This window comes from Silene latifolia, chromosome 9 (assembly GCF_048544455.1).
Source record: "Silene latifolia isolate original U9 population chromosome 9, ASM4854445v1, whole genome shotgun sequence".
NCBI classification, from domain to species: Eukaryota; Viridiplantae; Streptophyta; class Magnoliopsida; order Caryophyllales; family Caryophyllaceae; genus Silene; species Silene latifolia.
In genome coordinates, this window is record NC_133534.1 from 149,958,291 (window position 1) to 150,030,379 (window position 72,089).

Sequence of the window (72,089 nt, forward strand, 5' to 3'; positions counted from 1 at the left end):
CCTAACAGTCTGCCTATGTGATCGACTAGTCATCTCACATGACTCTATGGCACTTGAACTTGCCATCAATCGCATCACACTCTAATCACTTCGAGACGTCACCTCATACAAGTGACTATGGGCAAATACAATGCTAATCCACGTTCACTTTAACGGGGTTCAATTGTCTCCACAACCTGTTTGGATGTAACAAAGTATATGGTGAGTTAATAATAACTCAAACGACAAATGTCTACATCACACTCGGGTAGTCAATACCATATTACAACCTTGTGATGCAAATCGTAAGTGTAAACACTTGTTGATTTCAATAGAAGTTTAACATGTTATGTGTCCATGTGTTCAAACTTCTTAATCGTATTATCCTTTACATTCATGTTCTCACTCATAGCATAAACCTTACCAAGTACACATCAAGGTTCCCGACCTTGGTTTTGGTTCTTTTATCTTGAAAGAACTTCCTTATCGATTATCACATAACGAACGAATTTGTGGTAAATGAGATAACTTGTACCGATTAAGTACTTCATCCACACGCAATGCACTAGGTAAATGTTTCGTAGAGTCTTGCAACAATTTGTCAAGATGATTAGCCTAGCACTTCTTATTAGTCCTAGAATATTAGGAAAGATTAGTTTTGAGCAACTTCTTATTCGACTAAGTATCTTTCCAAACTTCTTATTTCTCCTTTTGGCTTGAAAGGCTTAGGATTCTCATAAATCCTTATGTGTGTTCGGATTTCTATAATATGTGCAACCTCTTGACACATAATAGAGTATTCTGTCAAACACCGAAATCGCTCATCAAATTCTTCTCGAGAATTCATGACATTTCTACTATGGCTTACCAATGATTCATCATGCTCTTATGCATATGATTCATAATTGGACATGTGCATGATTATTCTAATGGCGGAAACATTAGTAACTTTTAATCATGTTATCAACTATATTTAGGTTCAAGGAACAACCATGACTGCTAATGGCAATTCCATTTTCATTTAAATGAATAACCTACGTATCTCGTTGATTCGATGTGTATTTCTTAATATTAATCCAATATCTCTTGATGTAATTGGATTCATCATAGTCCATATTCATCCAGAATTGAAAACTCAAAAGCTTCTTTATGAAAGAAGGTATTAGCTCGTCATTCTTCAATGAGTGATGAGTTGTAAACATTCAAAGGATGATAGCTCCCACTAAATTCCATGTCTTCACATGATAATTTCTAAACTCCCACTTAATTCCACATGTTTCGAAATTGATTACTCAATTGAAAACATTTTAAAATTGGAACGTATGTTGCTTTGCAAAGTTTATTAAGATGAAGCCATATATGTTCCCATCATATCCTTTCAAAATTCCTATTTTGAAGAGGTCTCATCTCAACCTTATTAAAAGAGATATTAATTTCTAACTCACACATGACATAATGATGTGTAGCAATGTCATTATTCAAATATAAATAATATCTAGAACACGTCCTTCGAAATCTCTTTCGGAAGGAGGTTTAACCATTTCATAATGAGGTTAAGTAATGACATCTGCGTGGTTAAAACTTGGCTATGGAAGATATCGGTATATCAATCCTTGCAACCTCTAGTCATAAATCTTGTTTATTTTCTAGGATGTGGCTTTGATTCATTTAGGCTCTTAAGTAAATATCAAGGTTGAAACTATTGGTCAAAATTTTTTATAAACTAGTCAAAACTCTTGTTAAGACTTTATATTAGTCATTTTGTTCCAAAACTTTCTTTTGGTCTCCTCGTGTAGTTATCTTGAGAACATACTCTTATGATTACTTCACTTGGTCTCTTTAGTCATATAGAACTTACTAGAGACCATAGATCTCATCTATTGGGTATACTATATAAATAGATATACCTTCATTCAAATCATTCTCTCTTGCGTAGATCTCATTTACACAAGTACACAAACTTATCTTGGTGTGAGTTGTGTCCTCATTTTTCTCCCACTCTATCTTTAGAATAAATACACTAGAGATTCAAAGATAGCATATGAGACACAAATAATGATGTTTGAAGTTTAAGGAGAACTATCTCATAGATTGACTAATAGTTTTTGGATTTCGTAAGTGTACTTGGTGATTGACATTCCTTTAAGAGAGTTCATAGACTCAAAATCACTTTATAAATGATCATACACAAGCCTTAAGCATGTGGACATATAATGAATCCCGTCATTATAGTTGTCTATTAGATTACTTTAAGAGAATAATCATATGTTTCTAAGAGCAAGCATTTAAATACGAATTTTGGAACAAAGGATAAAATGATAAAACGGGTGACTTGGGTTGCAAACCAAGCCACCATTATCCAAAATACAACCAATTATCCAAAATACCTTTCCATGTCGAACACGGAAACTTAAAGGTTCTAAAATTCAAAACATGAATAAAATAAGACAATAAAAAGCAAAGCTTCATGAAAGCTATTCCTAGCTTCTTGATGGTTTCTTATGCTTGCTTTTCCTTTCCCTTGTCTTTGCTTGGTGGAGGCCCTATTTACAATAAAAAGGGAGATACATTATCACAACTTTGTATCACAATACCATAGTTGAATTAGAAACATAAAAGAAGGGATAGTCATTTACCTACTGGAGTAATTTTTCCAGCTTTAATATCACCAAGGTATTTGGAACAATTTCTTTTCCAATGTCCCATACCATTACAATAATGGCATTTATCAAGAGGACCCTTCTTGATTTTTGAAGTGCTAGCATCATTAGCCTTAGCTTTGGTGAAAGTGGGAGCTTGCTTCTTACCCTTCCTCCCATTCTTTTTGAACTTCCCCTTGCTCTTAGTGCTTATGTTAAGAAAATCCTTTGGAGGGTTCACATTTAACCCCATGTCCCTCTCGGCTTACACAAGTAACTTGTGTAGTTCTTCAAGAGACACGTCCTTGTCTTGCATGTTAAAATTCACCTGGAATTGAACATATGCTTTGACTTTGGACAAGGAGTGTAGAATCCTATCTATAATGAGTTCTTTGGGGATTTCAACCATTTGAATCTTCAAGGTCTCGACAAGCTCCATAAGTTTGAGCTCATGAGGGCTAACCTTTTGGCCCTCTTTGAAGTCGAGATCAAAAATGCCGCGGCCGCCTCATATTGGACGATCCGCGGAGTTTGTGAAAATATTGTCACATGCTTGGAGTAAATTTCATTAGCGGTGCCCATTTTAAAGGCTCTCCTTTGGAGATCCGCCTCCATCGCAAATATCAAGACGTTTTTCATTGCGGCGGACTCCTTATGGTAAGCCTCATATGCTTCCCTAGTGGCGGCGGTCGACCTAGTAGTAGGTTCGGGTGGAGAGACCTCGGTAAGGTAACGAAGCTTGTCATCACCTTGGGCGGCTAATTTGAGTCGGGCATCCCAATCGGAGAAATTTGACCCATTATTTTGAAGTTTACATCGATCCATGAAGGATCGGAGCCATGATGAATTAGCGAGAGGTGTGGCGTTAGGGGTTGGTGTTGCCATTTGTTATGAGAAAAGAAGTGGTCTACAAAACAAAATAGAAGGAGTAAAACAAATGTCGTTTTAATAATAATACTCGTAAAATTGTGATTTAAACAAATTTTATGCATTTTTCTAGTGACCTATACCCAACTAGATAAATGATTCCAAGACCCAAATTCATATCGACTTAGGCACGGGGTAGCCGATGAAACCTTTATCAATATAACTTGGTGGATTAACCTTTTAATCGATTCTACTTTTAAAACTCTTGGTCGATAAATTTACTCTAATATTTATCTATAGCCCAAAACACATCCGACAAGGGCACGGGGTAGCCGATGAAACCCTTATCAAAAACTTTTGTTGAGTTCAATCCAAATTTCGAATAAATGTGTCCATTATCCAAACCCATATTAACTTGGGCACGGGGTAGCCGATGAAACCCTCATCAACATGAATTCGGTGGATAGACATTCATCACCCACTTCCCCTACGTAACAAGGTTTGTACCCCGGGGTGGCCGAGTGCACTCCCTCGCGAAATAGGTTTTCATGGTTTCTACTATTTGGTAAGGCTATGTCTCAAATGATTTGTTTTAGCGAGAGGTCATGTCAATTTATTATCTATCACGTTTTAAGTGAACTAAAGCGGTGAACTACGATAATTGTAATTGACACGGTCGATAAACTCGATTAGATGATGATGCATGTTTTAGTTATGTCGATTTAGCGATGCATGCGACATATAAATAAAATGCAAAGCATAAAAAAAAATCCTAGTATGGCCTTCCTTAAAATAGAAAATCTAATTAACTATTACATATTCGGAAACCAACTCCATTGGTCCCTTGAATTTCGGTTGTGGCACGCATCTCGGGGTAACACCGTCTTTATGTATCGCCGTCTTGAAGAAATCCGTCTTTGGGAACTCCGAAATGAATAAAATTACATAATGAAATACATAATTTCCTATTATACATTTGTAACTAAAATAAAATAAATCTATTAAATTACAAAATGGTGATACGAGATCACAATAAAATACAACCGAATCGATATTCCCATACGTTTCGGGTAATACCAATTAAAAACTAAGGCCATACTAAGTAAAAATTACATAATTCAAAATTACATAAAATAAAATTATGACAATCATAAAGAAAATGCAGCATTATAATATGTATTAACATGCCCAATTTTATGCTAAATCGCCTTTAAGTAGCCAATATCGTATATAACACGGTTTTTACGGATTTGCGTGATTTCAACATTTTATAATCACAAAAATTACATAAATTCATATTTATGCATAAGTTAATTACCCTAACCTCTTAGGACTCAAAATTTAGTCTTCACTAATTATTTGACCATAATTAACTCATATTTCTAAAATTTGTTCATTAATGGACCTAAAATTACAATAAAAAGCTATAAACTTCAAATAAATCACAAAATTTCAAATAAATTTGAAATTTGAAATTTAAACTCATGAATATTCTGGAAAAATACCATGACACTCATAATGTTCAAAAACATAGGTTAAAAATTTCGAAATATTTCCGGAAAAACAATGTTGCGGTTTATCGGTTTTTAACAAAATAATCATAAAAACATGAGAAAAATTTATTCATCAACTTTTCAACTTTAGATCTGAAAAAGATAATAAAATGCAACATGTGACGTTTTTCCTTAGTCATGGAGTATGTTTTATTAATATTTCATTAATAATGTCACTATTTATGCTATTTTTCTTCAAAAATCATAAATCATGCACAAAGACTTCAATATAGCCTATTATTTTAAACACATCTTGTAAAATTGCATGTGACAACATACTAAATTTCTATGACCAGATTCGAAATTTATCTCATATTAACCTATTTTTCACTTAAATCCGATTTTAATAATGAAAAATCCATTTTTCGAGCATAAGAAGTCCAAAAATTATGAAAATTTACAGGTCATCTCAAAATAATATATGTGACAACATATCCAAAAATCACTGGAAAATTCGAAGTTTAGCTAATTTTAGTCCGAAAATGACATTTTATTCATAAAATCATATTTTTAATGTCATTATTATGTAATATGAACAATAAAAATCCATAAATTGACCAAAATATCCTAAAAACATTTTAGGACCAGAAATTTTAACATGCATAATGATTTTCGTGATATATCATAATAACACAAATTAAACAAGTTTTGTATGTTAATCATATAACTCGGAAAAACTTTTAACCGATTTGCATGCAAACAACCAAGGCTCTGATACCGATTGAAGTAAAAGTAGATCTATATACTTAACATATTCATATATGTTTTATTTTAATTTGTCATAAAATTAATAAGTGATCTTATGCATGCAAACTTTAAACAAAATAAAGAAGAAATAATCATCCTTACATTGGAATTTCGGTTTCTAGGGCACAAGAGAGATCTCCTTCTCTCTTGTTCTTGTGCTTTCCTTTATGGATGAACAAAGACCCAAGTATAGGATCTCTACCAAGGATTAATACCTAAAGCACACTCTTAATAAAATTAATATTATGAATACTAGACAATATTAATTTTGTAAGAAAAATTGACCCAAAAATATTATGGAACTCTCTATTTTTCGGTTAGAGAGAAGGAAGAGAAAGAAGAGTTTGTATCTTTCTTAAACTCAAATTTTTGATGAATGAATAATGAATAATACACTAACTACATTTTGTGTATATTAGGTAAAAATAAGAGGAAAAACCAAAGTGGTTTTTGCCTCTCAAAAACCGGGTGGAAGAGGTGGTTGGAGGGAGCCAATGCATGCTCTAGTTGCTCTTCACAATGAACAATAGGTTTTGCATGGCTAGTCTTTAGGTAATCATCATGTTCACTAATATAATCAACACAATATTAGCCTAAATCCACCCTTAATTTCGGTTTACATATGTAAAATGGAATCCATTTTATTTTTGTCAATTTGTCAACATGTCACATGTCACATGTCACATAAAATTGTTATGTATTTTTAACATATTAAAAATCAATGTAATAATAAAAATACGTCATACACAAAATCGACTTAGTAATTCATAATTACTTGTACCAAAATATTTTACCAATTTATAAATCACAATAACTTGTATTTATAATAATTCATTCAATTTCAATTGTTTCCTTAAACAATAATTTCATATAAGTAATGAAACAATTCGGTTACTCAGACCGTATCTCATTTTATCAAATTTCAATGAGATACGTAAATAATACTTCCAAAATCTTCCGTCAATTTTAAATAATTTAATTGACTCGTAACGTTTTACGATCAATTAAATGATCAATTAAGAGTGTTGCCCTATAGGTATGACCTAGGGGATCAACTGATCACCACCGTCGCACGACAGTAATGTCAAACTCTAGTCAGCCAATCATTACCGATATGTGTGGACCAGTTGACAGTAAAATATTACTTCCCAATTGTATTCTTTATAATGAGACTTAAACATGTGATCATCATGATCAACAGTCGTGATCGCATTATTGTCGGAGGACACATATTCCAACAAAACCTTCCTAGGATTGTAAGATATAACCCAACTCGATCCATCACAACAATAATTGCTTGCTTATAACTTGAGAATATGTTTGTATGATCAATTCTCATGAATCCCTTATGACCCCATGACACCCTACTGCCTTTTATCAATTGTTTACATCCCTTTTAATTCATCTTGCTTGTTTACTTTCATTGCTATTTAGTTTAGTGATCTTCTACTTCAAACCCCAATTGTGACACCCTTAGACACCACTAGTTGCAATAGAAATCTCATCTCAATTCCCGTCCCTTGGGATCCGACCTTTACTTGCCTCTTTACTAATTGTAGAGTTGTTGGTGAAGTTATAAATTGTGTTTTGGTCTAGGTGCTCCTAACGACAAGTACTGAAAACTAAACCCCACGAGGGATCACGACCAAAAATAGCGCCGTTGCCGGGGACGGTGTTAACTTGATTTATATTTTCTTGTATTGTTATTAGTTGTGTCTTTCTTTGCCTTGGGGAAGTAAAACTCCTCAAGGTTTGTTCGAATTATTTTCGAGTTGTTTGATATTTTGCATGTCTAGAAGAACACAAGGTAACTTATTACCCTTTGATCACGAAATTGAAAGGACTTTGACAACCAATAGAAGACTTGCTAGGAGTACTTTGAGAGGTATTGGTGAGGTTGTAGATATTAAACCAAATACTATTAAGTTCATCAACCCTTTTGCAAGAGAAGGTGAGGAGAACCCAACACAAAATCCAACACAAAATCAACCCACAATGCCTAAGTTTTCATCACATTCTGTACCCACCGAGGAGAACCTACCCAATAGTACTCCCACAGCACAACACTTAACCGGAAATTTTATTGCCAAATCCGCATTTATCCAATTAGTCGAAAGAAGCCAATTTGGGAGGATGCCTAGTGAAGACCCTCACTCTCATATAGAGACTTTTTGTGACTATTGTGATGCGATTTCTCAAACCGGTGTAACTCAAGACCAAATTCGATGGGTCTTATTTCCTTTTTCTCTAATTGGCACCGCAAAACAATGGTTGAAAGGCCTTGATAAGGCTACTCTCGGAATTGATTCTTGGAAGAAGTTGGCTCTAGCTTTCTACAAAAAGTTTTATCAACCGGAAAAGACTAACATGCTAAGAGCTCAAATTACGGGCTTTAAGCAAAGAGATGAAGAATCCTTGTATGAAGCTTGGGAGCGATTCAAGGGAATTTGTCGCTCATGTCCTCACCATGGACTTAGCGAGTGGTTCATGGTACAACAATTTTGGAACGGTCTTTATGAAGATTCAAGGAACATTCTCAACATGGGATCAAATGGAATGTTCACCGAAGTTGATGACAATCAAACTTGGAAAAAAATTGAGGAAATGGCGGTCCATAACTCACAATATAGTAGACCTCGCAAGGCTACTAGAGGAGGAAAGCATGAAGTGGACTCCATTACTCATCTGGGTGCTCAACTTAGTGCTCACATTGATACCATCAATTTGAAGTTTGAAAAAGCTATGGCTAGACTTGAGGAAGCCTCAAAATCACCAAAGCATCATGTTAATGCCATGACGGCATCTTCATCAATCCCAAGTGGGATATGTGAGAATTGTGGAACTTTGGGACATGACCAAAGTGAATGTAGGGGAACAAATGAACAAGTGAATGCTTTCAAAGCATACAAGAGTGGTACCCCTTATTCAAACTATTACAATGAAAACACCAAATTCTATCCAAATCCCTCATACAAAAGCCAAAATGTTCAAAACCCTCAACCAACATACACCCCACCTCCCATGAGAAACCAAAATCAAAGACTCTTTTACAACCAAAACCAAGGTTACCAAAATCAAATTCCATACAATCAACAAAATGACCAAGGTTTTGATGTTCAAAAAGCGGTCCTCCAAATGCAAAAGAATCAACAAGAGTTTTTCACTCAAATGCAAAAAGATAGTCAAGCAAAGGAAATCACCATCAACAACATCCTAGGTCACACCAAAATGTTGGAAACCCAATTGACTCAACTAGCATCTTCAAGCTCACAAAGACAAAAGGGGCAATTACCATCTCAAAGTAATCCCCCAAGACATGAAACGGTTAGTGCCATTCACTTGAGGAGTGGTACAAGGTATGAAGCACCGAAGAAGCAAGTTGAGGATGAAGTTGTGGACGCTAGTGACAAAGAAGAAATTGTGCAAAACTCCAAGGATGGAGAACCATCGAAAGAAGAAATTTCAAAGAAAAATGAAGACAAGGTCAAGGAAAAGGAGCCCATTGTGATTAGACTTCTTTTTCCAAGTCGTCAAGCCAAGCCCAAATTTGATGACCAACTTGGAAAATTTATGGAAATTGTGAAGAATTTGGAAGTCTCGATTCCTTTCACGGAATTAATCTATCACGTGCCGGCCTATGCAAAATACATGAAAGACATCCTCACAAAGAAGAAGTCGATCCGGAAGCTTGAGACTATCGCCTTCACTAAGGTGAGTAGTGAAATCCTTCAAGGGAGTTCACCTCCAAAACTCAAAGATCCGGGAAGCTTCTCAATACCGTGTACCATTGGCGACACCACGATCAACAAAGCCTTATGTGATTTAGGGGCTAGTGTGATTGTTATGCAGTACTCGGTGAGTAAAAGGTTGGGGATAGGAGATCTTAAATGCACCAATATCACACTCCAAATGGCCGATAGATCGACAAAGACACCATTAGGGATATGGGAAGATGTTCCCGTAAGAGTTGGGAAATTTTTCATCCCGGTGGACTTTGTCATTGTTGACATGGAAGAAGACTCCAACATTCCAATCATTCTAGGAAGACCTTTTTTACACACCGCGGGTGCGGTGATTGATGTGAAGCATGGAGAGCTCACTCTAGAAGTGGGAGATGAGAGCATAACTTTCAATCATGACAAGACCATGAGAGCTCCCCGTTTGCATGAACCATGTTTTATGGTTGATCATTATAGCCGGAAGGATGATAGAAAGAAGTCGGAATTCCAATGGAAGATGAAAATTAATGATGCTCCATTCAAAGAGAAAGTGAATTGTAACAAAGAGAGCTTGAAAATCTCACCAAAGTCAAGCAATGAAGAGGATGGCCTCATTAGCCAAGACAAGAAAGTGGGAGAGTTGTCTCTATCAACTCAAGAGATCTTTAGTGATCAAGTAGATGAAGTTTGTGGTCTTTAGGACGATGAGTTTGAAGGGATTTTCAATCCCTATATTGGTAATGCTATCGATAAAGACCGACATGAAGGACAACAAGGGCAAAGGTCTATTGAAGATCTTTATTATGATAATGAACCAGCTTTCTACTACTTCTTCAAGGTGTTGAGCAACATCAACAACACCTTGGATATGCCCCCATGACATCTCACTAAGGATGAGAGTTTGGTGGAGTCCTCCCTAAACCACCATTTGTAAATATTTCTATCTCCCTAACTTGCATTTTAATTCTTACATTGCATTTTTTGTCATTTTTGGATTTTTATACTTTGATCAAGATAATTATCATTTTTGAGAGAAGTGGGGGAAGGACTAACGATTTAATTGATGTGTAGTGCTTTAGCTTAGTGTGGGGATAGCAATTGCCTAGGCTATTCATGCCTTAGTAGTGCCCCTACAATGAAGCACACGGGATTTGAAGAATGAAAAATGACACGGGATATGCAAGTGCACGGATGGAACTGAATCCGGGTAAAGCAAGGAGAACCCGAGCGTCTTCAAAGGAATCCGCTCGTCTTTAGAAATCCGCCCGTCTTGGCAAGAAGACGCCCGTCTTTTTGGCTGTGAAAAACAAGAAAGCTTGCTGTCTAAGAATCCGCCCGTCTTCAGAGGAAGACACTCGTCCTGCAATCAAAGAATCTGAGCGTCTTTGCTGAAAGACGCCCGTCTTTAGGCGAGAATCCTGAACCCAAAATAGGCAGAATCCGAGCGTCCCGAAGGAAAAACGCCCGTCTTCCCCTGCAGTGTAAAATTTTTCGGGTATTTTAAATACCACTTCCCACATTCATTTCTTCATTCATTCATTCAAAACACTACCCATAAACCCCAAAACTCAAAACCCTCATCCTCTCCATCACCAAAACAAGATTTCCTCAACCAAATTCAACAAAATAAAATCCAAACTTTCTTTTAACAACAATTAATCACTCCTCTTCCAACAAAAATCAAACCAAGCACCAAAATCTTCAACCTTTGAGTCGGTTTTTGAATTATAAAGGCAAAGCCTTTCATCTTAAAATCGATTTGGGTATACTTGGAAATTGAAGATTTTCACTCTTTTCTTGGTATAATCATCAATGGCAAGGACAAAAGGATCAACAAAGGCACCTAAGGCAAAGGCACTCACAACAAGATAACAATGTCTTCAAGCAAAGAAAGCCTCATTGGCTATGGTGGTAGCTAGTTCAAACTTGAAAGTTCAACAACAACAAATTCCTCCCTTGGAAGCAACAACATCAGCAACTCCGGAAATTGCTCAATTATCAAACTATCCGGAGGTAATTTTCATTTCCAACTCCCATAGGGATACTTTTGCCAAGTATGCTAGAAAATCCTTTCTACGCACCAAATTCATATGTGAAGATGCCTTGAACAAATTGGGTGTCCTTGAACAAACAAAAGCCTTCTTTGAAGCCATGGGGTTAGGAAAATTGTTTGCTACAAGAGAATTGACATACCCCTCCCTTACCTTAGAATTCTTGAGTTCTTTGAAAGTGACTAAGGTAGAGACTAAAGAAAACATCGAGTTCCGCCTTGCCAATGTGAATAGGCGCATCACCTTTGATGAATTGGGTAAAGTATTGGGTCTTAGTGATTCACCTAGTTATTACAAGAATCCCGAAAAGTATGACCCCGCTCCTCTTTGGGAGGCGATTTCCGGGAGGAAATTTGAGAACTATCATGCTAGTCGCGCTCTATTAGTCCACCATCCGGGCATTAGAGTGTGGCATATGGTCATCAGGAATACTATCATTGCAAGAAAAGACACTAACCACTTTACCAAGCTCGATTGTGTTCTACTTGAGTCAGCCTTAAATATTGGAAGGGAATTCACCAAGCCTTACAATTCTCTAAGGCTTTTGGTGGAAAGATGGCTAAATGTTGATTGTGGAAAGCAAGGCACCACTTTTATTGTAAATGGAGGTCTAGTCACTCTTTTGGCTAAGTACTTTGATCCGAATTTCAACAAGGATAAGAAGTATGTGGCGAAAAAAGGGGGTCATCTCATTGAAATGGATGCCATGATTAACAAGTACAAGTGGGTCACTCATAACCCTCTTGACACCAAATATGGGTGGCTCACCAATGAAGCTAGATCTTTTACTTTGCCTTCCAAGATATGCCGTTTGAGTGTCCATCGGACCAACTACCTTCTTCCCCTCTCAAAAGAAGCCGAATACATCATCCGTCAACAAAGGGGTGAAATTGAAATGCCCTCCTCCTCCATTATCACACCACCCTATCCATTCAAGTATCAAGAGTTCAAACCCGAAAGTGTTAAAGCAAGCAATGACTACATGACTCTATTTATGCAAGAGATGCACAAACAAGCTTTTAAGGATCGGGAAGATGCATACTTAGCCCAATATCCACCCCTCCTTCGTTTAGCTAGGCAAGGACTACTTGATCCTTCATGTCCTTTGCCAAGTTGGGAGGATAGGGTTGTCTTCTTTCCAAGTGCATCTAGGGGTGAGATACCGGGTGACGATGAGGTTGTCGGTGATGAGGTTGTTGATGAAGGCATTGATGAAGAGGTAAATGAAGAGGAAGAGGCTAATGAAGCAGAAGAAGATGATGAAGGAAGTGAGCAAGGAAGTGAAGAGGGAAGTGGTGATGAGTCCACTTCTATTGAGGAAGATGATGACAATGATGATATGGTGGAAGACTAGCAAGCTTTAGAGGCTCCTACCCTCTTGAGGTTTGTCTACTTCTTTCTTTGTCTTATTTATTTTATCGTGATCATAGTTGGAGAGTCCTTGCAACATAAAGGACTAACACCTCGGCCCCATTGAGGTGTTCTTATTTCATTGTTCCCACTTTTGAAAATCCAAAATGACAATTTAGTTTCATGCATTGCATCTTGTGTGCATGAACTACCCCCAACTTTAGGACATTAGAAATAATGTCTATCTTGGTTTGGGGAAGTACATGCATACACAACGGGAGGTAATCTAAATTACGCTCTCCGTCATAAACAAAAACCCATGCATCATGTAGTGTAGATTAGTATAGCTTGCATTTAGTGTAGAATTCATGCATCATGTTTGCATAATTTCCCATCATTTTGGCCATTGAGGACAATGCCCATATTAGTGTGGGGATGGGGAATTCTAACTTAACTTTTATTCAAAAATTCAAAAAAATCAAAAAAATTCGAAAAACCATAAAAATTTGAAAAATTTGAAAATCCAAAAACAAGTTCATTTCCTTTTTAGTATAGTCATGTATATATTGTTGTATATATTATGTTTGTTTTATCCTTGTTCACATTTATTGACTATGCCACATCCGAGACATGAGGATCACGAAGACCGCATGGTATGATCTTTCCAATCTCCTTTCTCCTCTTTATGTTAATGACTATGTGGCTTTATTTTGATTGATGTGGTATAACAATGTGAACTTAGGACTTGCATTTAGTTTACATGTCATATTAGTTGGTAGAATCATTTGCATTAGGATGTTTATATGCTAGTTGCATCATGGCATGTAGTTGCATGTTAGTAAAATTTTGCGAAACCGTCTACTTGGGAAGCTTGACAAGTGTATATAGGCCCTAGTAGATGCTTTTTCTTCTTAAAACTTTGCTTGTTAGAATTCTTGTAAAACACCCTAGGATGTGTCATGCTAGTATCCTTTGACCCATGGATTAAGGCCTAGTCAAGAGTACCTTGTGGTGTGATAACTCCTTGGCTACCGTTTATTCTAAGGTGACCCTTGAAACCATGGATGCATCCATCATCCATGTTCTACCACATTTTTGTCATCAAAGGGAATGGGTACAAAAATAAATCAATTTGAGTTCAATGAAATGAAAAGTGAAAGAAAGTTTGCAAAATGCATCAAATGAAAAGAGGAGCAAAAATAGAACTCCTAAAGCTTCAAATATAAGGCACCCTCACTACATATGGGGTGACTTTGAAAATGTTCAAAAGAAAAATGCAAAAGTTGAAAATTATCAAGTATTGAAATGCCAAAAATCAAAAGAAATGGCAAAAGAAAGTGTTCTCAAATGTTATATGCCACAAGAAATTGGGGGAAAAAAAAAACAACAACAAAGCAAACTCCCAAAGTGAAACTCTAATTCTATCGATCCCTTTATCCATCGTATCCATTTTTGTGCATGGTAGAAAGGGGACGACCCTCCTTCTTGTCTAGGCAAGAGGGGGAAATCCGCGATCCTCCAGTGTTTTTAACGCCATAGGGAGTCTACTCTTGACAAAAGCATTTAACGATTGAGGACAAAGGTACCCTAATTTGACACAACTTGGAGGTGATTTATTGGTATCCTTCTAGGTTTAGTAGTTTGAAGAAATTGCATCTATGAAGGAATGTGTACCCTTGAATTGCTTCCCTTGTAGATAATTTTCGCCACTTAGATGAGGAAAGTGGCTATTCTTTTGTAGATGCATCCATTACTTTATTTTGTGTGCTTAATGTTTGGATGTGTCGCCATTTTGGCAAGACCCACCTTGCCTTGCAAGAAGGCATCCTACCTCATGGTTGTCTTGTTGTGAGTTGAAGAGGCGGAGTGAGACCCGCTAATTGTCTCATATCTGTTATGTTATTAGGTTAGTTTAAATAATGGTCCTAGTCTTTGTCACCTCTTTACTCGTGACGAGCAAAGGTTCGGTTTGGGGATATTTGATATGACCATAATTAGAGCATATTTAGTCCCCGACTTAGCCTTTATCCCATGCTTTTTAGTGCATATTTGGGTCATTTATTGTCTTTAGTTCTTTGTTTTGCATATTCTTTGAGGTTTTGTGTCCTTGGTAGGAAAGGAGTGCAAACCTTGCATTTTCATGGCAAAATGAGGCTAAATTGATTGAATTCAATGACCAAGCATCAAGGAGAGACAAGATTAGAAGGCCTTTGTACATACTATAGTAGATGGGCAATGATGAGAAAAGATCCTTGCATCCCCGAGGAAATCCTCAAGGATTTTATGAAGAAAAAGGAAGAAAAGAAGAAGGAATGAAACTGCCTAACAATCCGTGCGGATTGCCCTGAAGACGCCCGTCCCTCACCACAATCCGAGTGTCTTCCTCAGCAAGACGCCCGGGCAAAACCACACAAAGACGCCCGTCTTCACCCTCTGAACGCCCGTCCAGGAACGCCTAAATCCGCCAGTCCCGTGCTAAAGACGCCCGGATTCCCAGCCAGTTCCATTTCGTCTTCTACAAGCTTCAAGGAAGGATGCACATCTTTTTCTAAGACCGGCGAAAAAGTGACCGGAGTCTCCTTAGGGACCGGTGATTCCTCAAGGACTTAATCGTCATTTAAGCCCTTAGTAAACCCTAATTTATGTACCTAATCCCCACGATAAATACCCCATTAGTATAATTAGAAGAGCATGTTCTTCTTAGCAATCTTTAGTGTAGTTAATATCAATCAAATATCTCTTTAATCTTGTAATCAACATTTAATCAAGTTTTAATACAAGTTTTATTTCCTTAATCTCTCTCTTGTTCATCCTTTATTTTGGGTAATTGAAGATTATATGGGTTATTATTGGGAGATTGACAACCTTCCAATCAAGCATCAAGTACTTCTTTTATTCTTTTCTTTATTATTGGAATCATTAGTAGGTATAATTCTGTTAATCCCTTTTTAATTATTGTTAATCACTTTCATTTATTTATCATGTTTTACTTTGTTGGTATGATTGACAACCTTGCTAGCATGTTCAACATGATAATGAGTGAGTAGTTTCCTTAGCTAGGGTTAATGGGTAATTAGGGGAAACCAACATGGAGGATGATTCATGGTTAAATTAATATGCTTTCATAGTTTATTTGCTTGCTTGTTGTGATCTCAAATTATGCACATGTTATGTTTGATGAATTGCTAAGCCTATGAATCCTTGCATTTACAATCATCACCTGTCTTTTCAATGAGACTTGTGATACGTCTGTCGTGTACCTATCAAAAATAAACTAACTAAACTAACTATATAGCTAGGGAAGTCAGGTCGATCTCCTCAGGGAGGCAAGATATCTGTAGAAGTCCGTCTATTTGGTCACAAATGGGGGGGGGGGGGCGGGAGGGTTGTTTGAATTGTTTTCTAAACTACAAAGTTTAAAGGAAGAGAAATAGAGACAAGAGCAGTAAAGGCAAGAAAATAGGATTAAACTATTAGATCGAGAAGGGACATGGCGGGAATTCGGTTGACTACGGTAGTCCAGTGACTCAGCTGTAAACAACTCAGACGAATTAATGCAAGGCGGATGTGGAAAGGTCCTTTCGGTACACTTTCTATCCTAAAATACCACTAACTTAACTTTCATTCTCGTCAGGGTAGTCTACTGTTCATAGCAGGCCTATTTAGTCCAATCTTTCGATCTAGGATTAATTTTAGCCAGATTAAAGAGATGACTCATAAGCGTGCACTCAACTAAGTCGATAAATACAATTAAATTACTATGGTGACAGAATCTCACAATTAATTCATCTATTTCATTTACTACATCGTCACATTCCAACCGCAGATCCCCTAATCCCAATATGCATTAAATTTAGCTACTCATATCGCTATCAATATCAAAACTAATAACAAATGACGAATTAACAATAAACATAATGAAATAAATAATAAAATGCATAAAAGAGAATTAGGGCAAAGGAATAATTGAAGTAAACAAGGAATTAAAACAAACAAACGATTGATTATTATTAAGACAAGAGAAAGGAATTACAATCGTGCGAATCCGGCGTAAAGAACAATCGAATCCGAGCAAAGTAAATGCCAAAGTAAAGTTACAGTGAAGAGGAATGTAGAACGCAGTAAAGTTTGATAGATAAAAGCTAAGTAAATAATAGATAGCAAAAGATCGATCCTAATGACCTAGTAAAGCGTGCTTAAATAGAAAAACAGCTTAGTTTAGCGAAATAAAACAACTCACGGGCTAATTAAAGCCCACGCCAGCAGAAACCACTCGATCGAGTGGAATAAAAACACTCGATCGAGCAAACCTCAGCACAATCTACTCGATCGAGTAGAATTGTTATTCGATCGAGTAACTTCCTTTTCAGCACCTGTCGATCGAGCATAGTAACCACTCGATCAACCAACTGAGACTCTGAAAACCACTCGATCGAGTGGTAAAACTACTCGATCGAGTCTTCTGTCTTCAATTCAGCTCAAGTCCACGTCCGACTGCCTCGTAAACTGTGCCTTGACGCACTCCAATGCAGTATCTTCCTCTGAAAAATCTCGTCTCCTCTAAATGCATGCAAAAAGGACGAAAAAAGGTACGATTCCACTACTTTCACGTTCATTTCTACAAAACGGACAAAACGAACCAAAGTAGTCAATTCGGGGCAAAATACTATATAAACAGTATAAAAATGCATGGAAATACGTGCTGAAATAAGCTAAAAAAACTATACATTAGGCACGTATCAAATCTCCCCAAACCGAACCTTTACTCGTCCTCGAGTAAACTAAAATGCAACTAATGGAACGGAAATGAAAACTCAAAGTTAGCTTAACTTGTCTACTTGAACCAATTTAATGCAACAAAAGCTAACAGTTAAAGCTAAGCAGTCAATACGCAAATGAGTTATGAGCTGTTCAGAAATATAGCCAACCTATCGACCTTGCAAGACCAACAAAATCGGACTCTCTCGTGGTCACTCTTCTCTCATGAAGCAAAGGGTGAATGTTATATGTAAAAGAGAGAAGTAAAGACAGTCACTCACCTAACTGTGACCTACATAGCATGCATGCAACAAAAATGAAAGACAATTCAAGTAATAATGCACACACTCCAACCAATAATGTCTGTCACAGCTGAGGGCTTACAAATAATATGGGAATAGTGAGGTTCAGATGAGAAAAGGCAAAACAAGTTATGGTAATGTGGAGGTAAAAGCGTCAAGCTAGTTCCTAACAGGACCATATAAGACCATCCGAATCTCAACTGACTGAATAACTAAGTACAAGTGCCCTTCATTTAGCACACAGCTCACTAAGCTCAAACACAATCTCCTCAAAAATATAGATAAAGAATGAAGGAGTTAGACGGTCACAAACTTTCCTTTTCTAAACACCGTCTGAATGAATCACAACAAACAAAACAACCTTTTTTTTTCAAACTTTCTTTTTCTTCTGTTTCATGTGAACTCTTTCTTTTTTTTTTCTTTTTTCATTTTTTTTCTTTTTCTTTCTCTTTCACGTTTTCCTCTTTTTTTCTTTTTCAATTCTTTTTTTTTCTTCCTTAATTTCCACCAACTCCATACAAAAGACACGGGCCAAACTACAGACGGAAAATCATACCACAAAAGACATACTAAACTAGCTTGACTAGGCAGGCTTAATTTGGGATGTAGCTAATGGGTCAAAAAGGCATGTTTTGGCTTATGTGGAGCTAAATGGGTGAAAAAAAATATAAGGAGAAGGGAAAATTTGCAAGCACCTCCCTGCATGTGACACCAACCACAAACCCGATGGTCGTGTTCCCTCGTGGGGTTTAGTTTTCAGTTCTTGTCGTTAGGAGCACCTAGACCAAAACACAATTTATAACTTCACCAACAACTCTACAATTAGTAAAGAGGCAAGTAAAGGTTGGATCCCAAGGGACGGGAATTGAGATGAGATTTCTATTGTAACTAGTGGTGTCTTAAGGGTGTCACAATTGGGGTTTGAAGTAGAAGATCACTAAACTAAATAGCAATGAAAGTAAATAAGCAAGATGAATTAAAAGGGATGTAAACAATTGATATAAGGCACTAGGGTGTCATGGGGTCATAGGGGATTCATGGGAATTGATCATACAAACATATTCTCAAGTCATAAACAAGCAATTATTGTTGTGATGGATCGAGTTAGTTTATATCTTACAATCCTAGGAAAGTTTGGGTCCCGGAGCCGAACCGATTAGATTGTACAACACCTACAAGTCGACTTAATCTTCCCTACTCAACAATATGCATGGTCTAATGAGACTCGAGTTGGTTTATTTCTTACAAGTCTCATTGAAAAGATAGGTGATGGGTAAAAAAATGCAAGGATTCATAGGCTCACATTTCATCAAACATAACATGTGCATAAGTTGAGATCACAACCAGCAAGCAAATAAACTATGAAAGCATATTAATTTAAGCATGAATCATTCCCCATGTTGGTTTCCCCTAATTACCCATTAACCCTAGCTAAGGAAACTACTCACTCATTATCATGTTGAACATGCTATCAAGGTTGTCAATCATACCAACAAAGTGAAACATGATGAATAAATGAGAGTGATTAACAATAATTAAAAAGCGATTAAGAGAATTATACCTACTAATGATTCCAATAATAAAGCAAAGAATAAAAGAAGTACTTGATGCTTGATTGGAAGGTTGTCAATCTCCCAATAATAACCCAAATAATCTTCAATTACACAAAATAAAGGATGAACAAGAGAGAGATTAAGGAAATAAAACTTGTATTAAAACTTGATTAAATGTTTATTACAAGATTAAAGAGGGATTTGATTGATATTAACTACACTAAAAATTGCTAAGTGAACATGCTCTTCTAATTAGACTAATGGGGTATTTATAGTGGGGATTAGGTGTATAAATTAGGGTTAACTAAGGGCTTAAATGACGATTAAGTCCCTTGTTGAGGAATCGCCGGTCTCTAGGGAGACTCCGGTCTCTAGAAAAAGATGTGCATCCTTCCTTGAAGCTTGTAGAAGACGAAATGGGACTGTCTGGGAATCCGGGCGTCTTTAGCACGAGACGGGCGGATTTGGCAGCTTTTGGACGGGCGTCCAGAAGGGAAAGACGGGCGTCTTTGGGTGGTTTTGCCCGGGCCTCCAGCTGAGGAAGACGCTCGGATTGTGGGGTTAAGACGGGCGTCTTCTAGGCAATCCGCACGGATTGTCAGGAAGTCTCGTTCCTTCTTCTTTTCTTCCTTTTTCTTCAAAAATTCCTTGAGAATTTCCTCGAGGATGCATGGATCTTTTCTCATCATTTCCCATCTATTATAGTATGTACAAAGGCCTTCTAATCTTGTCTCTCCTTGATGCTTGGTCGTTGAATTCAATCAATTTAACTTCGTTTTGCCATGAAAATGCAAGGTTTGCACTCCTTTCCTACCAAGGACACAAAACCTCAAAGAATATGCAAAACAAAGAACTAAAGACAATAAATGACCCAAATATGCACTAAAAAGCATGGGAACAAGGCTAATTCGGGGACTAAATATGCTCTAATTATGGTCACATCACCCGAATATGTGCATTTGACGAGAAATTGAATGTCATAAAAGTGCAAAAACGATGAACATGCTATGCAAGGAGTACTACTCTCAATTCCTAACAAACTGGTCATGAATGTCACCAGTTATGGGCTCTAAACCTCAGAATTTATCAAGTAGTTTGCCAATTTATAGATTAAGTCTAATCAGTCATCTATATTTGAACAGAAATTCGTAGACTATGCGTATGACAAAACTAATAACTATCAATAAAGTGCAAGGCTCAAGTAAAATGACAAGTTATAGTGCATTATCATCACGGAAATCTACCGTTCTGACTCGACCTATATGCAAAAATAAACGTGAAATTTTTGGATTTTTGAAATTTTTCTAATTTTTTGGAATTTTTTGAATTTTAAAGAGATAAAAAACAATGCAAAGCTGAAAAATAAACGTGAATGCAAAACAAATGCAAATGCAGACTCAAAAGGATGCAATACCCTCCCCAAACCAAAACGGACAACGCCCTCGTTGTCCTCCAGCATACACCAGCAGATATATACAGGGGAACGAGAATATACAACCAATAAAGAATAAAAGCAATAAAATAAAAGGAGACAAAAATAAAAGAGTAAGAGATACATACAAAGTACGAACTTCCCCAAACCAGCCAGAAAAATGGGGAAGTGAGTAGACCAGTAGTTACTCATCGGCGTCGTCGTCGTCGTCCACCACCGTGAACTCCGGATCAACCTCCTCCTCTCTCCTCCTCCGCTCCTCAGCTCGAGCTCTCTCCACTGCCACCTCCTCTCTCCACCTCCGCTCCTCAGCTCGAGCTCTCTCCACTGCCACCTCTGGGTCCTCGTCCTCGTCATCTTCCTCCTCAGCAAACTCCGGGTACCCCTCAGCTGGGTACCGGTAGAAGGAAGGGTATGGCCAGCCCTCTGGGATCGGACGGTGTCGCCTCAAGTGGTACTCGTACAGAGGGTGTAAGGTAAGAGCCAAGTCCCTCTCCATACGAGCTTGTCGCTCTGCAATCTCAAGCAACAAACCGTCAAGGCGCCCTTGGTCCATGACCGCGGACGCCACAAAGGGTGGAGGTGGTACGAAAGTAGCCGGAAAAATCGGATGTGCCTGTGTCTGGTCGGTGGGAGTGGGAGTAGGGGTCGGGATGGGAGTAGCCGTGGAAGGCTGGGTACTCACTGAAGGTGTGGACCCCTCTCCAGTCTCAACTTTACGCTGCTTCTTGGCGGCGGGTACAGTGGGAGGTGGTCGGAGTGGAAGGTGGAAAGCAGGTGGAGGTGGCAGTCGGGCACCCCTAGCAATAGTAGGCAAGGGGTCTAGACGGGGGAGAGTGTCACAAGGTACGCCTACAAACAAGGAACCGTCTATCTTCCATGTCCGGTAGTCTGGGGTCAGGCAATGCTGAGAAAACATGGCATCCAGACTCAGTAACCTCTCTCTCTCGAGGTACTGCAGGTCACGAGGCCAGACGGGGCAGAGGGAACGGGCAAGAATGGTGTCTATGCCACCGCAAGCAATAGATCCCGTCTCCTTCAGCCCCTGGGCCTGAAAGTACTAGGCGATCAAGTAAGCTATGTTGAGGGTAAAAGGACCCTCACAGTCAACGTTCAGGTAACCGCCCAGGATGGAGAGCTCGGTGTTTGTGATGTTGTTCGTTTCCTTTTGGCCGAAGATGGTGCTCGCCATCAACCTAAGAGAATAACGGGCAAGGGGAAGGTGGACCTGGACGAGCTTTCGCTCGATAAAAGTGGTCTGGGCCAGGGTCCGCCAAAGCTGAATAATGACCCTCCTAGGGGCGGTAGTGTCGCCCGTAGAGGAGAGGCCAAGTCTCCTACCAAACTCCTCTAAAGTCATCTGAAAAGTCCGGTTAAACAACCGGAAAGACATTGAAGAACTAGCGGGGTCAGCATCGTATGCCCCGGAGGAGAAGGTGAAGGAGCTGAGGAACTCCAGACTCAGCTCCAGAAAAGTACGACCGCTCATAGTAATGAGGCCAGTCATCCTCAAGCCCCGTAGAAGCTCACAAACCGACTCGTAAAGACCGAGTCTCTCAAGGGCCGGTTTATCTAAAAACCGGGAAGGTACAAACTCGTAGCCTAGGAGGTGATAAAACTTCTTACGATGTAATGCGTTAACAAAAATTACTTGTGGGTAGTCTAGGTGAGAGTCGAGGGAAGTGTCCCCTCGAACAGTAACCGTGCCAGAAGTAGAAGGGGCAGCTGAAGTAGAAGGTGCAGCAGAAGTAGAGGTAGCAGGAGCTGATGTAGAACGGTAACGTCCACCACCTCGGCCCCGGCCTCTAGAACCCAAAGTAGAAGCCCGTTCAAGGACGGTGCGAGGTACTAGGGCCGCTCTAAAGGCAGGTGCAACTGCCGGCGAGTCCGCCACATGTGTGAAAACAGCGGCTGGAGTAGAAGTAGTGGCTGCTGTGGCCACCACTGACGAAGAAAAGCTAGCAGTGGTGGTGGCCGTAACGGAAGTGGCAGCCGAAACAGAGCTAGCTGAGGTAAAAATGGTACCGGCAGCTGAAACTAGGAAAACAGGGGCTGCGGTATTAACTAAAGCGGGGGCGGTGGCAACAGCATGGGCCACCGTCTCAGACAGGGATGGACTAGAAGACGAGCTGGTGGAAGGTAGTGAGCTAGAATCCATCCTGTATACAAGGGGGCAGGGGACATGATAAGATAACAACGGCTAAAAAGCAAGAAATCCAGTATATGACAGCATGACAGTCCCCAAACAGTCCAAAAAAATCGACTTCATCCCGAAAAATTCCCAAATTCCTCAAAATTTTCGAATGGCAGCATGCAAACGGCGATAGGGGCGGGATAGCAGGTATTGACAGCAGCAATTAAACAAAAACTGAGGCGAATTAAGTATGAAATCATGAAGACTCAGTATGACAGTCGAAAACCCAGTATGACAGTCGAAAATTTCGACTGAAAATCAGCCCTAATCGCGAATTTTGCGCAAAGTTCGATTTTAAGCATGTTAAAGCAATGAGGAAAGGGGATTGATCATCAAGTAAGAAAAAGAAAGGCAAACAAAGACAATATGAGTCGAAAAATTCGACTAAACCAACAATTTCGAACCCTAATCAAAATACCTCATAGAAATTCGAAATAAACGACATTAGAATGCAATGAGGATGTAGTAAATACTTACTTGATGAGCAAAGACCTACAAAGTGCAAATAATCTTCATATAACAAGCAAAAATGGCGATTTTTCGATTGAAAACCGCGAACCCTAAACCCGCTAATAGACGGTGTAAACGAGCACAAATCAAGGGGAAAATAGAGGGCTTTGAAAGATTAATTAGCAAGCAACAATTTGTAGGTAACGGATTTGGTATTAGAGCAAGAAAAATGGGGATTTGGGGGATTTTTCGCAAAGGAAAGGGAAGAGTAGACGAAAAAGTCGGGTTAAAATGAATTAGGAAACAAAAATAGAGGAGTTAAAGGAAAACTCCTTGCATCCTGTTCCAATCTACTCGATCAAGTGGTTTATAACCGCTCGATCGAGCACTTTGATGCTCTATCTACTCGATCGAGTAGAGTTCTACTCGGTCGAGAACTTCCCATATGTGCTTTAATCGGTCGATTAAAAAGGAATCACTCGAGCGACCATATTTCACTCGATCGAGTACAAAAAGTACTCGATCGAGCTCTTTTTTCGTGTAAGCTCCTTAATTTGTCTTTCTTCCTTTGAATTTGCGTAAAAATTCCCCAAACCTGCATAAAAACACGTGCAATAGTATCCCAGAATACCAAATACGCATAGTAACAGTCTATAGTTTTAAAGCTACGCTAAAAACTGTCTAAAAATCTAATTGTCCTAATTAAAAGCAATAAAAGAAATTCAACGGAAAATTCAAAAATTGGTTTTTACAAGGTGTTACACGGGGCATTTCCCCGCTCACTTCCCAATGCACTTCAGTAGCCCTTTGGAGGGCTCCTGACTGGAGGACGTCATCTCAGCAACATTGATTGTCCTTTTCAGCTTCCATGAGCTTGAATTTGAATCATTTAAATCAGTAGGAGGGGAATAGTTCACATCCACATATGCACGAACTTTCCTCATCCTTGCTCCTTTATCACCGTCTTTAGCATCCTCACTTCCAATTTGATTGACCTTAATTGCACATTTCCCTTTGACAGCTTCTTCATTGCTTTCGTCTGTACCTGCAGCAAGGAAAACAGACGAACTTTCCTCCTTTTTGCTCTCAAACTGAGGCGGAGGGGTAACAATAGCAGCACAATACTCCAAATTTTCATTTGGAGTGTCAATAATAGGGTCAACAGAAGAGAGGGCATTGCAAGGCTGGGCTTGCATAGGAGCCCTCCAGAACTTAGACTGATGAAATATCAGCTCCTCGTCCCCTACATGAAAAGTCAACGTCTTACGCCCGACGTCTATTACTGCACGGGCAGTAGATAAAAATGGTCTCCCTAAAATGATAGGGGTATGTGCATCTTCGAGGATGTCTAAAACGACGAAGTCAACGGGAATAAAGAACCTCCCGATCTTCACAGGTATGTCATCTATGACACCTAGTGGCCGTGATATGCTACGGTCGGCCATCTGAACAGTCATATTTGTGCAACTCAACTTTGTCAAACCAAGTCTCTTAGCCAAAGACAATGGTAAGACACTCAAGCTAGCGCCAAGATCGCATAACGCGTTATCAATCAAATGGGTACCGATATGACACGGAATTGAGAAACTACCCGAATCTGACTGTTTTGGATGCAACTTATTCTGAACTAGGGCCATCCCCACCTCAGTTAAAGCTACTGTCTCATTATCACTAATTTTCCTCTTACGCGATAAAATTTCTTTCATAAATTTAAGGTAACAGGGTACCTTTGTCAGCAATTCGGTGAATAGCACAGTGACTTCTAAGCTTCTCAGAAGTTCGACAAATTTGCCGAATTATTGATTAGCTTTAGTACTATGCAGACGCCTTGGGAAGGGAACCGTGATGGGTATCTCGAGTCCCTTGTTTCTCTCTTCTAACGTGTCTCTCGGATCAAGCTCTGTATCTTTTGGACGCTTCTTTCCTCTTGAACGAGGTCTTTCAGGTGATTTATTGCTTAATCGAGCACTAGCTGGCTCTCGATCAAGGTGCCCGTCATCCAAACTACTCGATCGAGTAGTTTTTTCAACAACATCACTCGATCGAGTGGAATTTTCACTCGATCGAACAGCTTCATTTTCCTGTTCACTCGATCGAGTAGAAAATCAACTCGATCGAGTACTTTGACCATCAAAACTGCTCGATCGACATCCAGAAACCAGACGATTGAGCACTTTCTTAGCCGTCAGCTCATTTCTTTCGACAGAACACTGTTCATCATCGGTTATAGCCTTCCTTGGGTCTGATTTTTGCATTTCCGGTCCCTCATATGAACGACCGCTTCTCAAATTGATTAAATTTTCCGTCTCATGTGGATTTTTCTCATTTTGAGTCGGTAACTGACCCTGCTTTCTTGTGGATTGATTCGTGGCTAACTGGGCAACTTGAGTTTCAAGTGCCTTAATGGATGCATCTTTCTATTGATCCCTTAGCTGCCACTGCTTTGTAAAAGACTGCAACATAGACTTAAGCTCACCTATTGCAGTCACCCCACCGGAAGATGATGCACCGTGATTAGGAGGAGGGAAGGAAGGAGGCTTCTGAAAGCCTTGTTGATTCTTATGTGGAGGAACATACGGCTACTGCTGGTGCGGAGGAGGGGTAGGATTGAGCACATTTTGACTAGTCCACCTCAAATTGGGATGGACTGCCCCTTGGTTGTTGTAATAGGAACCCCGTCCTTGCCTATATTGTTGAAAGGCAAGGACTTGTTCCTTCTCCGTAAGACAGTCAACAGCAGTTTGGCCATCATTGCTCCCACATCTCTCACATGTGACGGTCTCCTCTCTAATAAGGACATAGACCGTCTGAGGCTCCCCAGCAGCATGTAACTCAAACTTTTCAAATCTAGCATTCATGGCTTCCAGCTGAGCCACAACCTGCTTATCCACTGCATGAACTATTCTTATACTATCCCTGGGGTTTCCATACTTAGCACTGTGATTCGCCATCTCTTCAATAAGGGCCCATCCCTTATCATCATCTGTATTTTCCTGGAATCTCCCATTAGATGACGCATCAAGTATGTCTCTGTGGTCATCATACAGCCCATTGTAGAACTTGTTAGCTATAAACCATGGGTCAAAACCATGGTGAGGAATAGACCTCACCAATTTCTTGAATCGGGACCATGCCTCATATAAAGTCTCATCGGGAGCCTGCCTGAAACTGGTAATCTTGGCCCTCAGCAGATTGGTGCGCTGTGGAGGGAAATATCTCTTGTAAAAGGCAAGAGCATGAGACTCCCAATCTGTAACCCATGCAGTTGTGCGGTCCAAGTCAGTCAGCTACTCCCTGGCTGAATCGGTCAAAGAGAAAGGAAATAAAACCTCCTTAATCTTGTCTTGAGTTACCCCCTTAGTGGCGGGGATAGTAGAACAATAGTCTGTAAATACCTCCATGTGCTTCCTCGGGCCTTCACCTGTCACACCTCTGTAAAGATTTCTCTCCACCAGATTGATGTAGGAAGGACGGATGTCGAATGTATTCCCATCCTCAGTCTGGAGATTGAAACCTTTTGGAATTGAGGTTGCTTTAGGCACCGAATGACTAGAATGCTTTGGCATCTTTACTGGTTGATCGGCAGAAATAGGAATGTCTTCTGCGAAAAGAGAATGATCTAGCCCTGGCTCGAAAGTACTCAAGTCTTCCTTTCGTGATTTTCTCTGCATCAGTCCATGCTCTGAACAATCTCTCGATTCTCAATCACCAAACTAACTCAAACCCGTCGACCTGGGCATAAACAATACTGAAAGAAAATGAATAAGAACTGCCTCAAGGAATAAAAAATTCCCCGAGACGGATAAAATAAACGAAACAAAGACAGATAGGGCAATTGCCTCCCGTGAATGGCGCCAAAATTTGATACGTCTGTCGTGTACCTATCAAAAATAAACTAACTAAACTAACTATATAGCTAGGGAAGTCGGTCGATCTCCTCGGGAGGCAAGATATCTCAGAGAAGTCCGTCTATTTGGTCACAAATTGGGGGGGGGGGGGGGGGGGGAGGGTTGTTTGAATTGTTTTCTAAACTACAAAGTTTAAAGGAACAGAAATAGAGACAAGAGCAGTAAAGGCAAGAAAATATGATTAAACTATCAGATAGAGAAGGGACATGTCGGGAATTCGGGTCACTACGGTAGTCCAGTGACTCAGCTGTAAACAACTCAGACGAATTAATGCAAGACGGATATGGAAAGGTCATTTCGGTCCACTTTCTATCCTAAAATACCACTAACTTAACTTTCATTCCCGTCAGGGTAGTCTACTGTTAATAGCAGGCCTATTTAGTCCAATCTTTCGATCTAGGATTAATTTTAGCCAGATTAAAGAGATGACTCAGAAGCGTGCACTCAACTAAGTCGATAAATACAATTAAATTGCTATGGTGACAGAATCTCACAATTAATTCATCTATTTCATTTACTACATCATCACATTCCTACTGCAGATCCCTTAATCCCAACATGCATTAAATTTAGCTACTCATATCGCTATCAATATCAAAACTAATAACAAATGACGAATTAACAATAAACATAATGAAATAAATAATAAAATGCATAAAAGAGAATTAGGGCAAAGGAATAATTGAAGTAAACAAGGAATTAAAACAAACAAACGGTTGATTATTATTAAGAGAAGAGAAAGGAATTACAATCGTGCGAATCCGGCGTAAAGAACAATCGAATCCGAGCAAAGTAAATCCCAAAGTAAAGTTACAGTGAAGAGGAATGTCGAACGCAGTAAAGTTTGATAGATGAAAGCTAAGTAAAGAATAGATAGCAAAAGATCGATCCTAATGACCTAGTAAAGCGTGCTTAAATAGAAAAATAACTTAGTTTAGCGAAATAAAACAACTCACGGGCTAATTAAAGCCCACGCCAGCAGAAACCACTCGATCGAGTGGAATAAAACCACTCGATCGAGCAAACCTCAGCACAATCTACTCGATCGAGTAGAATAGTTATTCGATCGAGTAACTTCCTTTTCAGCACCTGTCGATCGAGCATAGTAACCACTCGATCGACCAACTGGGACTCTGAAAACCACTCGATCGAGTGGTAAAACTACTCGATCGAATCTTCTGTCTTCAATTCAGCTCAAGTCCACGTCCGACTGCCTCGTAAACCATGCCTTGACGCACTCCAATGCAGTATCTTACTCTAGAAAATCCCGTCTCCTCTAAATGCATGCAAAAAGGACGAAAAAGGGTACGATTCCACCACTTTCGCATTCATTTCTACAAAACGGACAAAATGAACCCAAGTAGCCAATTCGGGGCAAAATACTATATAAACAGTATAAAAATGCATGGAAATACGTGCTGAAATAGGCTAAAAAGACTATACATTAGGCATGTATCAACTTGTAAGACATAAACCAACTCGAGTCTCATTGGACCATGCATATTGTTGTACAATCTAATCGATTCGGCTCCGGGACCCAAACCTTCCTAGGATTGTAAGATATAAACCAACTCGATCCATCACAACAATAATTGTTTGCTTATAACTTGAGAATATGTTTGTATGATCAATTCCCATGAATCCCCTATGACCCCATGACACCCTAGTGCCTTTTATGAATTGTTTAGATCCCTTTTAATTCATCTTGCTTGTTTACTTTCATTGCTATTTAGTTTAGTGATCTTCTACTTCAAACCCCAATTGTGACACCCTTAGACACCACTAGTTGCAATAGAAATCTCATCTCAATTCCCATCCCTTGGGATCCGACCTTTACTTGCCTCTTTACTAATTGTAGAGTTGTTGGTGAAGTTATAAATTGTGTTTCGGTCTAGGTGCTCCTAACGACAAGTACTGAAAACTAAACCCCACGAGGGATCACGACCATCTGGCGTCCTCTAGGGAGAACTCTCCAGCGTCTCCGGCTCCATCGTAACATGAAGCTCCTCCGCCTCAGCCAACCGAGCCCTAAGAGAAGCGATCTCAGCATCTCGGCTCCGCAACTCGTCCTCGCGATGCCCCAACTCTTGATCTCGAGTGGTAAGTCCCAGCTCCTGCACCTGGACCGTCGACCTCACTGTGTCCAACTCAACGCGGACCCAAGCATGCTCCGCCGATTCCACAGTACTCTGCAAAACACAATAACCGGTCGGTAAGATCTAAACATTGAAATGCAACACAAAAACGCAAAAAAAAAAAAACAAACAAAAGGCACCTGCACAAGCCGAGACTCCCTCGCAACCACGTCACTAGCAAGTGATCTCCACCGGTTAGCCATCTGCCATAAAGCCTGATGACTAACGGTCGACACCTACACAATAAAACAAAAACCTTTCAACAAGAAAACAACACACGAGGTGAAATACAATCAAGAAGGAGAGCGCAAGCTAGAAGCTCACCCTCAAAACCGCCAGCCTCTACTCCATGCTAGCATCGGTCACCTCAGGAACCGCAGGCTCTGGCAGACGCAATTGCAGCTCCTCACCACTAGGCCCTTGGAAAGTGGTTTGTGCCGTGAAAGCTAGGGGCAGGGTCCTCATGAGGCCGTCAACACCCTACAATGGGAAACTAAATCAAAGTTAACAAATCCTTCCACCGAAAAGCAAAAATTGGCAATGAGCAAAGAACCAAGGGAAAAATACCTCGATCGGGTACCAAGTAAGCCTCGACAAACAGAAAGTGTCGTACTCGGCCTCCCGCAATTGCAGCTCCTCACCTCCACGTCCGTGAAGGTGCTCCTCAACCTTGTCAGGCGTCGACACCTGGAACAGCACCCTAGGCGGGTCGACCGACACCACGAAAGTCTCACTAAAGCACTTACGAGCCAAACACTCGCCAAGATACCAAACCGGGTCAATCGCTGTCTCTCAGTACAAGCGCTGGCAACTACGAGGCCGCAAGCGCTCCCTGATAAAGGCCGCACCCCCATGTAGTGCTCCCAAGGCCACCCAACAAACTGCACCCATGGCAAGGCTAGTCAACTGGCTGGAGGCTTTCTAGCTACCTATTCATCCTATATCTACCTTTTTTACAAAACAAAAGAGACAAGGAATGAAGACTTACATCGCCAAGCCGAAGGGAATTCACCTGACGCCTGCAGTCGACATAGGTTGACTTGGTGGACTTCTTTCGATCCACCGTCCAACCCTTCATGGCCGAGTAAACCAAAGGCATATCACCCACCGTCTTCGGGCGCAAGGGGGGGAAGTAACCAAACAATCAAGCCTGTAACACAAAACACAGCAACAACAAATCAGCCAATTTTCAAAAATTGCCAGAACTAAAAAAAAAATCAAAAACCAACAACCAACAATAACGCTCGTACCTCCAAGATGAGGCCAGGACCAACCAAAGCAGGAGAACTCCCGTCCTCCATCGTCCCCGGACGAACAGCAGCGTGCAAGTAACGGGTAAACCAGGTCAGAGCAGACGTTACCCAATCATATTGACCCAAGGCATCCAGGTCATCAAGCAAAGGAAGTACCTTGGTCGACAAGCGCTCACCCTTGTCACCAAAGTACGTGGTACCCAAGAAATACCACAACCACAACCGCGCCTCCTGCGCGTAAGCCTCAGCCTCTACCTCCGGACTCGCTAACGGCTACGGAACAAAACCAGTCACCCTCGCCTTGAAGTGGTGCCTCACAAAGGAGTTCACCATCAAGAAAGGAGTGATGTCGGTCGGCGCAGGTAGAACATAGCCGATCAAACACGTGATCACGGCAGAAGACACTCTCTTCGGTGTGTCCGGAAACTGAACAGGCGTCTCGCCGCAGAGAACACCCGACACCATGGCAAAATCCTCTATGTTGATGCCGACCTCCCTGAACTATATGTTAAACGACGACATCGTATCCCAGTGGTGGTCCAACATAGCACGAATCAAACACGGGTTCGATCTAATCGAGGCCCCGTGAATCTCGCGCCAAGCAGCAACCAACGGCCCCATAGCCGACCTCTCTATCAATGCCCTCGAACCGGCCCGGAGAACTTCGTAGAAACCCATGAAAGTTGAGAAGCCTGAGAAAGTCCTCATGGTAGTAATCTCTTGAAATTGGGAATCAAACAAAGTCAGAACACCTACGGCTCCACTCTCCTCCTCTTCGCACTGTAAGACTTGACCGGACGATGAGGACCCCTCTCGACAACCCGCAAAACCCTCTCAAGCCCCTGCCTGGAGACCCGAGGACCTCTCCTGGTAGTAATTCTCCTCCTCCCAGAGGTGCCAACCTTAGACCTCGTCCGAGTCCTCTCAACACCAACAGCCCCAACAACGGGCTCCTCCCTAGCCCCTACGGCTCCCTCACCTCTAGCAGCCTCAACAACAAGCTACTCCTCGAAAGCGTCCTCCACCACTACCTCTAGCGCACTCCCCGGAGTACTAAACGGCCCAGATCCGAACAAAGACTCTAAGGCCTCGGCCATGGACCCAGCGGGCCTAGAAACCCTAGAACACTCGCCTAAAATTAAAACAAAAGCAACATCAGCCGAAATTTCGGCATTACGACATAAAATGGACAAAATACAAAAAAACAGGACCAGCTGGCTAGGGTTTGGTCCAAGTTGGACAGGGTCCTTGTGAATCCCAGCTGGACTGCTTCCTTCTCTTCTTCTAGTGCTCATTTTCATGAATCTGGACTCTCTGATCATTCCCTAGTGGTGGTTACTGTGTTCAAAGAAAGGAAAGTTCATAAAAGATTTACTTTTCTAAATAGTTGGATTGGGCATCCTGACTATGAGGAAACTGTCAAAAGTGCCTGGAAGACTTCTAAAGCTGGTAGTCCCATATTTTATTTCTTTGAAAAGCTTAGGAGTGTTAAAGCTGCCCTTAAACAATTACATCATTCTCACTTTAGCCACATCTCTGATAAAGTTAAAACTGCTCGTATGCAGCTTAAGGTGGTTCAGGCTAATTTCCTTAATGAACCACTCTCCCCCAAATTTATTCATGAGGAAAAACTGGCTATCAAAGAATTCACTCGTCTCAAAACTATTGAACTTTCCATCTTACAACAAAGGGCTAAGATTACTCACCTTCAACAAACTGATACCAATTCCAATTTTTTCTTTGCTAAGATTGCTGAGAGAAGACATCTTCAATTTATTGGTTCAATCAAGGATAAAAGTGGGGTCCTTCATTCTAGTCAGGATTGAATTACTCATGCTTTTCAAGACTATTACTCTGATCCAGTCTGAGATTTAGATGTTGATTTGTTAAGTAAAGATGGTTGTATATTGCCTACTGACCACCATAGTCTTATCAAGAATGTTACCCTGCTGGAAATTAAGGAGGCGGTGTTAAGTATTGACTCAAACAGCAGTCCTGGGATTGATGGGTTTTCCTCAGGGTTTTTTAAATCTGCCCGGTCAATTATTGAAAAGGATTTTTGTGCTGCTGTGGTCAGTTTCCTTAGAACTGGCCATATGGCTAGCTAATGCTACTCTTCTCTCTTTAATTCCTAAGAAGCAGATCCCTGAATTTGTGTTGGACTACAAGCTTATCTCTTGCTGCACTGTTTTTTACAAAAATATTACCAAAATCTTGGCTAATAGACTCCAGCATGTCCTTCCTTCTATTGTTTGAAATGAACAGGCTGCTTTTGTGAAAGGTAGATGTATTTTTGAAAATATTATGCTTTCTCAGGCTCTTGTTAAAGGATATAACAGAATGAACATCTCCCCTAATGTTTAGTTAAAGTAGACATTAGGAAAGCATTTGACTCATTCCAGTGGGATTTTGTCTCACAAATGCTTAAGGTTTTGAGGTTTCCTCCTTTATTCTCTAAATGGATAATGGGTTGCATCTCAAACACCTGGTATTCTTTTATGATTAATGGAGCTATCTCTGGGTTTTTTCCAGGTAACAGTGGCATTAGGCAAGGAGACCCCCTTTCTCCTTACCTTTTTGTCCTAAGTATGGAAATTCTATCTAGGTCTCTCAGAAGACTTTTCTCTCAACCTCAGGTTTCTTATCATCCTAAATGAAGTAGGCTTAATCTCACTCACTTGATTTTTGCTGATGACTTAATGATTTTTGTGAGGGGAGATGTGCCCTCTGTCACTGCTGTTAAAACAGCTCTCTCTCAGTTTGCTCTAATCTCTGGTTTACATGCCAACATTGATAAAACTAATGTCTACTTTGGAGGGGTTTCTCAGTCTATTTTGCAGGAGATCTTAGATGCTATTGGGTTCTCCTTGGGTCAATTCCCTTTCAGATATCTAGGGCTCCCTCTTGCTACTTCTAAGCTCAAAAATTCTATATTTGACTCATTAGTTACTAAAATTCAGAAAAGTATACATCATTGGTCTTCTCAATGTCTTTCCTACGCTGGTAGAGCCCAACTTCTAAATTCTGTGATTTTTGGTCTGGACAATATCTGGTGTTCCAGTCTCCTTCTTCCCATGGAGGTCATTCATCACATAAATAAAATTAGAAAGTATTTTTTTTGGAATATTCCAATGGGTGATAGAAGAATGGTCTTAAAATGTTGGTCTAACATTTGTTTTCCTTGGACCTATAGTGGCTTCAATATTAAGGATCTTCTCTCTTGGAATCAAGCCTTACTTATGAAATGGGTTTGGAAGCTTTCTGTCCCTGCTGCTAGTTTGTGGGCCACCTGGATCGACTTATGTCCTGAAACAGGAAACCATTTGGTCATTTAACAGTAAAGAACAGTTCCCTTCCTGTATCAAGGATATTCTAAAAACAAGGGACATCTTTGTCTCTCTTTCAGAGTCTGTTCAGTATGCTCAGCACCAGTTACATGCTTGGTGTGCAAGCTCTCATATCTCTGTTAACCCTCTGTATTTGTTCTTCAGGTAGCCTACTCCTGTTGGGGATTGGGTTACTAGTCTAAATTACTCTGGGATTCTGCCTAGTCATAGGATTATCTCTTCTATAGCAGTTCAGGGGCAGCTTGCAACTGTGGATAATCTTCAGAGAAGAGGATTCTCTCTTGCTAATAGATGATGTCTATGTGAGACTCATGAAGAAACCCATGCTCATCTCTTCTTTTCGTGTACTTTTTCTCACCATGTTTGGTCTTCTATTCTTCAGTGGATGCAAGTTGATATGCCTGCTTTAAACCTGCAGCATGAACTCTGTCATCTGGCTACCTCTCATATGGCCAAATAGAGAATGCATTGGTTCCAAGTCTCTATTGCTGTTGTAGTGCATTCTCTGTGGACTGAAAGAAACCTCAGGATCTTTGCTCACAGTCAGCTTTCCCTATCTCTTCTGCTTTATAACATCATGTTCAAGATTGCTGTTAGAATGTTCATGCGACATTCTGGGCTTTTTTTAGCAAGTCTACAGCCTGTTTAAGCTTTTTCCCTTTTGATTAGTTTGAGTTGCTCTTTATTGGATAGTTTTGCAAAATGTAATTTATTTTCTTTTTAAGAAATGAAATGATAACTCTTTTGCAAAAAAAAAAATCCAAAAAAAAAAATCACCTGCAAATACAAAACAACAGCAAGGGCAAACCCGCCCGAACCTATCCAGCACAACAAAAACTCACAAAAACGATTCGCCCTTCTTTTCAAAACAAAAGACATGTCAAAGCAACAACAAAACAACTACAAAAACAACCTAACACCCTCGGGCTCACACAAGGTCTGCCAAATAAGCAACAAAGATTCCCGACACAACTAGGCATTTTACACAGCTAAAAAAGTGCAGTTTTACGCCAAATTGAATACAAACAGGTCAAAAATTCAAATTATGACCACAACAAAGCAACGTGACTACAGTTACGGTCCATTTCAAAGCAAAATGGCTCAGTTCGAGTCCAAACAGGCATTTATTTCGTCAGCATAAGACCGTCTGACATGGGCAAAATGTGAAATTTTGCCCCTAACACCCAACGAAGGTTTAACATAGCAAAGACAGCCTCCCTCAACTACAATGCAACCCAGTGGGGCACACAACTCAAGCAAACAAGCATGACATTGCGAAATGAGACGGTCTTTGTATCATTCACGTTTTTCGCGCCTAGGGAGCGGGAACGGGGACCAAAATGCAAACTAAAAGCACCCCTATACTCCTAAACAGGTTTCTAACCTAAAGCAAACATCAATTTCACTCGAAAATGGGCAAATCAAAAACGCCCAAATCAATTTCAAAAGAATTAGGGTTTGTCCTAATTCAATCAACAAAACGCTAACAAATTCAAGTGGAATTAAGAGGTTTTACATACCTTGAAATGGCAAAATGATTATGGCACGAACAGAAGCAATGGCAAGATCAACAATGGCATTTTTTTTTAGCTTTTGGGTGATTTTTGTCGAAGAATAGGGCGAGCCCCTTGTATTGCTAAAGGGCTCGCGCCTCTTTGTTATGTCTTCGTCTTTTCTGGCAACTTTTGGGCTTTTGGCCCAAAACGCGCGTCCAAATTCCAACACAAGAACACTCACAAAAACAAAATAACGGAACACAAGTCCGTTATTTTCGAAAAATTCAAATGACGGAATTAAAAACCATCATTTTCTTCACAAAAACAAAATGGCGAAACTCAAATTCGCTATTTTCACAAAATTTCAAATGACGGAATTAAAAACCGTCATCTTCTTCACAAAGAGCAAAATAGCGAAACACATATTCGCTATTTCACAAATTTCAAAAGACGGAATCAAAAACCGTCATTTCAAAACAAATAACGAAATTCAACCTCGTTATTTCCCACAATTTGTAAGCAACGGAATTAAAAGACCGCCATTTTCAAAAAAACAAAAAAAAACAAAATATCGAAGTTCAAATTCGTTGTTTTCATAAAATTCAAACGACGGAATTAAAAACCGTCGTTTTCAAACAAACGCAAAATACTGAAGTTCAAATTCACTATTTCTCACAATTTTTAAATCGCAGGATGACGGAAGTAAAAACCTCCATCTTCCAAACAAACAGAAAATGGCGCAATTCACATTCGATATTTCTACAAACTCCAAACAACGACAATAAAAACCTTAATTCTCTTCAAAATTCGAAATTAGGAATGACGACAACAGAGGCCGCCATCCGCCAGAGCCACGCTCAAGCTACAAAGGCTTCTCTCTTTCCGGCACCACAAACATCCAATATAAGCATCAAAATTCCCCAGCAGGATATCGGAGGCCTCCCCATGGAGTCGACAAACAAGTCTCTACCCACAACCTTGTTGAAATAAGCCTGATAAAATCCGGCTATTTCCCGATTACTCGACCCCCGACGGCTGGCGAGCCTTTGCGCGCAAACCAGAGACAATTCAAGAAAATATCCCGAAGATGCCTCGGGTATGATTCCTTCCTTTGGCTGGCAAACCTTTGTACGTAGTCTAACGGATTTTAAACGACCCGCACCGACAGTCGACAGACTCTAAACTGTTCCCGAAGACAAGTTCTTGACTCGTACCCCCGAGTCGCCTCGACGTCGCCCTTCCTGATGGCTGGTCCTTAGTCTAAATCCTTTTGACCCGCCTCGACGTTGCTTCGGTCTCCGTGTTTGAATCTTCGATTGAAGTGGGGGTTGTACTTTGACTTTCGCCCTGTCCAAGCATCGATCAAAGTGGAGGCTCTGTAGATACCCAGTATCTTTTGAATCCCCAAAAAACACCCGATGATTATCGGGCTACAACATGCTTAGGAATCGCTACGATTGATCGACAATTTGTGTAACTATGCGTCGGAAAACTCAAAACGATTTCAAAAACAAAACATTTCAAAAAACCTGGCGTGTTTTATGCATGTTGACGGGGTCGCAATGACACTAACTAGAGTCAAAATCAACACCGGATCAAAAACCGACTCGAAATTCAAATCCCGACTCCAACAACAGGTCAAACCGAGTCAAGCACAAAAAAATAAACAACACAAACCTTACATGCTAAGTATACACGGTATACTTGATGGTCAATTACAACAATCATGACATCCAAAACCTAGGATAGAACAAACCATGATTCCAAATGCGTGATAGTGATAAGACAGCTCGAAGACCCGCTAACTTGCTCGCGCCTCTTCGAGTAGCCTATACGGCCACGTCGCTCATAACGCACACAACCACACAATCCTTTATTAATCTCCCTCAAATGCCGCCATTTGAAGGTACGCGAGCGTCCGCCCCCTCTTTTCTCCCTTAAAATTCTAAACCTCGGCTTCCCAAGTAAACAACCGACACGTATTTTCGACGTACCGATCGAAAAAACAAGCCTTACACATTGTTTGGTATCGTCATCGTGCATTAAATCACTTGACCGATCATTTAGACCACCTACCCCATCACTAAACAAAGCAACACGCCTTACTTTGCAAAAACGGTTTTAAACCGAGTTTTCTGACCTAACATGTTTTTACACTTCCGTCGATTTCTCGTCAAGCAACCTATCATGTAAGTATGAGGGTGTAATTAATCCTCTTCTTTCATGTTCTTTTATCTGTTTTTATGACATTAACATGCTAAAACATATATAACATGGTCCAAAATACGGATTGAATGAGCCAAAACCTAGTTTTGACATGAAGCAGAAGCCCTTAGTCACAACTAGGTAGCTCGCACCTGTACCGGCTGCCTAGGTCAGAACTCAAAAGTGTTTGAGTTCATTCTTTCCATTTTCATTTCATTTTTACAATCGGTTTTTACCGTGTCAAATCATTTTTATGATAAATATTTTTAACCATAAATTATATTCGCCCTTGGTTCCTTATACCATGACGGTTTAATCCATGTTTCGGTGATAATATTTGGTTAATTAAATTTTAAAGTGTATTTTAAAGCCTTTTATTCATTTCTTTACATTTTTAAAACAACCATATTAGTCATACATGCATAATCATCCTTGGTTCTACATACCATGTCGGTTTAATCCGCGTACGATACCGAACTTTCACTAATTACAAAGCAATGAACTTAATATAATTAGTTCATATCAAGCATCTTTTTAAACTTTATTTATAAGGCAATGAACTTAACCTAATTAGTTCATAACAAACATATTTTTGTATCTTTTCCTACAAAACTATTCATGTCAAGCTAGTAAAACCGAACCTGACATCGAATATCGTCAACATAATGATGATTATTCAAGTCCCGTTCTTCACCTTAGCATAAAAGCGGTCTCAACGTCCTTTTCCAAGAAAGACGGGTTCTAACACCCTTTTACAAGCGGTTTAACAAACATTTTCAACAACCAGAAGACACCCCTTTGGGTCGTCTCCTAAACAGGCCCTCTGATTTCCAGTTTCCAAACCTGGACAGGCTCCCTTGCATCGCCTTATGGCTCGCGCCTCAATAGGCTTCCAGATGCAGGTCCTGTTTCCCTTCCAGCCCTCGTCTAGGACGATCCCGACTTTGGTTAACACGAATCAAAAAAACAGATCAGATTGACGAATCCGTATTTTACACTTTGCATTTAACAAAACACTTTTCTATGACAAGTGGATCACGTTATGCACCATAAACCTAACTCGGTAAATGGATGTTTAATTTCCGTCTTGCGTGCAAATCAACATTAAATCCAACTTGACATCAATTACTTGATATTTGAATAAACAACTGACATAGTAAATTTAACATGTTAGGTTAAAACTTGTGTATGCGCATTAATGCATTTTCCCGTTTTATATACTTTTGCATTCAACCAACCAAGATCGAGCAGTACAGGCCACTACCGCGGGCGGGATTTGGTTGTCCGATTAAAGGGCTTTCCTATACGTACTCTCACCTCTTACTCAGAAACTTTGGATAGTGGAAGGCCTTATCCAGGGCGAACGAGAGTCATTCTAGCGATAGTTTGCTAAAGAGGGACGATTCCTTATCTTTAGTACCTATGTCAAGCATTACTTCTTGCCTTTATTGACCGAGGTATAAAGTGGATTTGAACGGTTTCTAGGCATCCCATAATTGGTTGGTGGAGACTCCGAACATCTTTGCATCGTTTCGAGACCCTTGTCAAGACGAAACCGACCGATCTACAACGATCCGTTCGAAAGCATTTATTACGCCGCCGAGCGTGGCTTTCCAACTGTTGTATGTGCACAAATTGGCATGTAGATGGCCCATGTCCAAAACACCTCATTTGCTATGACTGAGTTACATTCCTCTCTTGAAGCAACAAGCTCATGGTCATCCTTACTTCATTTCCTTGCAACAACTTCCGCTAGGAAATCGAAGTAAAGAGGCATATCTTTCGATGATGTAAAGGTGGCTTCCATCTTCTTTACTAAGTTCATGAACTTCTCATATCTTAAGTCATCTTTGGCCTCTTCTTGCTCGGCATGCGGGTCTTCTTCCACTATTATCATTTCCACTTTTTCCGGATCAAATTCTGTCTCTTTACTTTCAATTGGTGCTTCCAGTATCTCCTCAAGGACAAACTCATCTTCAATTTCACAATCTATTCCTTTCTCAAACTCGGTAGTGGTTGAACCAAATGTGTCATCATTCCTTTCATTTGTCACAAAGGGTATTGGTAACGAACTATCACCTAGATTAGGTGACACAAGAGATTCTTCCACCTCAATTGCATTCACATCTTTAACATTTGCATGGTCTCTTGATGATTGCCCTTTCCCTAAGTACCCTCTCGGAGGTCTCGTGGTTGGTTAATGCTTGGGAAGCCATTCGAGCCTCCATGTCTTTCTTGATGTTAATATTTTCTTGTTGGTGTGATATTTGGATGTTCTTCACTACTTTCATCATGTCACCAAGTTGGGATTCCATAGTCGGCTCTTGGAACGGTTGCTTAGCCAAAGGTAAAGGGAATCCATTGTCGAATCATTCGTTGGGACCTTGATTATTATTGTTATAGCCCCCTTGAAAAGTTTCCTTAGGCCCTTGGCCATACCCTTCGTCTTGAAATCCTTGAACAAACCTGTGGCCAAACCCTTGATTCGCTTGATTTCCATTTTTTCCTTGGTAAAAGCTTTGATTACCTTGGTTACCCCAAAACTATTGGTAACCTTGAGGTTGCTTCCCAAAATTTCGGTATTGGTTGTTGTTTGACCATTGGTTTTCATTCCCGAAGTTGCTCCTTTGATTTTGGTTTCCACCCCTAGGTTGAGAAAACCCGAGTGGGCGGTGTTTTGCGGTTGGATGTGTTGTGGATTTTGCACATTCGTGCTCTTATAACTCAAGAGTGGGCTATTCCTCATGCCCGGATGGTAGAAGTTGGAATTGGGGTTATAATTGCTTTGGTTGTTGTTGTTGTAGGGTTGCCTTTGTGGCCTCATATTGTTTTTGTAGCTTTGAAAAGCGTTGACATCTTGAACATTGTCATCATACCCCCACATTGCAAGCATTATCGGCACACACATCAAAAGTATGTCTGTTTCCCCCACACAATTCACAAGAAGAGTTAGGAATGACCTCTTCAATAGGTGGACCATGGGAGGCACTAGCTTGGTGCACTTGATTCCTTTGCATTTGCTCAAGTTTCTTGGGGAGAAGATCAAGTTTAGCATTAGTTTCGGCATTTGAGCTCGAAAAGTTCTGTTGTGGATAGCGGCTACTTCTTCACAACATGTTACCTCTTGACCCATAGTTAGACTCCGAGTCAACCATTTTTTTGATAAAGGTCGAACCCTCTTCATCTCCTAGGTGATCAAATCCTCCCCCCCACAGAGGCATTCACAATCTCTTTGGTCCTTGGTAGCAATGTTTGAAAGAAAGTTTGGGTGATGTACCAAGTCGGAATCCTATGATGTGGACAACGTGCAAGAAGGTCTTGGAACCTATCCCAAGCTTCCCCTAGAGACTCTCCATCTTCTTGTTCAAAAGTAGTTATCTCATTTCGGAGCATAGTGGTCTTGGAGGATGGGTAATACTTGGCTAGAAAAGCCTTGGCTAAGGCGTCCCATGTAGTGAATGTGTTTGGTGCATGAATATTTAGCCAATGATCCACTTTGTCCCATAGAGAGAATGGGAACAACATCAATCTCAAAGTAACTTCCGGGACTCCATTGCGCTTCATCATGGCAACCTTGCTTTTAAACATCCTAAGATGGGCATGTGCATCCTCATCAATGTGGCCACCAAAGCTATCCTTCTCAATTAGGCCAACTTGGGCGGGATTTATTTTAAAATTGCTGGGAGCAAGGGTACCAAAGTTTTTTTTTTTTTTGAAAAGGTAAGTTATATATTATGTCCAAATCACCAAATACACTTATAAGGGACACTCCCTTGACTTCTTACACTCGACCAAAGAGCCTTTCAGTCCACTATTTAGCTGATCTAGACATAACTAGGTCACCTTTACATCGAATTCTAGCACATAAATCTGTTCTAAGATTTTGAAACACAATCTCAGGCCTAGGTACAACTTTCTCTAATCTACTACAGTTTCTATGGTACCAAATATGGTACATCAGGCTTGCAACTGCAGCTGCAATGATATGCTTAATCATAAGACACCGCACCCTCATTGTTATCCACCAATTGATCACATCAGTCTCAGATAGTGCCACCTGCAGCCATTTAGCCATCAGTCCCATACATTTCTTGCTGAAAGCACCAGAGAAGAAAAGATGGTCAATACTTTCCTCTGCAATCCCACAAAAGAAACATATGTTCTCCTGAATAATGTGCATTCTAACAAGCCTATCCTGAGTCAGTAACCTATTATGTGCAGTTAACCATATGAAAAAAAGAATGCTTAGGTTGTATCACCCTATTGCTCATCCAAGGATGCCACATAACATTCATCCACTCTTCTTCCAACCAATTGTAACCAATTTGAATAGTATACTGATGCCCAGTAGCTTACCAATGCTCATAAAAAAAGAAACGGTTTGAGAATGTTCTTCACCCAGCAGAGCTTCCTTCAAGCCCAGCTGGAAGATGAAGAAGGTTTATAAGTCTGCCATACCTGTTTCTTTAAATAAATGGCATAAACCTATCGAACCCAAAGATGATCAGCCTTTGCTTCCACCCACCAGACATATTTCCCAAGTGAGCCAATGTTCCAATTGTGAAGGTGTTTGAACCCCAGACCACCTTGCTTCCTTGGCTTGCAAACTCTGTCCCATGACACTAGAGCAGGGCTCTCTTTATATTCATTCCCATGCCATAAGAAGGACCTGCACAAAACATCAATCTTATTCAACACGGCCTTTGTAAGAATGAAAATCCGTGCCCAGTAAGTGTGTAAATAAATGAACACTGCCTTGATAAGGGTTGTTCTTCCTGCATATGAAAGCTTCTTACTTCCAACATTTCTGATTCTCTCAGTCAACCTCTCAACTAATAATTGATAGTCTAGAATCCCCAGTCTTTTAGGTATTATATTGACCCCTAAATATCTGAAAGGGATCTTGCCTCTTTTCATACCCGTGGCTTCCTCAATGTTGTGCATTAGATTCTCAGTTAGACCATTACTATACAAAGTTGATTTACCCTCAATCATCTTCAGGCCTGAAGAACTAGAGAAGGTCTCAAAGTCCCTCAACATAAGGGTAATAGACTCCATATCTCCTCTACAAAACATCACCGAATCATCAGCAAAGCACATGTGATTGAGCCCAATTCTTGCATATAAGAGATGGAATTTAAACCCCTTAACTCTCTGAATTCTTTCCAACAGACGGCTGAGATATTCCAGACAAATTGTGAAGATAAAGGGAGATAGGGGATCTCCTTGTCTCAATCCTCTTTTGTCTTGAAAGTACCCAAAAATCTCTCCATTGACAACAAGTGAATAAGATATTGTACTGACACATTGCATAATCAATTGAACAGTGCTAGATGGAAACTCCATAGCCTCCAACATCTTCTTTACAAATGACCATTCAACAGAGTCATACACTTTTTGAAGATCAATTTTCATCATAATCCTTATGCAGAGCAGGATTTCCTTTTACAGATCTTAATGAGATCTTGGCAGATGACGATGTTACCTACTATGTCCCTTCCTTGAATAAATGCACTCTGTGCAGGATTGATAATCTGAGGCGGTATCCCAGTTAGTGTATTACATATCACCTTGGCCAGACACTTGTAAATAGTGTCACAACAGGAAATGGGGCGAAAGTGCGTCACATTCTCAGGACTCTCAACCTTTGGTATTAGAGTAAGAATAGTATTGTTGCATTCCTTCAGGACTTTACCAGAATAAAAAGCACTCCTTACTGCAATTGTTATATCATTACCCACCACATTCCAGCTGTCCTTTAAAAATTGGTTGCTATAACCATCTAGTCTAGGTGACTTAGTACCAGGAATGGAGAACATAGCAGATTTAATCTCTTCATCAGTTAGAGGAGCACCAAGTATTGTCCTATGAGAAGCACTAAGAAATTTACCACTCCTAACAACCTTAGAGTATGAACAGGTCTAACATTAGTTGATATGCCAAGAAACCCTTTGTAGAACTCCTCAAAAGCAGTCGTAATCTCCTCAGGTTGGGTACACAGTACTCCATCCTTATTTTTTAGCTGATAAACTCTATTCCTAACCCTCCTTTTCTTAATACTAGAGTGAAAGAAAGAAGTATTCTCATCTCTTTCTTTCATCCAGTGTTCCTTTGCTTTTGAGCTAGAAAAAGGTTCCTAGCCTTAATTAAGTTTTTAAGCTCTTCAGCACACTCATGCTCAGTCATACAATACTCCACATTTAAAGGATCAAGCCTTAGTTTCTCTTGAAAATGCATCAAGGAAAGTTCAGTGACTTGAGTAAGATTCTCAATGTCACTGAAGTTTTCCCTGTTCAGCTGCTGAAGTCCTCTCTTCAATCCCTTCAATTTCTGCATAATTTGATACATAGGGGTCCCATGTATCTTATTCTGCCAACCAATAGTTACCAACTCCAGGAAATGCTCAGCCAATGCCACATGTTGAAGTATTTGAACGGGGCCTTCTTCCTTACACCCATTTCATACATGTTTATTAAGCAAGGGCAATGGTCAAAGAGCACTTCAGGAAGGAAATTAGCATAAGATTTAGGAAAATTTAGCAACCATTCATCATTAATGAGTGCCCTGTCTAATATATTGTAAACCTTAGAACCAATTTCATGCTTATTGTTCCAAGTATATTAGGATCCAATGGTTTTCAATTCCTGTAACTGACTATGTGCCATCATCTTTTTCATAGGTGCCATTTCACTCCAAGAGACATCTGCTCCCCTGATTCTCTCATTCACATCAATAACACTATTAAAATATCCAAAAACAATACAGGGCCTAGTGACAGTTGTTGCACAAGCCTTCAAACTATCCCATAAAGAGTTCCTTTCATGAACCTTGTTAAACCCATTGTAGATACCCAGTATCTGTTGAATCCCCAACAAACACCCGATGACTATCGGACTACAACATGCTTAGGAATCGTAGCGTTTAATCGACAGTTTTGCATAACTATACATCGGTAAACTCAAAACGATTTCGAAAACAAAACATTTTCAAAACTTTTCAAACGTACCTGGAGTATTTTATGCAAGACGACGGTGTCGCAATGACGCTAACTAGAGTCAAAACCGACAGCGGACTAAAAACCGACTCAAAAATTCAAATCCCGACTCCAACAACGAGTCAAACCGAGTCAAACATAAAAAACAAACATCACAAAGCTTCCATGTTAAGTATACCCGGTATACTTGAATGGTCAAGTACTACAATCATGCCATTGTGGACATGGCCCACCTGCAAGCGCACTTCGATCTGTGGATATACAACGGTCTTTTGAAAGCCACGCTCGGTGGCATAAAAATGCTTTCGACCGGATCGTTTTAGATCGGTCGGTTTCGTCTCGGTAAGGATCTCAAAACGATTAGAGATGTTCGGAGTCGCCACCAAGCATTTGTGGGATGCTTGGAACCCGTTCGAAATCCACTTTATACCTCGGTCAAATCGAAGCACAAAGCAGCGTTTGACATAGGTACTAAAGATAAGGAAATCGTCCCTCTTTAACATCCTATCTATAGAATGACTCTCGTACGCCCTGGATAAGGTCGTCCATTATCCAAAGTTTTTGAGTAAGAGGTGAAGGTACGTATTGGGAAGCCCTTTAATCAGACACCCAATCCCGCCCGCGTTAGCGGCCTCTACTGATCGATCTTGGTTGGTTGAATACAAAAGTTGATAAAACGGTTTAAATGCATGAATGCGCATCCAATAACTTAAACCTAACATGTGAGAGCTTTCTAAGTCGGTTGATTTAATCCAAGTATCAAGTATAAGATGTCGTGTTGGATTAATGATTGATTTGCATGCAAGACGGAAATTAACCATCCATTTACCGTATTAGGTTTAGGGTGCATAACATGATCCATTTGTCTTAGTAAGGCATTTTGCAACTACGATTTTTGAATAATCAAATAGTCATCTGATCCGTCCTATATACGGGTTAGCCGGAGTCGGGATCGTCCTAGACTAATGCTGGAAGGGAACAAGCCCTGTATCAGGTGGCTATATGAGGCGCGAGCCAGCCGGCGATACAAACGGCCTCCCTCTGGTTTTGAAAATAAGAAATGGAGAACATGTTTAGGCGCGGGTTAGCCCACGGTTTATGTGCCATGTTCTGACCTTTTAGAAAACGTTATAAAACGTATTGAAAATGGGTGTTTGAACCTGGTTTGACTTGAGGGGGTCGTTTAGACCGCATTTGTTGATTTGAAGAACTAGACTCGAATAATCATCATTATTTTGATAATATTCGGTGTCGGGTTCGATTTGGCAACCTTGACATGAATAGTTTTGAAAGTGATTATGGACTAATTGTTTTAAGTCCATTTGAATGTAATTAGTCGATACTCATCATCGTACCCAGGTTAAAATCCGGCATGGTATGTAGAACCAAGGATGACTTTGTGTTGGTGACTAATATGTTTGTTTGAAAATGTAAAGAAATGAAATAAAAGGCTTTAAAATACCTTTTAAATTTCATTAACCAAATATTATCACCGAAACACGGATTTAACTGTCATGGTATGAGGAACCAAGGGTGAAAAATGTTTTATGGTTAAAACAAATGAAATAAAAAGGGTTCGAAAATATTTGGAATGGTAAAAACCGATTACGAATATGAAAGTGGATTAAAGGGAAATGACGAGAACAAACACGGTTGATCTCTGGTCTGAACACCCCATTTAGGCGCGGATAAACCGGCGACCTAAGGGGCTTCTGCCTCAGACCAAAAATCAGTTTTGGCTCGTTTATTCCATGTTTTGGTTCATGTTATGCACGTTAGCATGTTATAGTCATGAAACAAATGAAAACATAATAAAATAGGATTTTTACACCCTCATACTTACATGTTTGGTTATGGCGAGTGACCGACGTAAGTGTAACAACTCGTTTGATCGAAAAAAACTCGGTTTAAAACCGTTTTGATAAGTAAAAAGAGTGTTTTAAATGTTTAGTGATGGTGTAGTGGTCGAAATGGTCGGTCAAGTGATTTAATGCACGATGATGGTACCAAACAATGTGTAAGGCTCGTGTTTACGATCGGTAGGTCGTAAATACGCGTCAGGTTGTGACTTAAGAAGTCGAGTCGAGAATTTGAAGGGAGAAAAGAGGGGGCGGACACTCGCGTAAATCTCAAATGGGTGGAATTTGAGGGGTATTTATAGGAGAATGAGTGGTTGTGTGATTTTTGAGCGACGTGGCCACTTGGGCTGCTCAAAGAGGCGCAAGCCGCGTCGCGGTTCTTCGAGGTGAGTTGTCGCTTTCACAACAAACGCAATCATGATTTGTTCTATCCTAGGTTTTGTAGTCACATGTTTGGTACTTGACCATTCATGAATCCGGGAAAACTTAAGGTAGAAGGTTTGAAATGTTTTGTTTTTGGTGGTTGACTCGGTTTGACTCGTTGTTGGAGTCGGGATTTGAATTTTTGAGTCGGTTTTTGGGCTGGTGTCGTTTTGACTCTAGTTAGTGACATTGTGACCCCGTCGTCGTGCATTAAACACTCCGGTATTTTTGAAGTGTTTTGAAATGTTTTATTTTCGAAATTGTTTTAAGTTTTCAAACGTAAAGTTGTACACAAACTGTCGATCAAACGCCGCGATTCCAAAACATGTTGTAGTCCGATAATCATCGGGTGTTTGTTGGAGTCTCAGCAGATACTGGGTATCTACAGAGCCCCCACTTTGACTGAGGCTTGGACAGGGCGAAAGTCAAAGTAGGGCCCCCAGGTTAATCAAAGATTACAACCTAGAGACCCAAGCGACGTCGAGGCGGCTCGAAAGGATTCGGGCCAGGGACCTGCCGTTGGGAAGGGCGACGCCAAGGCGACTCGAGGGTACGAGCCAAGGACTTGTCGTCGGGAATAGTTTAGAGTCTGTCGACTATCCATGCGGGTCGTTTAAAGTCCATTAGCCTACGTACAAAGGCTCGCCAGCCATAAGAAGGAGTCATACCTGAGGCATCTTCGGATATGTCCTTCCACGTTTGCGGACAAAGGCTCGCCAGCTGATGGTAAGGAAATGTACCCGAGGCATCTTCGGGATCTGTCCTCGAAAGTTTGCGGACAAACGCTCGCCAGTCAATGGTAAGGAAATGTACCCGAGGAATCTTCGGGATCTGTCCTTGAATGTTTGCGGACAAAGGCTCGCCAGCCAATGGTAAGGAAATGTACCCGAGGCATCTTCGGGATCTGTCCTTGATTGTTTGCGGACAAAGGCTCGCCAGCGAATGGTATGGAAATGTACCCGAGACATCTTCGGGATCTGTCCTAGAAAGGTCGCGGACAAAGGCTCGCCAGCCAATGGTAAGGAAATGTACCCGAGGTATCTTCGGAATCTGTCCTTGAATGTTTGCGGACAAAGGCTCGCCAGCCAATGGTAAGGAAATGTACCCGAGGCATCTTCGGGATATGTCCTTTAAAGGTCGCGGACAAAGGCTTGCCAGCCAATGGTAAGGAAATGTACCCGAGGCATCTTCGGGATCTGTCCTTGGAATGGTCGCGGAGAAAGGCTCGCCAGCCACGACAAGGAAATGTACCCGAGGCATCTTCGGGATCTGCCCTTGAAAGGGTTGCGGACAATGGCTCGCAAGCCAATGGTACAGTCGATTAATGGATCAAGGCAATAGCCGCACCAAATGGGCTCGTTTGAACGTAGCGAACTTGTGATGCCGCCGTGGAAACAGTGAATTTGAATTTTCACTATTACTGTTTTTGGAATGAGCGGGTTCCGCGAGGAAGCTCCCTGCTGGTAGTGAATTTGGAATTTTCACTATTTAACTGAAGTGACGGTTTATGTGCCGTTGTTGCCTTTTAATGGAAATAATGAATTTGGAATCTTCACTATTAATTGAAATGACGGTTTATGGGCCGCCGTTGACATGCGATGGAAATAGTGAATTTGGATTCTTCACTATTAATTGAAGTGACGGTTTATGTGCCGCCGTTGACATGCGATGGAAATAGTGAATTTGGAATCTTCAATATTGATTGAAGTGACGGTTTATGTGCCGTCGTTGACATGCGATGGAAATAGTGAATTTGGAATCTTCACTATTGATTGAAGTGACGGTTTATGTGCCGCCGTTGTCATGCGATGGAAATAGTGAATTTGGAATCTTCACTATTGATTAAAATGACGGTTTATGTGCCGTCGTTGACATGCGTGGTGAGAATCGTGGAATTCAATTTCCATCTATTATTTTGAGTATGACGGTTTTAATTGTCGTCGCTTTAAATTTGAAGAAATAGCGGTTTTTGAATCTTCGCTGTTATTTCTGAAATTTAAGGAAAATAGTGAATTTGATTTCACTATTATTTTTTAAATTGGCGGTTTTGATCGTCGTTTGCTTCAATTTTTTGAAAATAAAGAATTTTAAATTTTTACTATTTGCTTTTCTTTTTCTTCGAGGAAATGACGATTTTCAATATCGTCAATGAAAATCCGAATTTTGTTATGTGCAAATTGGGCTAAAGCCCAAAATTCACTGAAAAAGCAAGTGGACACCTGATTGAGGCGCGAGCCATCTTGCGAATCAAAGGGGCTTCCCTTTTTTTCTGTAAAAGACGCGAGTTCAGGCTGCATACCATTCATCATCTCGTCTTCTTCCCTTTTCGACACAAACAAACCAAATTCGCCATTGTTGGACCTTCTAGCTTGCTCGAAATCGCGCCATCATCAACAATGTCATCTCAAGGTAAGTATTTCCTCTTGAATCCATTTAAATTTGTTGATCTTTAGCTTGATTGAATTAGGGCGAATTTTACCCTAAAAAATCGAATTGGGCGTTTTTTATTGAGCCCATTTCGAGTGAAATTGATGCTTGTATTAGGTTAGAAACCTGTTTAGGAGTATAGGGGTGCTTTTAGTTTGCATTTTGGTCCCCGTTCCCGCTCCCTATGCTCGAAAAACACGAGTGGGGTGAGACACCGTCTCATTTCGCAATGCCAAGTTTATTTGCTTGGGTAGTGGGTCCCACTAGGTTGCATTGTAGTTGGGAAAACCCGTATTCACCATTTATGGACCTTTGTTAGATATTGTGGGCAAAATTGGATTTTTGCCTTTTGTGACGGTCTTATGTCTGACAAAATAAGCGTCTGTTTGGGCTTGAATTGAGTCAGTTTGCCTTGAAATGGACCTTATTGGTAATTTAGGTCACCTTGAGGCTTGATAAAATCATGTCTGCCTTTTTGCGGTCGTTCTTGAATTTTTGACCGGTTTGGGCTCAAATTAGCGTATGAATTGCCTTTTTGAGCCGTAGAAAAATAACCCATTGTGTCGGGAATGTATTTTGGTTTGTAGGCGGACCTTGTATGGGTCTTGAAATGATTTTGACTTCTCTTTTGCTTGAAAAGATGGGCGAGTCGTTTTTGTTTGTTTGTTGTGAATGGTTTTGCTTGGTTGGATTTTGGGCGGGATTGCCCTTGTTTTGCATTGCAGGTTGTTGTTGTTTTTGTTTGGATTTATCCATTTCATGCCGTCGTAATGCCGAAATTTCGGCTGACGTTTTTTTGTTTGTTGTGTTTTTGATTGCAGGGTATCGTTTGGGACCTATGGGGTCTGTTGTGGAGGCACTGGAGGAGGAAGACGATCCTGGAGGGGAAGAGACGACCGAAGAGGCTGCCGGATTTGAGGCGGTGGTGGAGGATGCTTCCGTAGAGGAGGAGAGGCGGCTGACGTGGCCGGTTTGTCCTTTTCGTTGTGGCTCATAGACAGGATGGCTGATGATTGGGGGTCAGCACCGGAGTGGTGCGTCGCATCATGGTTCTTTGCCTCCTCATCATCCGAAGTCTGCAAGACACTATCTTTTTTTTTTTTTTTTTTTTTTTTGTCGTGGAGCAGGAATGGGGTATTACCATAATGGTAATCACCTCTACTTTCGTTGTTGCTCCTCTGTTCCCTATGTTGCTCCCTTTCTTTTCTGATCGGAAGAGTAGGGAGTGCTTAATTCGGTAGGTGGCCGATAGCCCCCAGTTCGTTGTCTTAGGCCAGTGTCTGTATGATAGACGGTTGTTTTAGTCCAGTGTCTGTATGATAGACGGTTATTTTAGGCCAGTGTCTGTACTGAACCCTATTTGTACGGTCACTTGTTCGTATCGAACGCGTGTCGATGTATTTTGCGTGAGGCGGTTTGCATATATGTGTTTTTGGATTGTGGTTTATTTTTGTGAATTTTGGTTTTTTGTGTTGTGTTTCGGAGGAGCGCTGTCGGCTGTTGATTCTCCTTTTGCTTCGCACTAGTTCCTGCATCGTTAGTGTAGAAAACAAGCAACAGGTACCACATACGCCTAAATGTAACACGTTAAAAGCATTTGATTAAAAACCAAAATTAACCAAGATGACTTGAAGATAAAGTTGAAATTTTGAAAATTCCGTGACAAATCCTCACGTTCGGAATTCAAAAGGCAATGATTTGAAAATTTTAAGCAATTAACTCGTGTCGTGAATTAAATTGCGTCGAAATTATTGAAATTGACTCGAAAAATTCAAACTCAAACCATCAGGAAAGAATTTTTAGAAAAGGATTTTTACGAGTATATTTGATTTTTGATGTCAAGACTCGAATTTGTGAGTGCTTGAATTTTTGAGGAAAATTGACGTCGTGTTATCAATCTTCGATTTTGGTTTTTGATGGAAAATTGCGAAAAAGCGAAAAATTTTCGGAATTTCCACTGACATAGAAACGATCCATCGCGGATCGGGGCGACTAGCCCTTCCCCACTTTAAAAAAGAAAGAAAAATCTGTATGTTTAAAGCTGCGTCATGAAAACCGTGTAGAATTTCGTAAAACGCGAAAACAAGGAAATGTGAGTGTGAGGAAACACAAAACATCCTGAATCATCCCGAAGAGGCACGAGCTTCCTGGCGGGAGGTTTGAGGTGTCAGGGGAAAACACAAGTTGAAAGAGACAAGTCAACAGCGGGAATCCTGGAGAAGCCTCAAAGAGGCGCGAGCAGTCTGGCGATGGAAGCCGGCTCTCCCCTTTTTCTGAAAATTGCGCTGATCATTTTGTATAAATAGGGATGTTTGCGCTACATTGTTTCATCATCCGAAACACAAAATCATCTCTACAAAACCTCTTCTTCTTCTTCCACAAAAATATTTCATGGATGCTTTTAAGAACGCATTGCGACAATGGTGCCGGGATTTGTCGCCTCTCGAAAAGTATCAACTCGTTTGCATGGGAGTTGGTCAATTGTTGGTGCTTCGTCAAGTCAAGGTGCAACCTTCGTTTCTTGAAGCATGTTCTCGGTTTTGGGATTCAAAACACCATGTTTTCGTTTTCCCGAAAGGTGAGCTTTGTCCTCTTGCCGAAGAAGTTGGAGCCATTAGTGGGTGGTCGGGTTGTGTTCCGGTGCTTTCTCCGACTCGGTTGTGCTACAAGGAGAAATTCCGTTTTATGTTGGAGTTATCAACAAGCCAAATCAACTTTCTTTTTGCTCCACACGGTATGGATATGTTGACTCTTATCAACATCTTTTCAAACCGATTAGATGCTAATGTCTCGGAGGTGGCTAGGAGAAGGGCTCTTGCATTTTGCCTTGTCCATGTGTACCTCTTTGTTGATGACTTGAAGGAGGAGGGGCCAAAATTCCATGGTAGCATGACCCTTATCCATGTGATTGAGCAAATGGAGCATGGTAAAGATCCATCATGGTTGGTGCTTGGAGAGATTATCCAAGCTTTGGACAAGGAAGGCTCTTGTGGAGAAGCTCCATCGTTCAGATCCCCAAGGATCCTCCAAGTGTGGCTATTGGAGAGGCTAAGGTATGTAGAGCCTCCTGTTGATTCTTCTTCTTATTCCTTCTGTCACCTTACCATGAGGAAGAAGTTGTACCCGGATAGTTTCGCTTCCACCGAGGCCTATTGGGCCGCAAGATTGGCGGAGGAGGGCGGTCCCCATATCCGTTAGGTGGTGCCGTGGTGGCACTTGAGGTCCTTCACGGGGTTGCCCGCTTCGGGTGCTAGTCCTCGTTCTTTGATGGTGGTTGGTTTGAAGGTTGTTTCCTTCATATATCCCGAAAGGCTCATGAGGCAAATGGGGCGTCAACAAAAGGTGCTCGCTCAAGATACTTAGTCGTGATCCCTCGTGAGGGGTTTAGTTTTCAGTACTTGTCGCTAGGAGCACCTAGACCAAAACACAATTTATAACTTCACCAACAACTCTAAAATTAGTAAAGAGGCAAGTAAAGGTCGGATCCCAAGGGACGGGAATTGAGATGAGATTTCTATTGCAACTAGTGGTGTCTAAGGGTGTCACAATTGGGGTTTGAAGTAGAAGATCACTAAACTAAATAGCAATAAAAGTAAACAAGCAAAATGAATTAAAAGGGGTGTAAACAATTGATAAAAGGCGCTAGGGTGTCATGGGGTCATAGGGGATTCATGGGAATTGATCATACAAACATATTCTCAAATTATAAGCAAGCAATTATTGTTGTGATGGATCGAGTTGGTTTATATCTTACAATCCTAGGAAAGTTTGGGTCCCGGAGCCGAATCGATTAGATTGTACAACACCTACAAGTCGACTTAATCTTCCCTACTCAACTATATGCATGGTCTAATGAGACTCGAGTTGGTTTATGTCTTACAAGTCTCATTGAAAAGATAGTTGATGGGTAAAAAGTGCAAGGATTCATAGGCTCGCATTTCATCAAACATAACATGTGCATAACTTGAGTTCACAACAAGCAAGCAAATAAACTATGAAAGCATATTAATTTAAGCATGAATCATTCCCCATGTTTGTTTCCCCTAATTACCCATTAACCCTAGCTAAGACACTACTCACTCATTATCATGTTGAACATGCTAGCAAGGTTGTCAATCACACCAACAAAGTAAAACATGATGAATAAATGAAAGTGATTAACAATAATTAAAAAGGGATTAAGAGAATTATACCTACTAATGATTCCAATAATAAATCAAAGAATAAAAGAAGTACTTGATGCTTGATTGGGAGGTTTTCAATCTCCCAATAATAACCCAAATAATCTTCAATTACCCAAAATAAAGGATGAACAAGAGAGAGAGATTAAGGAAGTAAAACTTGTATTAAAACTTGATTAAATGTTGATTATAAAATTAAAGAGATATTTGATTGATATTAACTACTCTAAAGGTTGCTAAGAAGAACATCCTCCTCTTATCCAAATATAGGATACCGGATGCTTGAGAGGCACTCTCTAGGGCGATTTTTCTTTTCCTTTTCCGGTCATGCCTCGCTTAAAAAAATCTACTGCGCCGCCTGCTCCTCCTCGTCGGGGACGTTCCCAATCGGAGCTGGCTGCTGAAGAGACTCATTTTACTCCTCAGGTACCTATTTTGAATGACTGTATTTCACATGCTTTCGCGGCTTCGACATCCCGAAACCCTAGATCGAATCATATTTCTGTTAGCACTGGTGGTTCGCCGCCGCGAACTAGTACTCCTGTTGTTATTCCGTCGGTAGCGGTTCCATCTGTTCCGGTGATTCCTAAGTCAAAACCTACCTGGGCTGAGCGTATCGCCAAGTCGCCTGTGGGTATGGAATTACATCTGGTTAAGGACTCCTCTGATAGTGGTGTGGTAATTGATGCTGAGGACATAGTGGATGAATGTAATACCACTCAAATTTTATTGTATCAATATTTTCTAAACTCGAACTTCGGGACAAAGTTCCTTTTAATAGGGGAAGATTGTATTAACCCTATTATTTTACACATTTTAAAAATATATTTTATAATCGTTTTATTGGTATTTTAATTCAATAGAAGGAAAAAAAAACTGTTTTTATTAGAATAATGGTTAAAGGTCAGAGTTGAATTCCTAACTCATATCCTATTATTTTCCCATCTCATAAATCCTCCTTGGTAACCTTGTTTCCCTAATTTCTTACCTTTCCTATTAGCTGTCATATTCTAAAAGTCTAAATCTACCAAGTACTTAACCCTATGATAATCATCAACTATCTCGTTTAACCTTAATTGATCCATCATTATCACCAACACTTGTTCCCTTCTTAAATCAATATATTGTATCCGCTTATCTTTGTTCAAATTATGCTGCTCTCGCTTCTTTTTGCCTGGCCTGGTGGTTTCTCCATAACAATCGTTTATCCAATTGATCGATTTTAGGTTGAGTTTTATATGTTCGATGGATTTTGGTCTTGTGAAATTTAAGGTAACACGATTCTACCGATCCTATTATAATTAATATTGTTCGGGGTTGCATGAATATTGTTTATTGTTCTATGTATATATGTGCTGAACTTTGAGATTATTATGTATATTTGTTTCTTTGTGATTATATGCGGAGTTTGTATGTATTACGTATTACTAGTTACTAGTATAGCTATCTTAATTTTATATAGGACAAGTTGAATGGGATTTAGTTTTGCTGTAGAGAATGTTTAACCGTTATCCAATTTGAAAGTGGTTTGTGAATTTGGCAGTGGGATATTAATGGTGGAGTAAGGCAATTCTTGTTAACCTATAATTGGGAAATAGGCTTTTAGTTGAATATCGCATTGTTAATAATTGGGATTTGTTAGTTTGATAACAAGCTATAAGGTAATGATCTTGGGTCGTGATACTCTCGTTGAGATTAAGAACTCGTTGATGTTTTGAGATCTTGGATTGTCGGTATTGTGTCTTTATCTTTGTTCCTTTGACATTGACTCGTGGGTGAGTAGTTTAGAGTATTTACTCTAAGTGTTGAGCACGGTTCTCCGAACCTTTGACAATATCGATATTGAAATTGAGATTAAAATTGGTTACTGGTATTGAGTTATGAGTTATGGGGCCTTTGAGCCAAGTTATGTTTATGATCCAGTGTGGCCATGGTTTGCGTTAGTTATTTGAGTTTGAAATCGATATTGAGATGGAAATATTGTTTCGCGGGTTTTATCCGCCAGTTCACTCACCCCTTGTCCTTGGCTTAGGTTCGACGATAAGAATACGATACTTGGTTATCTGGGAGTATTATTTTGAGATGGAGTAATGAGTTGTGACTTGGTTAATTATTAGGACGAGAGAGTGTATTATATTATGGAGTAGGTTTGAGTATGAGATGAGTTAACGGGGAGTGTTTTTATTATTCTCTCTGTTTATTTTTATTATTACGTGTTTGTGTTTCCACGCCATGACCAAAAACTATTCTGCTTATATTGAGATATTATCTGTTACTCAGCTTTCCGGCTGACGTGTTTTCTCCCTTCGGGGCTACTCGTCATGGGGGTAGTTTCTTTCTGTCTTCTGATTTTATTTTCAGGTGACTTCCGCTGCTGTTCAAAAAGGATTTTATTTCAGGTGAAGATTTTATTTAAAGCTTTGTAAAAGTTTGACTTATTTTATAGTTCATTTTGTATAATAAGAATTCGTTTTGTAATAAGAGACTTTGTATATTAATTATAATATCCTTGTATTTCGGCCATTTTTGTATGTAAAAGTTAGTTTTAATTTTGCCGAAAATCAGGGGTGTTACAATGAAGTTGCGTATTGGTCCAATACTCTAGTGGGGGAATTCATAGGTGGGAAACCCTCTTTGGTTCAGGTCAGGAAATTTGTGGCTAAGAATTGGAACCAGGTGCAGAAGCTTGAAGTCCTCTACTACAAGAAGGGATGCTTCTTTTTCAGATTTCCCAGTGAGGGGGATTTGTGTACCATTCTGAGAGGTAGTACTTGGAGCTTAGGAAATCACTCTCTTGTGATGAAGAGATGGACTCCCCATATTTCTAAGGAGCTGGACTCTATATCACGAGTACCAGTCTGGGTCAGCTTGCCTGATCTTGATCCTATTTTCTGGTCTGAAAAGGCTTTGAGCAAGATTGCTAGTAAGCTAGGTACTCCTATGTATGCAGATCCTGTCACTACGCATAAGGAGAGGCTATCCCTTGCTCGTATTTTGGTTGAAGTGGATGTTTCTGAGTCTCTACCTGCAGATGTTCTCCTGCGTACTCCTTATGGGCAAGTTTTGCAAAGGGTGGTTTATGAGTGGTTACCATATTACTGCTCTCATTGTAAGAAGTTGGGCCTTGAGGTTCAGAAATGTAGGCTCCTTAAACCAAAGCCTACTCCACCTGTGGCTGCTACTGTTCAGGCTGGTGGGATTTCTAAGGAGGCAGTGGTTATCCTTAAGCCCGTGCGTGATACATCAGTTGAACCAGTGGTTTCAGAGGTTGTTGTTCCAACTGAGACAGTGGGTGAGGTTCCAGCGGAACCAGTGGCTCATGTGACGCAGGAATCTCCTGGGACTGTGAAGACTTCTGGGGTGAATCAGACTGGTGGCAAGGGTACCTTTCATAAAAGGATTATACATGTGTTAAATGTATTGGTTGATGATAGGGTGCAGTTTCACTTTGAAGAAAGGGATGTTGAGGATACTGAACCCCCTCCTTTACATTCACCATGAAAATTGGAGTTTGGAATATCCGAGGTATGAATAAAGCGTTTAAACAACGTGAAGTAGTGGATTGTTTTAAAAGGAATAATTTGGACATTATGGGAATAAATGAAACAAGAGTGCGTAGTTACAAGTTTAATTACATTAGTAGATTGAGTTTTCCTTTTTTCAGTATTCTGACTAACTATGACCTGCATGATAATGGTCGTATTTGGGTCATCTGGAATAAAGCAAGTCTGGTGGTTAAGCCTTTGTCTATTGGTAATCAGTGGATTCATGTCCATGTTGAGTCTCCTGGATGTCCCACTATTCAGGTGTCTTTTATATATGGTCTGAATTCTTTGGAGGGGAGAGCAGGTCTGTGGTCTTTTATGCAAAACTGCATTCCTAATGGCCCTTGGATTTATTTAAGGGATTATAATTGTGTAAGGAATACGGATGAGAGGATTAGTAGTAAGCCTGCAAACCTCCAGGCTATTGATGAATTTAATAATGCTATTTCTTCCTCTGTTTTGGATGAGCTTGTTACCCATGGCTGCACTTTCACATGGACTAACAAGCAGGATGAGAATGACAGGAAGTGGATGAGATTGGATAGAGTTTTGGTAAACTCAGACTGGATTCAGAGGTTCCCTGCTTCCTATGTTGATGCTTTGGTGGCTGGTGTCTCTGACCATTCCCCATTAGTTATCACTGTTCAGACTAATGATGTTCAGAGACTAAAGCAGTTTAGAGACCTCAACTGTTGGGGTCAGGATCCCTCCTTTGTTCCTGTGGTTATGAAGGTTTGCGAGTCTGAGATTCAGGGTTGTCCTCTGTACAAGCTGATCACTCATCTAAAATTGGTGAAGTGGAAACTTAAGGATCTTCATAAAGGGGTCTATTCCAATGTGGCTGATAGAGCTAAGGATGCTAGGAGTGCTCTGGATCACTGTCAGGCTCAGATTCAAGAAGCTCCCCTTGATGAGAATCTGCTCAGGCTGGAGGAAACCTTAATTGAGAAGTATTGTAAGTTAAGGAATGCTGAGCTTAGTATGATTTATCAGAGGGCTAAGATCACAGATGTTAAGATGATGGATGCTAGTACTCAATATTTCTTTGCTAAAGTTGTTGCCAATAGGAGTAGGAGTCATATCAGCAAAATTCAGAATACTATTGGGTTGGACTGTACTACCTTTGACAGCATCTCTGATGCGTTTTTGGATTATTATAAGGGTTTGTTGGGGACTGCCTCTCAGGTTAGTCCTATTGAGGATGTTATTGTTCTTAGGGGCCCTTGCCTTCTTCAGAATCAGAAGGATTTGCTGGTGGCTGCTGTAACTGAAGCAGAGGTTCATGATGCCTTATTCTCTATTGACATAAATAAAAGCCCTGGTCCAGATGGCTTTTCATCAGGTTTTTTCAGACAGTCTTGGAGTATTATCAGGAAAGAATTTTTGAAGGCCATCCAGGATTTTTTCAAAACTGGGAGACTTCTGAAGGAAGTAAATTCCACCATTATTTCTCTTATCCCAAAACAGGATCATCCTAATACTGTTCAAGATTTCAGGCCCATCTCCTGTTGCTCTACTATCTTCAAAACTATTAGTAAGATCCTTACTAAGAGGCTCAAGACTGTGATGCCTGACCTAGTGGGATTAGAACAGTCTGCTTTCACTCAGGATAGGTCTATTGGTGATAATATTCTGCTGGCTCATGAACTAGTGGCAGGTTATGGTAGGAAGAACTCCTCCCCAAGATGCGTTATAAAGGTAGATATCAAAAAAGCATTTGACTCAGTTAACTGGGACTTTCTAAAAGCTATTCTACCTCTTTTTGGTTTTCCCCCTCAGTTTTGCCACTGGATTATTACTTGTGTTACTACTACGAGATTTTCTCTCAATATTAATGGATCTTTTGTGGGTTACTTTGAGGGTAAGAGGGGTCTCAGGCAGGGAGATCCTCTCTCCCCTCTTCTCTTTGTGTTGAGTATGGAAGTGCTTTCACGGATGCTTAGAAGGCTTAATGACTCCAGTTTTAGTTATCACCCAAAATGCTGCAGAATTGGTCTCACCCATCTAACTTTTGCAGATGATCTCTTAGTGTTTGCTAGAGGAGACTTCCCATCAGTCAAAGCAGTGGAAAATTGTCTTCGGAAATTTTCTGAGTTCTCTGGTTTGCAACCTAATCCAGCAAAGACTAATATATACTTTGGAGGAGTGCATCCTGATGTCAAAAACCTTATGTTATGTGATACCAGCTACCTTGAAGGGACATTCCCTTTTAGGTATCTTGGTGTCCCTCTTCATTCTTCAAGATTGACAAGGGTTATGTATCATTCCCTTTTGGATAAAATCAAGAGTAAGGTTACTTATTGGGCAAACAAGTACTTATCTTATGCAGGCAAGGTTCAATTGATCAATTATGTGATCTTTGGCATTGAGACTTTTTGGTGTGCTAGCTTTCTTTTACCTAAAGGGGTTATGTAGGAGATTGAAAGGTTGTGTAGACAATTCCTATGGAATTATCAAGCTGCTAGGAAAATGGTTTTTTTTGCGTGGAGTAAGGTGTGTAGAACAAGGCAGCAAGGGGGGTTTGATATTCGAGAAATTCTAAGCTAGAATAAAACTTTGTTGATGAGACTCTTCTGGAGACTTGCTACTGGTGTTCCATCCATCTGGGTGCACTGGCTCCACCACTATACTCTTCAGGGAGCTGATATCTGGACTGTGGTTCCTGGTAATGCCACGTCCATCATCTGGAAAGCTCTGCTGCTCACCCGTGATGATTTTATTAGTTTGGTTGGCTCTGTGGACATTGCTAAAAACCTGTTGAGTGGATGGAGTCTCTCTGGTTCTCTATTGTTGCACCGGGTTTACTCTGTCTTTAAGGGCAGGCACTCCAATCTGCAGTGGGCAAAGCCTTTAATGGACCAGGTGGTGCGGCCTAAACATGCTATCATGACGAGGCTGGCAGTGCAAAATGTCTTACCTACTGTGGATAATTTGATTAGAAGAGGGATGGTCATTGTGAACAGGTGCTCCTTATGTATGGCAGATTTGGAGAGCATTAGGCACCTGTACTTTGCCTGTCCTTATTCTAGCTCCGTCTATCAGCAAATTCTCCTTTGGATGGGTGTTACTCGCAGACCATTATGCTTGAGACAGGAATTACTATCTCTTTCCAGGTATAATGGAAAAGGTTGGAAAAAGAAATGGGCTATGGGGTGTGTTGCTGCTGTTGTTTATCTTCTATGGCAGGAACGAAATCGAAGGTTGTTTGAGGAGGCTTCAAGGAATGTGGATCAATTGGTGAAGATAATTAAATATTTTGTTTCCAATAGATTATATGTGAATGTAAGAGACTATCTATTTGATGAGGTAGTGGCACATCTAGTACCGTAGTTATACGGTACCATTAGAGGCTTGCTTGTAAGAAATTGTGCTTTTTTCTTATTCTAATGAGAAGCTGATTTCTTCCAAAAAAAAAAAAAAAAAAAAAGAAGAACATCCTCTTCTAATTAGACTAATGGGGTATTTATAGTGGGGATTAGGTACATAAATTAGGGTTTACTAAGGGCTTAAATGACGATCAAGTCATTGAGGAATCGCCGGTCTCTAGGGAGACTCCGGTCTCTTTTTCGCCGGTCTTAGAAAAAGATGCGCATCCTTCCTTGAAGCTTGTAGAAGACGAAAGTACTGTCTGGGAATCCGGGCGTCTTTGGCACGGGACGGGCAGATTTGGGCGTTCCTGGACGGGCGTCCAGGGGGTGAAGACGGGCGTCTTGTGGAGGTTTTGCCAGGGCGTCTTGTGGAGGAAGACGCTCGGATTGTGGGTGGTGGACGGGCGTCTTCAAGGCAATCCGCACGGATTGTCAAATAGTTTCATTCCTTCTTCTTTTCTTCCTTTTTCTTCATAGAATCCTTGAGGATTTCCTCGGGGATGCAAGGATCTTTTCTCATCATTGCCCATCTACTATAGTATGTACAAAGGCCTTCTAATCTTGTCTCTCCTTGATGCTTGGTTATTGAATTCAGTCAATTTAGCCTCATTTTGCCATGAAAATGCAAGGTTTGCACTCCTTTCCTACCAAGGACACAAAACCTCAAAGAATATGCAAAACAAAGAACTAAAGACAATAAATGACCCAAATATGCACTAAAAAGCATGGGAACAAGGCTAATTCGGGGACTAAATATGCTCTAGTTATGGTCACATCAAATATCCCCAAACCGAACCTTTGCTCGTCCCGAGTAAAGAGGTGACAAAGACTAGGACCATTATTTAAACTAACCTAATAACATAGCTGGCATGAAACAATTAGCGGGTCTCACTCCGCCCCTTCAACTCACAACAAGACAACCATGAGGTAGGATGCCTTCTTGCAAGGCAAGGTGGGTCTTGCCAAAATGGCGACACATCCAAACATTAAGCATACAAAATCAAGTAATGGATGCATCTACAAAAGAATAGCCACTTTCCTCATCTAAGTGGCGGAAATTATCTACATGGGAAGTAATTCATGGGTACACACTCCTTCATAGATGCAATTTCTTCAAACTACTAAGCCTAGAAGGATACCAATAAATCACCTCCAAGTTGTGTCAAGCTAGGGTACCTTTGTCCTCAATCGTTAAATGCTTTTGTCAAGAATAGACTCCCTATGGTGTTAGAAACACTTGAGGATCGCGGAATTCCCCCTCTTGCCTAGACAAGAAGAAGGGTCGTCCCCTCTCTACCATGCACAAAAATGGATACGATGGATAAAGGGATCAATAGATAATTGAGTTTTATTTTGGGAGTTTGCTTTGTTGTTTTCCCCCCAATTTCTTGTGGCATATAACACTTGAGAACATTTTCTTGCCATTTCTTTGATGTTTGGCTTTTCAACACTTGACAACTTTTAACTTTTTGCATTTTCTTTTTGAACATTTTCAAAGTTACCCCATATGTAGTGAGAGTGCCTTATATTTGAAGCATTGGGAGTCTATTTTCGCTCCTCTTTTCATTTGATGCATTTTGCAAACATTCTTTCACTTTTCATTTCATTGAAATCAAATCAATTTCTTTTTGTGCCCATTCCCTTTGATGACAAAAATGTGGTAGAACATGGATGATGGATGCATGCATGGTTTCAAGGGTCACCTTGGAATAAACGATAGCCAAGGAGTTATCACACCACAAGGTACTCTTGACTAGGCCTTAATCCATGGGTCAAAGGATACTAGCATGACACATCCTAGGGTGTTTTACAAGCATTCTAACAAGCAAAGTCTTAAGAAAAAAAAGCATCTACTAGGGCCTATATACACTTGTCAAGTTTCCCAAGTAGACGGTTTCACAAAATTTTTCTAACATGCAAACTACATGCCATGATGTAACTAGCATATAAACATCCTAATGCATAAGATTCTACCAACTAATATCCCATATAATCTAAATGCAAGTCCTAGATTCACATTGTTATACCGCATCAATCAAAATAAAGCCACATAGTCATTAACATAAAGAGGAAAAAGGAGATTGGAAAGATCATACCATGCGGTCTTCATGATCCTCATGTCTCGGATGTGGCATAGTCAATCAATGTGAACAAGGATAAAACAAACACATTATATACAATAATATATACATGACTACACTACCAAGGAAATGAACTTGTTTTTGGATTTTCAAATTTTTCAAATTTTTATGGTTTTTCGAAATTTTTTGATTTTTTTTGGATTTTTGAATAAAAGCTAAGTTAGAATTCCCCATCCCCACACTAATATGGGCATTGTCCTCAATGGCCAAAATGATGGGAAATCATGCAAGCATGATGCATGAATTCTACACTAAATGCAAACTATACTAATCTACACCACATGATGCATGGGTTTTTGTTTATGACGGAGAGCGTAATTTAGATTACCTCCCGTTGCGTATGCATGTACTTCCCCAAACCGAGATAGACATTATTTCTAATGTCCTAAAGTTGGAGGTAGTTCATGCACACAAGATGCAATGCATGAAACTAAATTTCTCATTTTAGATTTTCAAAAGTGGGAACAATGAAATAAGAACAACTCAATGGGGCCGAGGTGTTAGTCCTCTATGTTGCTAGGACTCTCCAACCATAGACAATGTCAAATAATGTACAAGTTAACAAAACATAAACTTCTTTCATGAAAATTAAAAATAAAGAGAAGAGATGAGGAAACTTCACTTAAGCTTGAGATGGGTGCCTCACGCCCGCTCCATCTAGCTATGAAGAGATCCTCTAGAGATCGCCGTCATCTCCCTCTAGATCACTATCCCATATTTCCTTGGATGCATCTCTTGTATTCCGGTCCATGAACTCGTCCTCTTCACTTACAAGCTCCACCATGTCCCCTCCGCAAGAATTGTTGCTCCCTTCCTCTTGTCGCCCGTTTGCCCTTTCATTTGCCCTCTCCGAATTGGGGAAGAGTATATCCATTTGTGCCAAGAGGGAAATGCTCCCTCCTCACTAATCTTTCCCCTTTGAATCATATCGTGGTATTGAGGATAGAGTGCATAATAATTGTCCACGGTAGCTTCATATTGTCGGAAGTGCAAATCTTGTAGAATTCCTGTTACAAAGTCATCACGGGGAAGGATAAAGGGGTTGGGATGGTTGTACGGTTGATAAGGAAATGGGTAGGGAGGCACTTTGATTTTCTCATCTTGAGGTTGTTGCTCTTGTTGTTGTTGTTGTTGTTGTTGTTGGGGATTTGGAGGTGGTGGTGCTTGCCTTGCTTGGGTTGGGTTGGGTTTGGAGGGATGAGGTAGGATGGGATTGGTGATAAAGGTCCTCTTCTTGGTGAGATTCTTGGTAGGTCGGTCATTGGTAGGTAGATTGGATCACTTCCTTTCGTTATCCACTTGATCCTTTTATCGACCCCCTCAAGGGTTATCCAATGATGATGAATAAGAAGAAGGTCTTCATTTATCCCTGTATTTCCGGAAAGAGGAGCATACTCATTATTCTCATTGAATTTTGGATTGAAATGCTTTGCAATTTTCGTAATGAGCCCTCTATTAAAAATGTGCTTCATCCCATCATCATCACCGTTCCTAAACTTTGCCCATTTTTCGAGTAGCACAAGAGGCGCATTGAAGCGGTACCCACCCCTTCCTTGGATATTGAGATAAGACTCCATGAACACAAGGTCAAGTTCGTTCACTATTGTCGGATCTCGGCGAGCAAGTAGAGTGCCGGAAAGGAACCGGTAAGTAAGTCTTAAAATAGGATTTTGAATGTGGAAAGCTAGACACTCCTTGATGTACATGAAATCTCGGCCGGTCATGGCCCTCCATAGGGGTGAAACACTATATCTCTTCGGTTTTGATGTCCGGGTAGGCGAGACATCGAGACCAAGCACATTAGAAAATTCCACTAGAGTCATAATTCTTGAAACACTTTCCAACCTAAATTCTATGCATATTGTTCTATTCAAGGTTGTAATCTTCAAGAAGGTCAAAATTTCAAGCACAAGGGATCGGTAAGTTTGCTCATGCATGTGGAAAAGGGTAGAGAGAACAAACAGTTCAAAAAGAGCTTTCATTTGATGATAAATCCCAAGTTTCTTTAAAGTACTATGACATAAAAACTTAGTAGGGAGAATGTTCTTACGAAGAAGCCGGTGGAAAACGAGTCTTTGTACATCATTGACGAATTCAACATTGGAGAAATCATCAAGTCTTGTAAGATCCACAATTTCTTCATGCTCCCTTCTTAATGTGTTGATATGGGAGGTAGAAGAGCTTCCTCTTACCCTTGATATTCTCCTATCCCTAAAGGAAGATCCCTTTGGTGGCATTCTTTGATTGTTGAGCTGGAATTTTTGATTTGTTAAAGTATAAAGATGCTCCTTGGGGATTGAATGTTGCCTTTGGAACCCTAGAAAATTGGGCCTTTTTTATTTTGTGGGGTAAAAGAGTGATTGGGATATACTTTGGAGTCATAAGGAGGTGGGTTTTTATAATACAAGTGGAAGGAAGGGTGATGTGTCACAAATTGTGTGGTGGGGTGTAATAAAATTAGGAAAAATCGGGGTTGATTTACCGCAGGAAGACGAGCGGATTCGAGCACAAGACGCTCGGATTCCAGCATTTCGGGACGAGCGGATTTAAGGGAAGACGCTCAGATTCTGTGACAGTTAATTTTCCAAAAGTTTGACGCAGCCAAGACGAGCGTCTCGAGCCCAAGACGCTCGGATTTTCTCAAAGGAGACGGGCGTCTTTTCCCAAAGACGGGCGGATTCTGTGACATGAACCTTTCTTGAAATGCACTGGCAAAAAGACGGGCGTCTTTCTGCAAAGACGAGTGGGTTCTTCAGGACGAGCGTCTTCTCTACCAGGACGCTCGGATTCTTCGACAGTCCCAAAATTTCAATTTTACAGCCTATATGGTCGGGCGGATTCTGCTAAAGACGCCCGGATTCCCGCAGGACGGGCGGATTCCAAGGCAGACACTCGGGTTCCTTGCTGCGGATTTCCCTTTGATTTCCTTCCCTTTCATAAATGCTTCCCCACACTAGAAGATTGGTTCCTTCCTTCATTCAAAATTCGTTAGTGACCCTCCCTCACTTACTCTCATGGAAAGAATTTATGTTTATAATTAAAGGAATGCAATAAAATTATAAATATTGAAAGATCATAGATCCATATTAGACTCTCTAATAAAATTAATTTATCTCATAAATTGATGTTTATGTGATCTATGTAACATGCATGTTAATATGAAAGCATAAAAACAAAGTATAAGGAAAAACAATTTCCTTACATTGATTATAAGGTAAAATGGGCACAAATTAGTTCTCCTTACTAATTTGTTCTTGAGCTAAATATATGTGGATGATCCTCCTTGTATAACCTTCAACTAGAAAGTCTCCTCCAAGTAGCACCCAAGAACAACCCAAATAATATTAATAAGTAAGAACTAGTAACTTATTAATATGTGCCCTTGATAATAATACTAGTAATATTACTAACTATTCTTAGTAATAATGCATACTAGAGAATTTGTAGAGAGATGGAGGAAGTTTTGTTCACATGCAAAATAATGAATTGTGTAAGAGGTAGAGTGGAGTAGTGAACAAATATATGGAGTGTAGAATGGGAAATGGAAGTGGCGGGTGGAGTGTCATCAAGTGGACAATTTTTGTTTTATATTTTTATCTTACATCACATGCAAAATGTAGTATAAGACATATATTATGGTAGTATACAAAATAAGGTAAAATGATTATGTAAGTAATCATCCATTACACTTATTTTACACGGTCCACATGACCATATACGGGTCCACGTTGGTTTTTATATTTGTCGCACAAATCCGTGTAATTTCTCATTTTAAACATCGTATCATGTTTAAATGCTTCCATAATAAATTCGTTCAATTCACTCCGTAAATATACGTGTACCACTACACATATTATTTACGTACTAATATTAATCACATTAGTCAATTAGTACAATTTTAGTAAATTAACAGTTAATTAACTAAAACCCGTTTCCCAAAACTTATTATTTAATTATCGCATAATTAAATAATAACTGCCGCTCCTCGAGTTCGCAACTCGAAATCTCTCTAATAATAATCGACTAACCTCTTAGTCGATAAATCAAGGGACTAAATAAATTGTATCTCATACAATTAATTAGTTATCAATTTGGGTTCGTTCCTTTAGGTGTGACCGAAAGGGGTCGGTTGATCACCGCCGTCTCACGACAATAACGTCAAACTCTAGTAGCCAACCGTTATCGATTTACGTTAATCAACTGACGAGGATCAAATAATTAAATATCGGATGATATTCTATTAATGAGATTTATTATGTTAACGCACTATTGTGGAGGACACTAACTCCAACAATCTCCCACTTGTCCGACACAAGGTGTGCGCTACCAATTCTCTTGTCCGTTTTAATCTCCCACTCAATGCAAGGTGTCTTTCAGGTCGCACTTGCACATGAACACATCGCGAGTGGTTTTCTCGATCGGAGTGTGACTACCTGACCGGAAAAATCTCTCACAGACTTCCCGAGCGTGGCCACGCATTTGTAGTCATTAACTCCTCGAGTGGCCTTGAGATATAGTTACCCAACGTGGGTGGACAATTTCTGTATGCCCTATCTATCCTATTGCACAATACAGCTCACCATGACCTAGTAAATGCCCTTTTGGCCTCCTTTCACGGCACGACCTAGGACAAAAACCAAAGTCACTCGGAAATCGCACCTGCTCGTATAATAGTCTCCAATCAAAAGAATCGACTCATTAGAACATCTTAGAGATCCCCGCCACGACAAGGCGTCTATAATAGAACTTAGGGACTCTCTAAATGGTCACCGTCCCAAAAAGTGTCACACACTCCGCCTATGTAATCGACCAGTCATCATATATGACCTTATGGTGTTGAACAACCATCAATCGACTCACAATCTAGTCACTCCGAGACGTCACCTCATTAAGTGACTAGGGACAAAATACAATGTTCATCTTATTCACTTGAATAGTGTTCAACATTGTCTCCACAACTTATTCGGATAAACAAGGTATTAAAATTTAGTCACACTAAATAAAAATTCATAAAAGAATGAATACGAAAACAATGAATATGATTATCATATATATAATAAAAGATACACTATCCAATTATTACATATCCATAATCTAAAGAAAATCTGGTACTCGTCTCAATCCCATAGAGACGACATGACCATCATGCTTAGCCTTTGATAAAGGCTTGGTTAAAGGATCAGCAATGTTGTCATCTGCCCCAACCTTACAAATGTCAATTTCCTTCCTTTCCACATAATCTCTAATTACATGGTATTTCCTTTCAATGTGTCTAGATTTGTTACTAGACTTAGGCTCTTTGGCTTGAAAAATAGCTCCACTGTTATCACAATATAGAGTGATAGGATCTTTGGCGGAATGGACTACTCCTAGCCCCTCCATGAATTGCCTAATCCAAACAAACTTCCTTCGCAGCCTCGTACGCCGCAAGGTACTCACCTCTGTTGTAGAATCCGCAGAACACTTTGCTTGAAGCTCTTCCAAAGAAACAGCTCCTCCATTTAGCATAAAAACGTAGCCGGATTGGGATTTCATGTCATCCCGATCGCTTGGAAACTTGCGTCCGTGTAACCTCTTACACACAACTCAGTTTCTCCTCCAAACACTAAGAACGAATCCTTAGTTCTTCTCAAGTACTTAAGGATGTTCTTTACGGCTATCCAGTGACTCTCACCAGGCTTGGCTTGATACCGACTTGTCATGCTCAAGGCATACGCAACGTCGGGACGAGTGCAAATCATAGCATACATGATAGACCCAACAGCGGAAGCATAAGGGACGGTCTTCATGTGTTCAATTTCCTTAGGGGTAGAGGGAGACTGTGACTTGCTCAAAGTAATCCCTTGGCCCATAGGTAGAAATCCTCTCTTGGAGTCTTTCATATTGAACCGGTCAAGAACTTTGTCAATATAAGCTTCTTGACTCAATGCTAGTATCCTCTTGGACCTATCCCTATAGATCCGGATACCTAAGATTCGTTGTGCCTCTCCCAAGTCCTTCATTTGGAAGTGTTTCCCTAGCCACTCCTTAACGGAAGTGAGCGATGGAATGTCATTCCCAATGAGCAATATGTCATCCACATATAGGACAAGGAATACAACCTTACTCCCACTAAACTTCATGTATAAACACGGTTCTTCCACACTTCTAGTGAATCCGTATTGTTTAATGACATGATCAAAGCGATGATTCCAACTCCTAGATGCTTGCTTAAGACCATAAATGGACTTCTTGAGCTTACACACCTTCTTAGGGTTAGATGTATCCACAAAACCTTCGGGTTGTATCATGTACACCTCTTCTTCTAGAATCCCATTCAAGAAGGCGGTTTTGACATCCATTTGCCATATCTCATAATCATGAAATGCGGCAACCGCTAAGATTATCCTAATGGACCTTAGCATAGCGACTGGAGCGAAGGTTTCGTCATAGTGTAAACCATGAACTTGGGTGAAACCTTTTGCCACCAATCTAGCTTTGTAAACATCCACATGTTTATCCACGCCGATTTTAATTTTGTATATCCATTTACACTGAAGAGGTCGCACTCCCTCAGGTAAATCCACCAAGTCCCATACTTGGTTCTCGTACATGGAATCCATTTCGGACCGCATGGCTTCTAGCCAAAGCGAGGAGTCGGGACTAGACATGGCCGATTTGTAGGTAGTGGGTTCATTACTTTCAAGAAGTAACAAAACACCATCCTCTTCGATGTTACCAAGGTAGCGATCAGGTGGATTAGAAATCCTACTTGACTTTCTAGGAATAATTACCGTTTCAGTGGAAGAGGGAATGCTATCCTCCACGTTCTCCTCTACCTCATTCTCGGTTTGTGGCTCTCGAACTTCTTCAAGTTCAAATTTTCTCCCACTCTGTCTCCTAGAAATAAATTCCTTTTCTAGGAAGACAAAGATCACGAGCCACAAACACTTTGTTCTCGTGTTTATTGTAGAAGTAATAGCCACGTGTTTCCCTTGGATATCCTACAAAAAGACATTTGTCAGACCTGGGTGCAAGCTTATTGTCAGACTTGATCTTAACGTACGCTTCGCAACCCCAAATACGCATGAATGACAAATGAGGGACTCTCCATGTCCATATCTCATATGGAGTCTTATCGGCCGCTTTAGTCGGGCTTCGATTTAGTGAAAATACTGCAGACAAGAGTGCAAAACCCCAAAATGAACTAGGAAGCTAGTTAGACTCATCATTGACCGAACCATATCAAGTAAAGTTCGGTTTCTCCTTTCGGCCACACCATTTAATTGCGGTGTGCCAGGAGGAGTCCATTGTGATACTATACCACAATCTTTTAGGTGTGAATCAAATTCAATATTTAGATACTCACCACCACGGTCGGACCGTAGAGTCTTTATCTTTTTATCCAATTGGTTCTCTACTTCCTTTTGAAACTCTTTGAACTTGTCAAAGGCTTCACTTTTGTTCTTCATTAAGTAGACATACCCATATCTACTTAAGTCATCAGTAAAAGTAATGAAGTAGAGAAAACCTCCTCTAGCGGTGATGGTTAATGGTCCACACACATCCGTGTGTATGAGAGCCAAAACCTCACTAGCTCGTGTCCCTTTTCCCGCAAAAAGGTGCACGAGTCATCTTGCCTAAAAGGCAAGACTCGCATGTACCATAAGATTCGAAACCAAATGGTTTGAGCACTTTTGATGAAGCAAGTCTCTTAATGCGTCTTTCGTTTATGTGGCCTAAACGACAATGCCAAAGGTAGGATTCGTTTGGATCACCCTTTTGAGCTTTTTAGTTTCCATATGATAAACGTCATTAACATCATTTAAAACATAAATGCCTCCAATTGAAATGGCCTTGCCATAAACCACATCATTTAAAGAAAAAGTACAACACTTGTCCTTAATCATAAAACAAAAGCCTTCCGCGTCTAACGCGGAAATGGAGATGATGTTCTTAGTTAAAGTTGGTACAAAATAACACTTATTTAAATACAACTCTAAACCACTAGCTAAAGTGAGCACATAGGTCCCTACGGCAACGGCGGCTACTCTAGCTCCATTGCCCATGCGGAGATCCACATCACCTTTTGCTAGTGCTTGCACGTCCCTTATACCCCGCAAATGGTTACAAAGGTGAGAGCCACATCCGGTATCAAGTACCCAAGTGGAAGTACAAGCATAATTAACGTCTATCACATAGAGAGAGAAATCATACCAATAGGCGTCACACGCCCTTCCTTGAGATCCTCCAAGTATTTGGGACAACTCCTCCTATAATGCCCCTTCCCATTACAATGGAAACATTCGGCCTCGGAGAGCTTGACACTTTTTGCCTTGGGATTGCCATTCACAACGGCCTTCCCCTTTCCCTTGTCAATTTTCTTTGACGATTTCTTGAATTGGGACTTTTCTTTCCCTTTTCCTTTCTTGACTCCAAGAGACATGTTCTTTAACTTCATGGTTAAAACATCTCCCTTTTCACTCCCACTAGCCTCCATATCCCTCTCCGCTTGGGTGAGGAGTGCATGAATTTCATGGTAACTCTTATCCATACCATTCATGTTGTAGTTTACCCTAAAGTGGGCAAACTTGGTGGGGAGTGAGTGAAGGATACGATCCACCACAAGAGTTTTAGGAATCTTACACCCTAGACGCTCTAGGATGTCAACATATTCGACCATTTTAAGGACATGGGGACCAACCTTTTGGCCCCTCTCAAGCTTAGCTTCAAAGAAGCGTGCCGCCGCATCGTATTGACGGACTTTAGGTGTTTGTGAAAACATAGTGATCATACGAGTGAATATCTCGTAAGCATTTAAAGAAATGCATGATAGCTTGAGGTTTGGCGATATTGACCATATCAACACATTCTTGATATCATTCAACATCCTCACATAGTCAACATGGGCGGTCCGCACCGCCGATGAAGCTCTTGCACCGGGCTCAATAGGAGGAGCATCGGTCAAGTAAGTGAGCACATTGTCGGACAACGCGGCACTTTTGATGTTGGATTCCCATTCAAGAAAGTTACTACCGTCATCTTTTAAAATACATTTGTCCATTACGGACCTTAGCCATGAATCTTTGCCTAGTGAAGTAGTCGATGGAGTTGATGAAGTTGCCATTGCGAATTAAAATGCTACAACAAAAAGGGAAAATTAACATTCATTGTTTTAAAAATTACTTGTAAAAACATGTTTAGCAAGTTTTAGCATTTATATAATGACCTCCC

At 40.4% G+C, this 72,089-nt stretch overlaps 3 protein-coding genes and 2 non-coding genes across 5 annotated transcripts; 4 read left to right on the forward strand and 1 right to left on the reverse strand.

Moving 5' to 3' along the window:
* Nucleotides 1-8,152: 8,152 nt before the first annotated feature.
* On the reverse strand, nucleotides 8,153-8,259 carry LOC141604367 (small nucleolar RNA R71). The gene has a single exon (XR_012526069.1). It is a non-coding gene; the product is annotated as a small nucleolar RNA R71 (small nucleolar RNA).
* Nucleotides 8,260-31,566: 23,307 nt separating this feature from the next.
* On the forward strand, nucleotides 31,567-32,716 carry LOC141601747 (uncharacterized). Its single transcript, XM_074422049.1, has 2 exons — nucleotides 31,567-31,599; nucleotides 32,099-32,716. Exons 1-2 carry the CDS (start codon nucleotides 31,567-31,569, stop codon nucleotides 32,714-32,716), a joined length of 651 nt encoding a protein of 216 aa, XP_074278150.1.
* Nucleotides 32,717-33,589: 873 nt separating this feature from the next.
* Nucleotides 33,590-34,532, forward strand: LOC141601749 (uncharacterized). Its single transcript, XM_074422050.1, has 3 exons — nucleotides 33,590-33,942; nucleotides 34,084-34,216; nucleotides 34,386-34,532. The coding sequence occupies exons 1-3, from the start codon at nucleotides 33,590-33,592 to the stop codon at nucleotides 34,530-34,532; spliced, it is 633 nt and encodes a 210-aa protein (XP_074278151.1).
* Nucleotides 34,533-41,224: 6,692 nt separating this feature from the next.
* LOC141603340 (small nucleolar RNA R71) lies at nucleotides 41,225-41,331 on the forward strand. The gene has a single exon (XR_012525222.1). It is a non-coding gene; the product is annotated as a small nucleolar RNA R71 (small nucleolar RNA).
* Nucleotides 41,332-59,929: 18,598 nt separating this feature from the next.
* LOC141601750 (uncharacterized) lies at nucleotides 59,930-60,697 on the forward strand. The gene has a single exon (XM_074422052.1). It carries the CDS (start codon nucleotides 59,930-59,932, stop codon nucleotides 60,695-60,697), a length of 768 nt encoding a protein of 255 aa, XP_074278153.1.
* Nucleotides 60,698-72,089: the final 11,392 nt, after the last annotated feature.

What these genes read in the sequence shown, in the direction of transcription:
- LOC141601749 (XM_074422050.1), top strand. Translation starts at nt 33,590, where the DNA reads ATGATTTTTGTGAGGGGAGATGTGCCCTCTGTCACTGCTGTTAAAACA. An exon ending in TTTGGTCTGGACAATATCTG is followed by an intron (nt 33,943 to 34,083) that starts GTGTTCCAGTCT and finishes TTGGACCTATAG; the next exon opens with TGGCTTCAATATTAAGGATC. An exon ending in CTGAAACAGGAAACCATTTG is followed by an intron (nt 34,217 to 34,385) that starts GTCATTTAACAG and finishes TTCTTCAGGTAG; the next exon opens with CCTACTCCTGTTGGGGATTG.
- LOC141601750 (XM_074422052.1), top strand. Translation starts at nt 59,930, where the DNA reads ATGAGACTCTTCTGGAGACTTGCTACTGGTGTTCCATCCATCTGGGTG.
- LOC141601747 (XM_074422049.1), top strand. Translation starts at nt 31,567, where the DNA reads ATGAAAGTTGAGAAGCCTGAGAAAGTCCTCATG. An exon ending in AGCCTGAGAAAGTCCTCATG is followed by an intron (nt 31,600 to 32,098) that starts GTAGTAATCTCT and finishes ACAAAAAAACAG; the next exon opens with GACCAGCTGGCTAGGGTTTG.